The sequence below is a fragment of the Akebia trifoliata genome, chromosome 4 (genome assembly GCF_017979445.1).
Source record: "Akebia trifoliata isolate Shusen 1 chromosome 4, ASM1797944v1, whole genome shotgun sequence".
NCBI classification, from domain to species: Eukaryota; Viridiplantae; Streptophyta; class Magnoliopsida; order Ranunculales; family Lardizabalaceae; genus Akebia; species Akebia trifoliata.
In genome coordinates this window covers 3,896,528-3,948,188 of record NC_141378.1, presented here as the reverse complement: position 1 = coordinate 3,948,188, position 51,661 = coordinate 3,896,528, and the positions used below count along the sequence as shown (strand labels likewise).

General features: G+C 35.2%; 6 protein-coding genes and 1 non-coding gene across 10 annotated transcripts; 3 read left to right on the top strand and 4 right to left on the bottom strand.

The window, feature by feature from the left end:
* The first annotated feature begins 1,040 nt into the window (after positions 1-1,040).
* LOC147403077 (ARM repeat superfamily protein) lies at positions 1,041-5,649 on the top strand. 3 transcript variants are annotated; one of them, XM_086438529.1, is made up of 7 exons: positions 1,041-1,197; positions 2,068-2,158; positions 2,253-2,289; positions 4,206-4,279; positions 4,398-4,491; positions 4,661-4,743; positions 5,261-5,649. In XM_086438529.1, exons 2-7 carry the CDS (start codon positions 2,087-2,089, stop codon positions 5,435-5,437), a joined length of 537 nt encoding a protein of 178 aa, XP_086294655.1. In that variant the 5' UTR covers positions 1,041-1,197; positions 2,068-2,086; the 3' UTR covers positions 5,438-5,649. The 3 variants fall into 3 exon arrangements, with proteins under 3 accessions (XP_086294655.1, XP_086294654.1, XP_086294653.1); XM_086438528.1 differs by having other exon boundaries at positions 1,045-1,197; positions 1,986-2,158; XM_086438527.1 differs by lacking the exon at positions 1,041-1,197 and having other exon boundaries at positions 1,217-2,158.
* Positions 5,650-7,399: 1,750 nt separating this feature from the next.
* LOC147403076 (RING/U-box protein) lies at positions 7,400-11,243 on the bottom strand. The gene is made up of 4 exons (XM_086438526.1): positions 11,127-11,243; positions 9,319-10,392; positions 7,851-8,713; positions 7,400-7,762 (listed from the first exon to the last, which is right to left on the bottom strand). Exons 2-3 carry the CDS (start codon positions 10,390-10,392, stop codon positions 7,886-7,888), a joined length of 1,902 nt encoding a protein of 633 aa, XP_086294652.1. The 5' UTR covers positions 11,127-11,243; the 3' UTR covers positions 7,400-7,762; positions 7,851-7,885.
* Positions 11,244-16,313: 5,070 nt separating this feature from the next.
* Positions 16,314-24,353, top strand: LOC147403075 (fumarate hydratase 1, mitochondrial-like). The gene is made up of 18 exons (XM_086438525.1): positions 16,314-16,568; positions 16,655-16,796; positions 17,109-17,226; positions 17,334-17,483; positions 17,826-17,936; positions 18,089-18,172; positions 19,754-19,852; positions 19,990-20,040; positions 20,115-20,164; positions 20,870-20,951; positions 21,109-21,203; positions 21,284-21,350; positions 21,513-21,563; positions 21,839-21,934; positions 22,249-22,347; positions 22,456-22,485; positions 22,593-22,658; positions 23,937-24,353. The coding sequence occupies exons 2-18, from the start codon at positions 16,663-16,665 to the stop codon at positions 24,021-24,023; spliced, it is 1,470 nt and encodes a 489-aa protein (XP_086294651.1). The 5' UTR covers positions 16,314-16,568; positions 16,655-16,662; the 3' UTR covers positions 24,024-24,353.
* Positions 24,354-25,633: 1,280 nt separating this feature from the next.
* Positions 25,634-31,998, top strand: LOC147403074 (lipase class 3 family protein). The gene is made up of 7 exons (XM_086438524.1): positions 25,634-26,331; positions 28,332-28,529; positions 28,640-28,912; positions 29,894-29,996; positions 30,593-30,711; positions 30,811-30,987; positions 31,189-31,998. Exons 1-7 carry the CDS (start codon positions 26,041-26,043, stop codon positions 31,945-31,947), a joined length of 1,920 nt encoding a protein of 639 aa, XP_086294650.1. The 5' UTR covers positions 25,634-26,040; the 3' UTR covers positions 31,948-31,998.
* A 3,790-nt stretch (positions 31,999-35,788) lies between these two features.
* Positions 35,789-39,282, bottom strand: LOC147403073 (uncharacterized). The gene is made up of 8 exons (XM_086438523.1): positions 38,661-39,282; positions 38,443-38,573; positions 38,273-38,350; positions 38,140-38,184; positions 37,998-38,042; positions 37,850-37,901; positions 36,373-36,469; positions 35,789-36,125 (listed from the first exon to the last, which is right to left on the bottom strand). The coding sequence occupies exons 1-8, from the start codon at positions 38,953-38,955 to the stop codon at positions 35,960-35,962; spliced, it is 909 nt and encodes a 302-aa protein (XP_086294649.1). The 5' UTR covers positions 38,956-39,282; the 3' UTR covers positions 35,789-35,959.
* A 2,963-nt stretch (positions 39,283-42,245) lies between these two features.
* On the bottom strand, positions 42,246-42,330 carry LOC147403072 (small nucleolar RNA SNOR75). The gene has a single exon (XR_015178155.1). It is a non-coding gene; the product is annotated as a small nucleolar RNA SNOR75 (small nucleolar RNA).
* Positions 42,331-43,435: 1,105 nt separating this feature from the next.
* Positions 43,436-47,296, bottom strand: LOC147403071 (putative protein phosphatase 2C 34). Of its 2 annotated transcripts, none has more exons than XM_086438520.1 (7): positions 47,084-47,296; positions 46,877-46,943; positions 46,461-46,759; positions 46,054-46,362; positions 44,777-44,894; positions 44,437-44,660; positions 43,436-43,913 (listed from the first exon to the last, which is right to left on the bottom strand). In XM_086438520.1, exons 3-7 carry the CDS (start codon positions 46,701-46,703, stop codon positions 43,695-43,697), a joined length of 1,113 nt encoding a protein of 370 aa, XP_086294646.1. In that variant the 5' UTR covers positions 46,704-46,759; positions 46,877-46,943; positions 47,084-47,296; the 3' UTR covers positions 43,436-43,694. The 2 variants fall into 2 exon arrangements, with proteins under 2 accessions (XP_086294646.1, XP_086294647.1); XM_086438521.1 differs by having other exon boundaries at positions 46,461-46,708.
* Between the last annotated feature and the right edge of the window lie 4,365 nt (positions 47,297-51,661).

The following is a 51,661-nucleotide window of genomic DNA, read 5'->3' as shown; positions in this document are numbered from 1 at the left end:
ACGGTCCAAGATTCTTCAATTTATAAATTAGGGTTAGAAACTTCGGAATGAGCTGATTCTTGATGAGGCTGACCTCTCCACTACAGAGTTCACCCTCCCAAACAAATCAACCCATTTTGAAACTTGTAACTCATATATGATAAAATATTTGATTTTGTATACGGCCCTTGAACTTGAACCCATGCTTTAATGATGTAATTTAGGTATTTATGCTTAGAGAATCAATTATAAATGAATTGTCTATTACTTTCGCTATGACTGCAAATCTGATTTGTTTAAAGAAAAATTGTTACTCTTCCACATTACACCTCAACAGAAAAAGAAAAGAAATTCATATAAATTCGCTAAAATCAAGAAAGTAATCTACTTATGTACCTATCGTCTACATAGAATCCAATTAAACTGAGTGGGAGACTAGAGTTTCGAAACAGTGGAGACCATCGAATGCAGGAGAGAATTCTAGTGTCCTAATTGCTATTGTGTTCCGTTTGTCCTTCTTCTTGATGATCTCCTCCAAGGCATTCACACGTGTGTTCTGGTTCGGGTCCTCCTTCACTTTCTTGGTAGTCTTGGTGTTTATAGAAGGCACAGGCACACCAAACTCATCCCCAAAGTAATCAGCACAAATTGCAGAACAATCACTTAAGGACAAAAAACTGAATAACGACATAGTTGATGATGATGATGATGATGGGATGATCTGAGTCGTCCGATGTAGAAACAACAGGTGGAATGAGTGAACAAGAATAGGTCTAGCTTTCTCTTTATAAAGAAATTAAAGAGAGAGAGAGAGAAAGAGAGGAGTTTAGTGTTTCTAATTTCTAACATGTCACTTATAAATTTGAAAGCAGACAGAACTAATGGTCCAACCGGATTCTATCGGATTTTTTTAATTAAACCGGTTCAACTAATGATGTTGGTTATATGGTTATTAATTATTGAGTCGGGATCCTATACAACAGGATGGAGGAATGAAAATCTCACCCCCACACCTAAATACATGCCACGTAAATTATAATCTCAGAAATTAAAGTCTAAAATATCTCCTTTGAATTAATATGTGTGATGAAGTGTGGAAGAAGAGTTTCATTCCTCCACCAGAGATGCACACGATCTGAATTAATAATTATTATGTGAGCACACCAGAAATTCCCTATAGTTGAAAACGAAACCTTCACCCCAAGCCAGGCGAACCAGGTACTCTCTCTCTCAAATCTCAATTCATCATCTTTTACCTTCCCTCGAAACCCTAGATTTTTCTTCCCCAAAACCCAACGTTTTCAACCTCTCCTAAAACCCAGGATTTTTCTTCAAAAACCCATCTCTCTCTCTCTCTCTCACACACACACACACACATATTGGGAATTATGTATTTATGTGGGGTGTGGTGAAACAATAAAAATAAAAAGGTTATTAAAATTCTAAGTTTATAGTCTTAGAACTGGGTTTTTGGGATAATAATATATTGGTGGGTGTAAAATCTTCAAAAAAAACGTATTTCTTTTTTAGGACTGTTTACATTATTTTTTTCATGAACCAAGGATCCGTGAAAATTTGAAGGCATTTTACAATGTTATTAGCAAGAACTCTTAAACCAAAATGTCGTAAAATATGGTAATTGCAAGACAATTAAATTAAAAACTTTGCATTTTGTTACATACCAAGTAGGGCCTTGGACTTTTGATTTAAGAATTAGATTTGGATTCTAATTGGAACTTTTTAATGTTTTTTTAGAGACCTGAAAATTTGTTTTGTGTTGTTCATTTATCGAACCAAATTGGGTAACATGGGTGGTTCAGTCAAGACTAGAGACTTAAAACTTAAAAAATGCATTGATGCAAACATTGTATAAAGTCTTTCTTTTTTAAGGATTTGGGACCTCTGCTTCATGTTTGTTTTTATTTTATTTTTTTACTTTAAATTACAAACCTAGAAGACATCAAACCATCAAATCCTATTTTTTTAATTTTCGTTCTGTTTTGCAGAAAAACAACTCTTTGGAGAACTTTCAATTGATTATCGCTTGGAGAAAACTCGAATAAGGAAAATTAATAAATATTTTTACAGATAATTGTGGAAGTCCTCCATGTTTACAAACAATCAGAGGCAACTAGAGCGAACAGGACGATATGGCACCCCGAGGGTGCAATATCTTCAGGTACTCCATTCTAATTATTTTACATTCTTTGTTTAGCTTTGCTCTCTCAGTGATTTGATACATTTCACCATCTCTCTTTCTATCTCTACTGTAGGAGTTGGTGAGCGAGTTTCAAAACACAACTACGGAAGGTATTTACATAATCAAATTAACAGTCCTGCTTTTTTATGTTTTTTTCCTCGACCAATGGAACTCTGTATGTTTGATGATTGTGCTCAACACTGCATTTTATTGAGGGGATCATAGACTAAAAAATAATTTATGATGAAAGCTACCTCTCACAAGTATGAATGTATGTATGTTCTGACACATGTGTGAAAAGGGTCCATGCAACACCATCTCTGCTAAAATGGCTGAATCGGCTACTTTTTGCTGGAAGTATGTCTGTAAAATACCATACATATGCATGCTAACCAATAATACAAGAATCTGTTGCACACGCTTTGCAACTATATAAACTACAATCTTTTATTACCTACGACTTGCAGGAACCTTCTAACCTAGTTGCTGCTCCCACTCCCTCTCCCGCTTCAGAATCTCGTAACAATCGTTTCCATAAAAATCTCCATTTCACCCACTTTCACTTTCTGCATCTAAGATTTAGTGATCATGAGGTCATGACTCTTGCGGCAGTAAAGTTTGAGTGCCAGCTACTAGTGAAGACTACCTTTATGGAAGGAAATGTGATTATTTCCTTTGGCACTAGTGAGCATTAACCAAAATACTTGGGGCCCAAGACGGGGCAAATGCTCGGTGAGCGTAGTAGTTTTATTTATTTATTTAGTTATTTTTCTTATAAGGATATAACTAGAAATTACAACAAGGTCAATTTCATAATGGTTGTTAAGAAAAAGAAAAAAAAAAAAGGATAAAGAACTTGGTGCTATGTATGTGAGAAGACTAGGGGAGAAAAGGGGGAGGATTATTAGAGGAACTGGTGCCCCTCTGGAAGAATTAATTTTCTGGGTTAAAGCAAGGGACTCATAGTCATATTTAAGATCCTCAAGTTATTGGAGACTTTTGGGACTTTAAAGCTAGAGAATATTTTAAGAGTAGTAGGGTTATTGGAAGAATTGATGCCCCCTCTACCCCCACTCTTCCTTGGGTAAAAGTGGGGGCCTGAGGGAAAAATCCTAAGCTCACTCTTCAACTCATTGGATGTGTATTTAAGACCAAGGGACTCTGGGCCTTCAAGTTTGAGAGTTTTTTTAATATTCCTATCGAAATGTGACATTGGATGTGTTTTGTGTGGTGGCCTCGAAGATTTGGTCATATTTTTTTGAGCTTTTTGGAGTAGTGGGCTGTCTTCCAAGGTCCTTGTGGGAAGTTTTCGAGAGTTGGTCCCTTTCGGGTGGGGTTTCTTAGCATTCAAGAGGAGGTTGTGGAGCTAATCCCCTTTGCAGTGTGTTGGGGTGTGTGGAAGGAAAGGAATGCGAGGGTGTTCAACACAAAGGAGAAGGGGGATCATGTTATCATCTTGGATATTTTGGGGCTCCTTTTTCATTGGAGTTGGACCTTTGCCGAAGCCAAAATGGGTTGTCTTTGAGGATTTCTTGGTTAGATGGGAGTGAGTTTGTAATAGAATGGGAACTTATAGTTTTTGCTTTTCTTTTCTTTTTCGTTTGTAGTTTTTCTTTCGGAGTGGTCACTTTGATCACTGCCTTCGATAAAAATAATTTCATTCATTCATAAAATAAAATAAAAACTTATTTATATAGTTTCGGTACACATAAGTTTGTTTACTTATTTCTTTATTGTGTGTACTTGAACTAATATTTCTGTGATAACATATCTCTGAATATTTTCCAATTAACTATATGGACATGCCCAGTGTATCAGGCTTCCCTGTAGAAGCATTTCTGCCATTCATGACTCATGACTGGTGATTCAATTAACAATAGTAATTGCAATTATATATAGATATATTTTTTAAAGTAAATGGTAGTTCAGTTTAGTTGTTCTAGTGTTGCCCACATCCTTCTAACTGTTAGTTCATCAGCTTCAACTTCAAATAGTGCTCCTCATTGATACTTCCATTGCTTTGCAGAATCAAAGGAGAGAATAGTTGCTCATTTGGCCAACTTTTCATATGATCCTTACAATTTTGCCTTTCTACGCCAGGTAATAAATCCATTGGAAAAAAAATGTTGGAATAGTATTTTACTAAATTCTTATTTTTTTTTTTTTTTTTGCATTATAGAACCCATAAGGAGTATTTTTATTTCTTTGGCTTAAGCAGCTCAATGTTCTAGAACTGTTCCTAGACTGCATAACGGAGCCAAACGAGAAACTTGTGGAATTTGGGGCTGGTGGGGTCTGCAATGCTTGTGTTGGTGCGTAATCAAGCTGAACCCTCTTTGTTAATCCAATTATTACCCACATGTGCATCTTACTTCTTTTTCCATCTTAAAAATGTCCAAAATACTTATTATGTGTGGGGAAAATGGAAAAAAGCTGATTCATATAAACTATAATATACGACTTCTTATTTATTTTCTACAGACCCAGCAAATGCTGTGATTATTGCTGAATGTGGTGGGATTCCTCTCATTATCCAATGCTTATCTAGCCCGGTTAGAAACACCGTAAGTTTTACTGACTCGGGACATAGGTTTCTTCATTTTTGTTTTTCTTTTTTGGTGGGTAGCTTGGATCAAACCTGGAACAGAAAGCATTCCCAATTTGGGTTAAAGTTTCAAATCCAGCTCTGGATTTCTATTGGTTAAATATTTACAGCCAATTTAGAAAAGAGACATTTGATGGTCCCAGAGTTATTGTTATGAGACATAGAACAAATGCTCATTAATCCACATTGTTCAATCAGTGGGGCACCTTTTTATATTGAACATGTTTTAGAACCAGTCCAATAGGATATCCTTAACAATCCAATTTGACTGGCAGTGGCCAGGAAATGGAGATCAATGTAATTATAGTGGTCCATAGTCATCGTAATTTTATTTTATTTTTCCTTTGGACAACTGTAGAACTCCTTTTCAATTAGATAATCTTGGATTGTACGACTCACTTGTTGAAGTTGGTAGTTATTTTACATGTGCATTATTTATGTTTTCAATGGTATTTAGTGAGTAAATTGACTTCCAGGTGAATTATGCTCTGGGAGCTCTCTACTATCTATGTAATTCAGCTAATAAGGAAGAAATCCTGAGGCCTGAGGTGGTTGAAATCATCAAAAGGTACGCTGCAGCCGGGGCAGTGAGTGTAAACTTCAGCAATCTTGCCAAGGCGTTCTTGGACAGGCACTGTCCCGATTTGTCGTGAGAGAGGAAACCTACTTTCCTTGTTCTACTTGTAATTTTTTTTATTATTATAGTTTTTTTAGGTTTTTTTGTGCATTTTCAATGGTCAACCAAGCAATCATAAAGTTTTACGATGATTTTTTGAAGGGTCTACCAAGCACTCTAATTGTAATCGACCATGAAAATCCATATTTGCAGAAGACAACAAATACAAAATTTTGTGTTTTATGATCATTCGTGGCTATAACCAAGCGGGGCCAAAATTTGTTTTGTTGTATTCCATTGTTTTCAGTGTGTAGGTGTTTTCCTATCGGCAGAATTGCATCGAGGACCAAGATTCCTTCAACCAACTCCATTTTTGGATGATAATGATCATCATAAAATGAATTTTTGTTATCAGAATCTTAATTTATGTCTACTGTAGTCTAATAAATAATATTATGTCATTTGCAAATAACAGGCATCGAGTGACTTTGAATATATTAGTTACTTCATCTGTAACTCACGATAATTGCCAATTTACAGTCACTCTCATATGTGAGCCAAATGTAATTGGGAACTTCATATTTTTTTGATAAGCAAAAGCATAATATCATTAATAAAGGCGAACGAGAGGATTGGCCAAAAATACAAGGAAAACAAACTCTAAGCATTACAAAAGATAATCCCATCGAAACACAAAATCCTCACCCCTCAGAAAATCCCATCCAACTTGGACCAATGAAACAATAAATCAAGGATTAACAAAATCAAATCGTGATGAGAACTCTTTGCCTCCGAGAAGATTCTACTGTTTCTCTCATTCCAAAATCCCCAACAAATTGTAAAGGGGAGCAAAGTCCAAAGAATTTTCTTCCTACCAGTGAAAAAGTAATGGTTCCTGTCTGAGGAAGGCAAGACGCAAGAAAAACCGAACAACTGCAAGAAATGGGACCGAATTTTAACTGCGAATGGGCTATGTAAAAAAAATCATTATTTGTCATCCCCTCAGTCAAATGTCTCTGGTGGTACATGTTCTTTATTATTTCTATATATTAGTCCTTACTCATTTATCTCAAATTTCATCAAATTAACTCTCTAAATATTTTACTCTATGCTTTCTGTTAATTGATTGAAAAAATGTGTACACCTTTCCATTCTTTTAAAGATATATTATATTTGTTTATCATTTATTAAACCTAAAAAGCTCAAGTCCAATACAGAAGTCTGCATATGAGTCCAAGCAGTTTCAATAGTCATTCCAGCTAGACCGACTTCCTGCGACATGGCAGTGTATGGAGAAACATAGATTATTTTCCTCGAGATACAAGTAAAAATCAATGGTTCTTTTGAGAATGCCACATCAGTGCAGTGTTGAGCACAGTGTTGAATGGAAGTCAGTTCAGAATTTTCCTTTCCGATAATAAAAATAAAAGAGTCGTGCTGGAGTGACCTCAAGATTGTACCTCGTATCGCACATCCTGACATGAAACTGTGTAGGAAACATAGATTCTTATTGACTTGTATCTCATTGAAAAGCATCTATGGTTCCTACACACTTTCACGTCAGGGTGTGCAATATGAGGTACAAGCTTGAGGTCACTTCAGCATTACTCGAAGAAGAAAAAATTAAAAAAATCCAAGATTTGGTAGTCTCACTTGGGGTGCTTTGGTGATAATTTTGACTGGTGTCAATGATTTCTAACAGCTTTCGAATGAAAGCGTAGTAAAAGATTACCCTTTCTCAGGTGCTATTGACACTGTGCTAAAACATGCCACCTAGGAATCTTGTCTTTAGATGTTTTGCTTTAGGTAGAGTTCAGTGGAGGAATAAGATTTGTTCAACCAACTTCAATATTGTAGATAAAACTATAACAAAATATTAATGATGATCAAGAATGGATAATAAAAAACTGAGTCACCATCATCCAAGTCAATTTTCAACATGTGCTGGATGCAAAGGCAGGTCAGCTTGGCCTTGACGACAACACATTTTCATAAATAATTTCTAGAAAGTGGATTTTAATTTTTTTTTCCCCCATTTTGAGCATCCAAATTAACATCTACAAAACCAAACATCAATAGGTACAGTAGGTCCGAAGCCCAGCAGAATAAAAGGAACGTGGAAAAAAGAATATAATCCACAAATCAAGACCTCAACAGAGGCAACAACAATGGATGCATGCAAGCATCTTGAACCAATGATAATGGATTGCACCCTTTGTGTCCATTGAGGACCTCATGAATGTCATTTATGCTGCAACCCTTCACTCGATCATTGGTTCATCCTCTCTCTCAGCAATCTGAACAGGGGCAACCATCTCCTTATGGTGTGCTTAACCTGCATATATCCTGAAAGAATGGTGGCCTACATTGAAAATCCGAAAAAACAGTTAATCCCCTTCGGATGGACTCAACAACCAACTATAATGCACGCTAAATGCATGTTCACATACCTAAGGTATGCCCCGACGTGCATTTCAAATGATTCTCAGTGTGGACTGTGCCAGTTCCTTTGCAACTTCTCAATGGAAACAGCTTCCCTCTCCGTGTGGGGAGAAATATTATCATCCGATACGATAAAAGGCCTACTTCTGCAACGACGAAGTTGCTCAGAATGGCTCAATCTTGGAGAATTCGTGCCCGATACCCAATCCTCAACAACAGCAGAATGGATCCCACTATTAAATATTCCTCCATGTTGAGCAGTTGTTGCCTCAACATGTTCAACTTCAAAGTCGACGACCTCATCTTTGACGTTGGAATGTGAGTTTCCATCTGTTCTGCCATCCATGTCAGCCATTTGGCTCATCCTATTGTTAGAAAGCAGGCTGCGGATCTGACGGTGCAATCTGCGTCTCCCAAAGAGAGTTGACGCCCCTATGCCAGATGGCGACGGCGATGTAGCGTGAACATCTTCTCCAATAGGATATCTTGGAGATGGGATAGTTCCGGTTCTATGGGAAATGGATGGATCCGGTATAGACACTGAATATTGCGGAGTTGAGTCAAAATCTTCCGCAATGGTTCTACAGGTGGAGATATCTGTGGGTAAGCTACTATGGTTTCCCTGATTAGACACCAATTCTTGATTTTGTGTATTTGAGAATCCAGGATCGGAAGATCTACAACCTTTGCAGTACCAATTACCTTCAGGCACTTCCCGCCCTAGACCAACACAATAAGTGTGGGCAGAGGAGTCACAAATATCACATAGTAACATAAGGCTATCATCCCCACCTAGTTGGCATTCCATACAAACCACATTTTCATAGGGATCAAGATAACCCCTCATTTCTTCTTCCGAAGGTTGGTAGACCTGAAACAATATTAACCCACATTAAACCAAGTAGTACTTCAATTTTCAAAACCCATAAACAACTCAATTAAAGAGAGAGAGAGACATTGTCTCTACTTCTTGGTTTCTAATATGAAAAACACTTTCCTTACTAACTTCATACGATTTCAAATCTTACCAAGGGTCATTGAGCTCAAATGGATTGCCCAATTGGCATTCCAACAGCACAGCCCCCTAGATTTCATGGAAAAACTTGGATCCAAAAAAATAATAATTCAAGAAAACAACTTTATTTTTGGACTTGATCCAAGGTTTTTTGAAAATGGACTGCTACTGAACTCCCAAATTTAAAATTAAAATTTAACATTGAAAAATAACCTTTTTTTTAAGGTTTTTTTTTTTGCTTTTTTGGTTGAAGTTCATGGAATTTTGTCCTCTACATCCTTGTGGCATTGGATCATGTTTTTGGATGCCACAAGGTGAGCCCGACAATTAACTCTTCCAATAATGAGTCAAATTATTCAATCTATTACATTGAGATTTCACAAGATGAACTAGATCAACAGTATTCTTTTAGAGGATAATATGACAGAGGTTTAACTAAAAGTCGGGACAAGCAGCTATACCTGATCACGTTCTGGGACCTGTATCACCATGTTCCTTAGATCAATTCCTATGTTTGATCTTGCAGGCTTACTAATCGTCATGAACCTCTGTTTGCACAATGGGCAACGAGATTCAACCTTTGACCATTCCATAATGCAAGCGAAACAGAAATAATGACTACAACAGTTCAATGTTCCCGGGAATGTCCCCTTCCCTTCTTCAGAGAAGCAGATCCCACACACTTGCTTCCCTGAATCATTTGGTAAATCAACAACCTTCTCTTTCCCCTTCCTTCCAATTGGTCTCCGTTGCTGACAGTTTGAAGCGCCATTATCTTGCACTCTTTTTGCCAAAGACGTATTTCGTGAACGCGTTGTTGAATTCCCACAAAATTTGTCGGCCTCTCTCAAAAGCTCCGCCTCTTCATCGGAGACTGTGCGCTCCAATTCCGGAGAACTAGGAGATAAATAATCTGAATCCCAATCAACAACCAATCCCGTGCTTCTTTTCCTCGCCTTCTTCCTACTCTTCTCCCGCACAACTCTATAGTCATCTATGAAGTCATCATCAGAGCTAACCGACCTTTTCAACGAAGGTCTCTTCAACACCTTGGGTTTCCGCACCTTTGATTTCCTCTTTCTTTTCCGACCTTTTACTGAGGCCTTTTTACGGGGAACACGCTTCCTTGCCTTACTACTCTTCTTTTTGACCTGAAATTCTTCATCCTCATCTCCACAATCGATCCCATCTGGCATGAATTCCTCGTCGTCCTCATCGTCAAAATCATCATCATCCTCTTCTTCATCGTCTGAAAGCCTAGTGGTCTTAACGGTCCGTCTAACCCTAATTTCTTTCCTATCGAAAGAACCCTTTTTGGGTTTCAAATCTTTTGATCTAACAACCTTACCTACTGACTCAAAACCAAAGCTCTCCTCCGAGGCGAATCCAGCAGAAGAAGAGCAAGATCCCTCTGAATCATAGCATTCTTCTTCCCCCAACACATAATCCTCGTCAGAATCGCCTGAACCCCTATTTATAGAACAAATCTTCCTCCTCTTACTGCTTTTTGTAACGAATTTCCCTTCCTTCCCCATCTGTTTTAGCACCAAAACAGAAACCCTAGATTAATTTTGGTACAAAGAAAACAAAATCCAAGTTCTAATTATGAGAGCTCCAAGTGAGCAAAATAAGTAGATTAAATATAGATCTGAATGAACCCAAAATCCCTAGGTTAAACAGGTACAAAGAGTGGTCTTGTTCGTGGATTAAATCGGTATGAATTTTGAAAAATTGAATAATAAGACCAATTTAAAAAAAATAAAATAAAATACGGCCAACTGTTTTCTAAGGGAAAAAGTGAAACCCTAACCTTGTTCTTCGATTAAATCGGTATGGATTTTGAAAAATAAGACCTAATTTCTTTGTTTTAAATTCGACCCATCTGTTCTTGCAGACAGCAAAAGTAAAACCCTAACCTTATACTTCGATTAAATCAGTACGAATTTTGAAAAAAATCAAATAATAAGACCAAATTTCTTTGTTTTAAATTCGACCATTTTTTTCTTTCTGAGAGCAAAACTGAAACCCTAGATTTCAATCGTGCATCGACGAGAAACATAGTCAAGATGCAGATATCTTTATTATTCGATTGAATAAATGAAAATTTTATAGGCCAAAAAACCAAAAAACCAAAAAAAAAAAAAAAAACACGGAGGTCTCGAAACCTTAAAGAAAGAAAAAAAAATGCAAAAATAAATAAATAAATAAGCAGGAAATTTAAAATCGAATTAAAGAGCTAAAACACTGAAAATTCAATAAGGCTTCGTACCTACGCGGAGAAGAAGGAATAACCGAAAACGATAAAATTTCCAATTTTCGTAAGCGTTTATTCGTATCACATATTTAGCTATTTATAGTCTCAGGTCTCAGATAAGTAAAGTTACGAAATTACCCTTTCCTAATCCTACCCTTCTGGAAACCCAAACGCTGTATGAGTACCCCTTGACTGTGGCTTTCAAGAAGATACTAACATAAAATTATCAAAATACCCTCACCTTCACTTTCTTGACAAATTACTTGATCTTTATATTCTTCATATTTTTCTCACAAAGCTCTTAATTTTCAGAAACCATAGTATTTATTAGTCAAAATCATCTATAGTAAAAAAAAATTATCTATTTTCTTTTCATTGACGTAGAAGTTGAAAATATAAAGGAAAAGATCCCGATCAAGATTTGTCGGAAAGTATATAATTTCAACCATAAGAAATTAGATTCTAACTTTTCAATTTTAACATGTATCCTTATGATAGAATCCAATTTGATTTCACATATTCACGTGAATCACTAGTTAACCTTTAAAAAAATTGAGTAATCAATCAAATGATGTGGGAAAAAGTGTCGATTATTGTCATGAAAACCAATGGTGAAAGATAACGAACTCGGGGAATACTTAAACAAGTTTTTAACTAGTTGTTGAGAACATGGTTTTTTGGTCAATTTGTATTAGTCTCTTATGAAGACCACGGTCAAGTAGAATATTACGTCCGTTTGAGTTTTGAAAACTCAAGGGGCATTTTAAATATTTACTCAAATCCCAAGGGTACTGTATAAAATATCAAAAAAAATAACAGCAGAGCAATTGAATCTTCAACTGTAAAGTTTCCTTTAACTTTACACAGAGATAGTAAACGGAAATTTGAAGCTTGTAGGCGACTTCAAACTTTTGAAGAAACCCTCTCAATTGGATTACACTTGGCATTTCAAGGAGGTCTCCCAAATTTTGGTGGAAATGTAGTGGCATGAAATAAATTCAAACGCCACGTGTTTTGTAACGAAGAGAGCTTCTTCAAAATTTTGGTCTCATAGTAAACCATCTAATCTCGACCGCCCATTGGTTAGACCAGAACCTATTACCCATCTACATTAATAGGCTTAGATAGAATCTGCTAATGATTTCTACTTTACCCTACTAAGATCTTCTACTCCTCTCTTATTAAACGTGGCACGTTGTCATTGGTTAGAAAAAAAATGCAGCAACTAGTTGGTGAGCAAAGAAATGTTGATTCTTATAGTGGGACCATGATGGCAGGTTTGTGGAGATCGTGTGTTTCCCGCATCAATGTTTCCGAAGAGTATCGTATCAGCAGGGGGGACTGCACGCCGCAACTTTTTCGGTTCTGAAACCTGAATTTGGATTCTTTACGAGGGGCCGAAATAATTGGGAAAAGTTGCATATTTCTTGGACTATTGTATTACTCGACCAAGGCTCATTTAACATATTTTTATTAGTGCTGCACCAATTTTTACTAAGACCATCCCAATTCATTTGACATCACCATAGGATTAACGCACATTTTGCCTGTTCTTAGTAAAAATTGGTGTAACAATATAAATTCTATTTTATTATAGTGCCCCAATTTCTACAAGACACCCCACTAAAGATTAAAAATATCTAATGTTTATTTTTTCTAGATTTCAAGGAACTTATAGAGATAGAAAAAAGAGAATGATGGGGTTTCTCTCTTCGCCTTTTATTCTTCTTTTTCTTTTCTTTCGTGGTGGAGGTGATGGCACACAATGGTTGGTGTGCTGGCAATGCTCTTTCTCCCATCTCACAATGTCTGGTGTGATGGCGGTGCTCTTTCTTCATTTCTATAAGTTAATTTTTCTTTCTCCCTTCTCTTTCTTAGATCTTCTTATCTCTCGTCTTTTCTTCTCTTTGTGTGTTATTTATCCTTCTATCTTCCTCTGTTTATATTTTTCTATCCTTTTTTATTTCTTGATTTTAGGTGAGGATAAAGAAAGAATGTCTCGTTGTTATGAAAATAAAAGAAAAGTCAATTGCACATTCTTAAAATATACTCAATTTTATTTGTTGAGCTATCATAGATCAAGATTTGTGGGTATGAATAAAAGTTTTCAAGAAAAGTCAAATGGGCAATAACATTGATAGAAGGAGATTTGAGTCATCCACTTTGTAAGTCGTACAATAAATTGATCCATCATCGATATTCAATGATCGTAGAGCTAACGTGGTAGCTAAAGGAAGATAATAAAACTAACAAAAGATAAAATTTACATACAAATTCATTAAATTTCGGGTCTAATATAATCCATTAATAACCCTCTTGATACCTATTTTGTTAATTGGATTGTCTAATAAGTAGATCCTAAGTTGGAGATCTATTTTACCAAAAATCAAATTGTTAGGATCATTCCATTGTCAAATAGATAACAATAAAGTTGTTTACAGGGCTAGAATAAAAAAGTTACAAGACAACCCCACAACCTCAATTATCTTTGAAATAATTTTATTTGCACAAGTACAAAAATCAAGGCAGACAAAGAAAGCTATGAAAGGGAAGATAATATATTTTTGCAGCATAGATAATGCAGATTTTACAGTTACATGGTGAGCTACAACGAGCCAATTCACTTCTCTTCGTGGCATTATTTTGACTCTTATTTGTACATACTCTTGCCTTTATTAGGATCAATATTACATGCTCTTCATTTATGTAAGTTTCATCTCTTTTCTCACATAAGATTAAGATGCAAGTTGTCTGATATTTCAATAGAGAACATTCACAACTTATTCTTTATATCTTTTATCATTGAAACTGATATACTTCTTAAACACATCAACTATCAGAGGCACAACTTATGAGTGCAGATTTTAAGAAATCGAGAGTCTCCTGAAATTTTAATTTCGCAACTTAGTTGCCCAAATAAATAAAGTCTTTGTGAACGATTAAAGCTAATCAAGGAGCGTGGGAGGTAGCCCATTTTTACCTATCCAAGCATGAGTTCTTTCAATCCAGTGACTTTGCTTGAAAGAATATGTGTTCCTTAGCGAATAGTTATTGGAGTAGGTTAATGCCATTGACCGAGCGAGTTTCCAATTTTTTTGTCGTGGCCCAACTAGGGGTGGAGGTCTTAGAAGAATATATATAGGGAAATGTTCAACACCCTACTATTTTCCTTAAGTGTTTTGTCCTACATGAGTTAAAATTTTTAGAATGGCCTGATTTTTATTGAGGAGATCAATGTTTACAAGTTGAAGAATTGTGGACTGTCCATTTTTTTCTAAATCACTTTTGATTGGGTTAGAAATTTCGGACTAGGCTAGTTTTTGGTGATGATGGTCTCCTCACCACAAAGACCATCCTCATCAAAAAATAGACTATTCCAAAACTTCTAACTCATGTAGGGCAAAACACGTAGGGCAAATGTCGAACAAGACCCCCCATATATATATAACCAATGATGGGTTTCATTCAATTGCAATTTTGTGGAGTATAAACATCTACTCAATTATAATTTTTTAAGATATAAACATTGAGGTAATTGAGTAGGTCCACACAACTTCACTTTATTGTCATTTTCTTCTCATTTTCAACTTTATTGTCCTTTTTTTCTCTTTTCTCTTTTCCCTTTTTCTTTTTATTTTTTACCCTTTTAACCCCAAAGAGGATGTATGTGCCGTAGGCACATGAAAACTCTACGACACGGGCATCCTCTAATACTTATATGGGAAAAGGTTGCATGAACGAGGGACCATGTAAAGCATGGAACAAGGTCCACATTTGAGTCACGTGGACTTCCTTGTTGGTCCAAATGACACATCAACCCTATTGTGTTATGGTCTAGATTGAGTTTGAAAAAAAAAAATCCCAAAAAATAAAAAAAATAAATTTGGATTCCGATGTTGAATTTGAAAATGGATAGTCACTGAACTCCTAAATTTAAAATTAAAATCAAACGGTCGGAAAAACTCTTTTTTCAATTTTGTTTTTTGAGGACTTCATAAAACAGTATGCCATACATAATGTGGCACCAATGGTATTTTTAGATGCCAAGTTGACATATGGTCAATAGAGATAGATGGTCCTTTGGCCTATATGACCCCATCTCAACATATATAACGATTGCAAAGGTACACAAATATATTTACGATTCATAATGTGCACTTTTTATAATTTTTATTATAATTTGACAATGGTAAAAACGCACTATTGTAAGGAACTTACGAATGGATAAGGTCCCAACATCCAATTGCTTGTCATGAGAATGCATAGTAGGCTTTGTGCATCTCTATAGGACTATTCGGTCCTAATCTAATAAAACAAGAATGTCTCAAATCTTAGACACCTAATCAAAGAAATATAATATCAACTAAACTCCATGTCATTGTAGATACTCATTCCCAAATGTGATGAAAGATATAATCATTATTTAATCATATCTAGTCCAATCTTTACTATTTGATGACGAGAGAACGTGAAGTAGAAGTGGTTCGACATTAAATTTTGAGCTGCCATAAATGCCCTTATTTTAATATAATTAGGGTCATTTTAGTAAAATATCAAAATTATAATATTTTTTTTTAATTATATAATATTTAAAAATTCTTTAATTAATATTTTAAAGATTCTCTTAACATGTGTCCTTAGATCACACATTAAAGTGCATTAACTAGACATTCTAAATTATTTTTTTATACCAAAAAATACCCTTATAAATTAGTTCTTTTCCCCCCTAAAATACCTCAAATGCTTGTTTCCAAGTCCCTTAACAAGATCCTATTTCAAATTACAAATAAAACCTTTTGAATTTTGATACACGTGTTTTTACACACTCCACCTTCCAGTACCTATGAAAGCAGAAGAAACGAAAAATTCACATATTCAATATCTCTAACCTAAGACCTTTGACCATGGCTGCTTCTCCAATAATGGAGCACTAACGAAAGAAAACAAAAACCACGTTAGCTTTTTGACGGTGATGACTCGCAATTCGTCGGATGGAATTCGCGGATCGAACTTTACTGCGATTCAATGCTGACAAATAGCTGCACAACCGCCCGGATTGACTCATCTCGCTAGTTTTCCATCTAAGTTCTTAGTCTAAATCAGGACACGTGGTGCACATCTACTTATCCCATTGGGGAATTAAATAGCAGAATTTTACCCAATTTTCGAGTCGGTATTGTAGTAGCCCATGCGTCCCAACCGCATACCACACAATTCAAGAAAGATCAGGATGGACATGGGCTTTTCCTGAAGCCCATTAATCATTGGATACTCTTCCAATCCAACGGTTGAGAGTGAAACAGCTCTTCGTTACTGTTTCGTGTCAGCAGCACTGAATACTTTCTCAAAACCTTTTTCCAGCACCTACTCCCCCTCTCTCGCTAACTATCTCTGTCTTCTCCGGCGCGGGACTAACATTAAGAAAGAGTTTTCCGGCGCCATTCTCACCAAATTCAGGTAAGTCTTCCATTAAATCCGACGTATTTCTCTTCCTATGATCACGTTCTTCTGATCCTGAAAAGAAGTCTGGTTCGATTTTGCAGGATTAGAAATGGCGATGTTCATCACCTCGCGTCGCCTCTCATGTGCATCGAAGACGTTGCGTTACGCTTATTCTAGGTCGTTTTCGACATCTTTCAGAGAAGAGAGAGACACATTTGGACCAATTCAAGTCCCATCCGATAAGTTTGTACTTCTTTTCTCTTTGATTCGTTAACTTTTCGCTTAAAAATCGAACATATTGATCTAGAAAACGATTTTTTATTGCAGTGATCTTCTTATATATCTATTTCATCCTAATTGTTTCTGGAGCTTAAGAAATTTCTCGACTTGAATCATGTAGTTGTCTCAGTCTGTCTGGTAACCGAAATAATGAGAAAAACATATTATTTGGATACGTTTGGTGTCGATCGAACTGAAATTCTGATCTTATTAATTGAAAACTTTGCTTATATTATTGATTTTTATTTGTTCCTCTTGTGATTTGGCTTGTTTTAGGTTGTGGGGGGCTCAGACTCAGAGATCTTTGCAGAATTTTGATATTGGTGGTGAGCGTGAACAAATGCCCGAACCCATCATTCGTGGTTTCGGTGTACTTAAAAAATGTGCTGCCAAGGTCTGTTTATTTTAGTTTCACTAATTGAAAACAAGTTGATTTCTAAGTTTTACTGAATCGCTTGGTTGATTTTGATTGGCTTATTAAAGTTTTATTTTAAATTACAGGTGAACATGGAGTATGGTCTTGATCCAACTATCGCGAAAGCAATAATGCAGGCAGCACAAGAAGTTTCTGAGGGGAAACTAAATGATCATTTCCCGCTTGTTGTGTGGCAAACTGGCAGTGGGACTCAAAGTAACATGAACGCCAATGAGGTTTGTTAAAAAAAGGTTTTTTTTTTTCAGGATTTCTTGGCAGATGGTAGTGGGTTTGTTATAATTTTGAAGGATTGTTGATTTGTGGGATCGGTTTGTCATCTCGGTTGGTCACCTTGTTTTTATTGGTATTTAAATAATTTACTTATCAAAATTGAAAGTGAATAAGGAAAAAAGGTTTTTGAACATTAATTGACATCTGTTAAAATAGTCCACTACAAGTAATCAAATTGGGTTATTAAAAGATTTTTCTTTCTTTCTTTGGTCTTATTGTCCTACATGATTTCGGCTCCAGACTTTTCATTTGGATTTATCATGTATATAATGATTTGCTTTATTTAGGTGATTGCAAATAGAGCGGCGGAGATTCTTGGCCACAAACGAGGTGAAAAGTTTGTGCATCCTAATGACCATGTCAATAGATCACAATCTTCAAATGACACATTTCCTACTGTAAGCCTTTGGTTCAGTTCATAAAGCTTGGGTATATCGTAGATTCTTTTATGGCTTCTAATGAGATCTGATTGTTTGCTCAGCTTGTACTTAAAGAGGTAATTCGCTTGTTACTTGCTAATGATTAGTTGGATTGGTTTGGTTTTGTTCAGGTTATGCACATTGCTGCAGCAGTTGAAATCAATTCAAGATTCATACCAAGATTGAAACAATTACACAGTTCATTACATTCTAAGGTTCAATTAGCTTTATCTTTGCCTTCTATATATGATTTGAAATATTGTAGGTATATTGCATCTTCACTGTATTCCAACAGTGGGTTTTCCTTAAACGTGACCTAGTTGTGCTACATCTTGTCATAATGCATATTTTATAGCAAGAGCATTTGTGTCTTTTAAATAGATATGATTAAGCGTATAATCAAAATTTTGCCTTGTTGATACTATTTTTCATCATATTGCTAAGGCTAGATGTCGAGCAAACATCCAATCTCATTATTGATTGTAATGTGGTGGAGTTACATTATGATATTGACAACACTATGGCGAACTTTTACAAGAATCTTTATACTGAAGAGCATACCTTCTTCCCCAATCTTGATGAGATTGATTTCAATCGACCGAGTAGGATCCAGAATGTGTGCTTAGGGAGCCTGATTGATGAGGAAGAAATGTTGGCTGTATTCAGGAGTTTGTGAGGGAGTAGTACTCCCTGAGCTAGATGTGTTCCCTACCTTGTTCTTCAAAAGATGTTGGCACATAGTGGGTAATGACTTTGCGTAAGTTGTCATGGAATTCTATGAGGAGGGTTTTCTTGATTGGAGGAATAACTGAACATTTATACCTTTGATTCCAAAATACATGGTGCTGAGTAGCTAAGAGTCTGGGACCCATCGATCCAGTGGGCTGTGTCTGTAAGATAATTGACAACTTTCTCTTGTCTGGACTTAAAGAGGGTATGATATCAATTATTTCTCTCTTCCAAGTCAGATTCTAGATATGGTGCTTATGGAAAATAAGTGTATTATGTCATGAAAAAGCTTAATGAGGTCACAATCATACAGTCTCAATTTTGAAGTATGTCCGTGTTTCTCTTTTATGATATATAATTTGTTATATATAGGGGACTCAAGCTCACACTCATGATGGCTGAATTGTTTGGGATTCTCAACTTTTAGTGCCTAATTGGTACACAAACTGAAAGTTCTTTGAACACTTTTTTGGTCCTTATGAGTGCGGTAATTTTCATATCATCGCCATATCACAATCTTTCACATCTATGCCTCATGCCAAATATCGAAGTGACTAAAACTTTAGTGGGGTTTCCTGAAGATTCGGATGTTGTCATAATCATCCAGTTGGAAGGGGAAATGTTACGTGTAACTTTTGATATGCAACTATAGTGATGATAAGCTTTGAGAAGGAATTTCTTTGATTCTGGTCTCACAGTCTTTATAGATAGTGTTTCAAAATGAATTAAGGGTTCCATGACTGGTGACGGTTATGTTGAATCAAAGGATCCATGGCTGGTGAAGGTTATGTGATGATCCTCTTGTCCAGATTCATATTAAACGTCCTTCACATTTATAGCTTATTACATGATGTGAATGGGAAAATCAGTTAATTAAGACCGTTTTACATGCACTAATGTGATTAAATAGAAAACTGATGGTCATATCATCTATTCTCCACTTGAATATCATGTTGAACTATGACAATTCTGTGTGTAACAAAATCTAGTATTATATTTATTTTGCTTTTGCAGTTCTAGGCACAACCTTTTGTCATTCATGCAGTTTTTTGTTCTGTTTTTGGCAGTCTCTTGAATTCAAAGATATTATTAAGATTGGACGCACACATACTCAAGATGCTACACCTTTAACTCTTGGCCAAGAGTTCAGTGGCTATTCCACACAAGTAAGCTTCCTTTCTTGTTACAGTCAAACCTTTTGTACTGTTTGACCACCAAATGGATATCATCCATGATAAGGATAACCATAGTCGGAAACAAAGTTTGGAGGTGCTCTTGGACTTATGAGATACTTTGGTTGCAGGTCAAATATGGAGTTGACAGAATCATGTGCACTCTACCTCGCATGTATCAGGTGGTCAATTCAACTTTTGTAGTTCAGTAGCTTTTCTCTTTAGAGTTCTGATGGCTGAAATTGCTTTTGATCAGCTCGCACAAGGCGGTACAGCTGTAGGTACTGGATTGAACACAAAAAAAGGGTAATGTGTTGCTTTGAGGTTAAAACATTCCTGTTGTGGTCAAAACTTCATATCTGAACCATCAATGTGTTTTCTTTCCTTGGGGGTCATTTCTCTTAATAAATGAATCCATGTGCTCAATATCTTATGAAATACTCCATTAATTTTTTCCTTCCACCTTTTGTCTTATATAGTTTCTTACTTTTAATGTAAATCCACTTGCTCAAATATCATGAGACATTGGTACAAACAATGTTAATATTTGTCCAATCTTCATCAGATAAACCAACAATAATTTATTAGGAGGTGGAAGGAAGGAATTAATGCAGTATTTCATAAAATATTTAGTACTGCCTCACGATTTAAAAAAAAAAAAAAAAAATTTCATACCTTAAACCAACTAAAATACACTGGGTTAGACAAATATCATGGTATTTCTTATATATTCTTATAGCGTCCATTTTTTCTATTTTTCTATTTTTATGTATATTTAAATACTTTTAAGGTGGGAATTTTGGTTAGAGAACTCTATTGACAAGGAAATGGAGTTAGTACCATAAGGGTTAGAAGGGGAGACTACATCTCCTAGCATCAAAGTTGGGCCATAAATTGTCATTAAGTAGCACCATACAGTTCGTTAAGACACTTGTAAAATATGTCTTATCTGTATTTTAGGTACTGATTCTGTGTGCCATCACATTGTAAATTGTTTCCGTTTCATTTCAGGTTTGATGTAAAAATTGCTGCAGCAGTAGCTGAGGAAACTAACCTACCCTTTGTCACAGCTGAAAACAAGTTTGAAGCTCTTGTTAGTCTCTAAATCTCACTAGAGTGCTCTTTTCTTTTCCTTTTTTTGGTTTATATAGAAACTGAACATTTTACTTTATCGATCAGTTAGCATTTTATCCCTTATACCCTTAATTTTATAATTGATCCGGAGTCTGAAATTCCTCATGTCCTACCAGGCTGCACATGATGCTTTTGTTGAAACTAGTGGGGCCTTAAACACAATTTCTGCTTCTCTTATGAAGATTGGAAATGACATTCGTCTCTTAGGAAGGTAAGCATGTTACTTGAATTATTTATGTCCTATTATATTTAGCATTAGTTTGGGAAACTCACTTTGTTTTCTTTATTTAGTGGTCCACGTTGCGGCCTTGGTGAACTTATTCTGCCTGAAAATGAACCTGGCAGCAGTATTATGCCTGTAAAGTCCTTTTCTCAACTTGTAGTTCTTGTTTATTTTCTGTTTCTATTGCTAAGAGATAAAACAAGAAAAGAAAAATTCTTAAAACTTGTTATTGCAAGTAGTTAGCACTTAGTTTTCATTTACTTTTTATTATTTAGCTTGAGCTTTATTCTGTTTCAGGGTAAGGTTAACCCTACTCAGTGTGAGGCCCTCACGATGGTTTGTGCTCAGGTAACGTGTAGTCTATACGTCCTTGTTCATGTTATATAACGTAAATATTTGGCCGTATCATCAATAAATAGTTTCATAACCATTTGAAAATTGTAATACTCATCAACTTTTTTATTTTTTTTTAATAATACTTTTCACAAATCTCAGACAAGGTCAACAGAATTTACAAGCACACTTATTGCTAGATAAAAGAAGAGTTTTCAGTTGGTAAAATTTATATGGTTAAAAAAATTTGTTTGCTGAGTTCTACTGATCAATGTGTTACAACCTTGCAGGTTATGGGGAACCATGTGGCCATTACAGTAGGTGGATCAAATGGTCATTTTGAACTCAATGTATACAAACCACTGATTGCTAGTGGCCTTCTGCGTGTACGTTCTGTTTTACAGTATTATTAGGATATATATTTGGAAAAACAGAGTACATAACAAATACTCGAGAATCATTTTAGCTCTTTTAGTGGCAATATTTGATACTTTGGGGCGTCGTGAAATTTCATATCTTGGCCCTCCTTGGATATTGCTTGTGAACCAAGTCCTAAAGGATTATCCTTAGATTCCTAGCCGTATGATGTTGAACTCTATGCTGCATCGTACGATCAAATTTCCATTTCTTTTCAGTTTGTTTTTGTTTGCTATGATTTAAACTATGTCATTCGACAAGTAACTTGATTCTTCATTGACAGTCACTGAGGTTACTAGGAGATGCATCTGTTTCATTTGAAAAGAACTGTGTAAGGGGAATTCAAGCCAATCGTGATAGGATTTCAAAATTACTGCATGAGGTGAGTACGAGTCATTATAGTCATTTATTCTAGTGACCTCTATGTGAAAGTTCAAAATAACTGATCAGATAATTCATTGCAATCTGCTAATTTGCTTCACTCTTGCAGTCTCTGATGCTTGTTACGTCTTTGAACCCGGTAAGTTTTCACCTGATTACATTGCTTCATTCTGTTCAAATTCTCTAAAAAAGTTTTTTTATTTCTTATTTTTGAACTCCTAAACATTAAGTCTTTCTCTTTTCCAGAAAATTGGTTATGACAATGCTGCAGCAGTTGCTAAGAAAGCACACAAGGAGGGAACTACGCTGAAGGTAATCATTCTCACCCCTGTGAAATTTGCTCCAGTTCTTGTAGCCTGATATAGGTTTGCATTGGAAGAGTTTTGAATGACTTTCTGTTATGGAACCGTAAATACTAATCGATACAATGTTTATATAAGAGTGCTAAATTGTATAATAAGGTTTTGTACCCTCAATTCCTTGATGTCTAAACTTGGTAGTATTGCCAAAACATTTCAAAAATTTCTTTGTTTTTTATTCGTTGATTGCCGCAATTCAACTCGCTTCTGTTGTCACTGTCAGATGATAAAACCTAACTAGAGGAATAGAAATGCCAAAATGTAATGAAGGAATTAAAACAGCTAACAAGACTACCAGGGTTGCATTTAGGTGGGGTCGCTCTTTCTTGGTCCATAGGCAGATAGTTGCGCCATTTTTATTGAATTTTAGAGTTATGTGACGAAGAGAGACGTGTCAGGGTCCAACATGGGTACAAAGTGTTAAGACACACTGACCCCTACAAAACCGATATGCTGCATGTTCCAAAAGTTTTATTTCATCTGTTGATAGACAACTTTTTTTTTTTTTTTCTGGAATTCTTCAGTTCATATACAACAGAGAAATAATGTGTTTAGAAGCTAATATGCGTTAAATCATGACTTTTTTTTAATAGTTGCTAAAAAAGTTTGTACCACGAAATATTTCTTTTATGAAGCATGCTGGCTTGTGTTTAACGCATGGACATGAGTACACTGACAGTGCAATTTCTTAGAAATAATACATAAGTATACAGGATTATGTAGGACAGATTTTCACAGAACCACTTGACTAGTTCAGTATGTTGGGAACACATTTAATGTTCATACTCAATAGTTTAGGATTTGGGAGCCTAGCAAATGTTTTCTTTGACGAGTTTACCTTCGAAAAAAAAAAAAAACAAAGAATGTCATGTAACAACTTCGGTAGTTTAGTGGTTTTAACATTGCATTGCTGGTCCTGAACCTGGATGGAGCTGAGGGTTTGTCTGGTTAGCATCCGGTGTTTAAATCTTGCCATTTTTCCATGATACTCTTGATTAATCATTTCATCTAGCTCATGCTAGGGTGTTCCCTGGAGGCAACACCCTGCAATGATTTTGAAGTCGTTGTATCGCAAGACTTCTCCCCTAATAAAAATTGAACGGAGAAACATAATTTATGCAACTGACCCGTTTTTTAAATTATAAAATTATAACATTATGATTATGAGTAAAAATCTGGCATTTTAGTGAATGTGGTCTTTTGCTTGATCCAATCTTCTTTCATGTTGCAGGAAGCTGCACTTAAACTTGGGGTGTTGACAAGTGAAGAATTTGACAAGCTTGTGGTACCCGAAAAAATGATTGGCCCCTCTGACTAATAGTGGAATGATTCGGGAGCTCTTAAGAACGCTTTCCCATGACTTCAGAGCCAATTGCCTTGAAGTTCCATTTTTATGCTCGTTTTGCAACTATCATTTGTTTGCCTGAGTGATGACTAAGAGGTGGTGCTTACACTAATAAAGCTGCAATTTAAATGCATTTTTGACAATTATTTAGCTGTTTTCGACATTTTAGTGATTGGTCTCTGACTTATGCAAGCAATCATTGCAATTGATTGAGCTATAATAGGTGAGTCCATCTCACCTTGTAACGAGAAACACGGCAAATTGTAGTAGTTAGTCTAAATAAAATTATTATTTAGAAGGAAATGCTCTGGAGTTTCATTATTATGAGGATCTCTTGTGCCAGAACCTAATTATGTTGTGATGATCAGAAAATGGGAATCCCAATAGAATGGATGGGTAATTATATTAGGGTGGAAGCATCTACTTTTTCAGGACTGTTATGGAGGCGTTACCCAATGCAAGCCATACCTAGAGAATGTGCTATTGCTGATGTAACCAAAACCGTTTTCTATTCATGACTTTGGATGATTGATGGGCTCATATAAAAGTAAGGATTTACATACTTTCAATTATAATAGCCAAGAACATGGATAAAGCCAAGTGATCATGCTACAGAGGTATTATTTATTCAAGTGGAGCTCTCGGGGATGTTTGGTTGCAAAGATAATTTTATTCACAAAGACCTTGTTGGGATCATTTTGTTTGGGATTCACAAACACCTACCCAAAAAGCACTTTTGTTTTTATTTTTGGGGTTCTTTGGAGTCTAATTCAAAAAAATGATTGGCAATTACATTTTCTGAGGCTATTTAAATTAGGACTGAAACATAATAGGTCAAACCCCCACCTTAAAGGCTATCCTCATGGATTTATCCCAGAAATACCTGATGCGTGTGGGGTTGGGGGCAGAGGCCTGGATAACTTGGTTTCTTAAGAAAAAAACAAAAAGGTTGAATTTTAAAAATCTTCTTAAAGGAGTCCAGCAAGCCTACGTGCACATTCATGATAATAACATAACAAATTTTATTCTTTAATTCAATTATGTTAAATTCACATCTTTTGTCCCCATAATGAGTTTTGCAACCTAACTTCCAGGACCACTCTTAGATTATTATACTAATATTGTCTGGTAAGGTAGGAGTGGGACTCCTACCGAAACGTCACCTGTTTTAGTAGCAATAATTAGGTGGATATACTCAGGCCAATCAAGATCCGATTGAAATGATTTTACCTTATCCGGTTTCTACCCATTTGAATCATAATCCATTTATCCGGTTGGTTTTGTTTAGGTACTAGCGGCTAACCATGAGGTTTGAGAGACTACGATGGGGCGGATCAAAACTGTAACCGACTTGATTGAGCTGGGTTTTTTATCGGGTCGGTCCAAACCCATCTTAAACTGAGCTGTTAACATGATCGACAAAATGGACCCCACCACAAACACCGCACGCGGCGCGCTTTATCTTTTCACACGGGCCTTGTACGCCCCTACATACCTAAAGCAATACTTAACGTGTGCATCTTTGTCTCCATAATCTTAACCGTCTTAATTACTAAAAACTCCCAACTTTTGTCGCAAAATGTCTCAAAACCATAGCGCTTTGCGTTTATTTTGTGAGGACTATCACGTCAAGTTGACGAAAGACATAGATTATTGGTAGTTAAACAGAAAATTAACTCTGTTCATCGCGTCTCACTCAGCTATCAAAGAACCGAAAAGAAACTCTCTCGAGCTTCTCTGTATCTGCAACTCCTGATCTTCTCCAATTCCAATCGCAGCTTCAAATAGTCCAATTTGTTTTCTCGAATCTCCAAAAATCTAAAATTTCTTTAATATATTTTTTTAAATTTGAACTTTGTCAAATCTGATCGAAAACTGTTAATTTTTCGCGGTTTCGATAGACTGTAAATGGTACTTCTGCAAGAGATCTTCGATTTTAGGGTTTTATCTTGAGATTTTTTGTTTCGATCGGGAATTTTTGGAGAAGTTAATGGCGACGGCAACAATGGCCACTGCCGCAGGAGCTGCTATGATTCTGTATTATGTTCTGACTCGAAGATTGTCTCCCAAAGATGGAGAAGATGATAGGAACGTAGATTTCTCGAAATCGAGTCGATCAGGTAGGAGAAGAATCTCTAGGAGGCCTGCACATGCGCCTGCGACGTGGTTTGAAGCGATCACTACGTTATCGGAGACACTTAGGTTTACGTACTCGGAAACCCTAGGTAAATGGCCGATCGGGGATTTGGCTTTCGGCATCAATTATCTCATGCGGCGTCAGGTAAGAGTTTAATTGGAGTTCTAAAGCTTTGATTTCATTCGAGGAATGTGGTTGTTCGTCAATTGCTTGATTCCAAATACATTTTGTGTGTTTCTTGTTTTACTGAAATTATTGGAATGTTGGTTTGGTCAAGATATGATTGGTGGCTAAAGAGTCTTTCTTCTGGAAATTTAAATGTGGTTCTTGTTTGAATTTGGTTTCCGCATTTGCATTGGTAACATGTTGGAAACTCTATTCTTTAAGCATATATTTTGTGGCTCACTTGCTTAAACATTCTGATTAAAAGGTGATCTAATCTTCAATTAAACATTGCTGCGACTTGATCTCGAGGAGCAAAAATATTCCCAAGTAGCGGTGCACAGATCCAGAGTTAGTTCTACATGCCAATGTTTTTAAATAGCATATTGGACCATGTGCGACCAGCACATGTTGTTCGCATATGCCATTTCCCACGTTGCAAGTGAAAAAAAGAGAGGAAAAAATGCAGAAAATGTTTAAATCTCGATTCTTGAGTAGCTTTCTTTATCTTTTAACTCTTGAGACTTGAGAGTGAGAGAGTGACTTGGACTTTGAAAGTAAAAGTGTAGAGTAGAGATTAAAGGATATTTATAATTATGTGAGAATGTAATGAGAGTTAAGAGTTGGAGGCTTTGCGAGAGTAAGAGAGAGATTAGAAGGTAGAAGAGATGTTGTAAAAGGAGTATTGGGGGTAGAAGTGAGATATTTATACGAGAAAAATGAGTTTAAGCTAAAAAAAGGAAAATCTGCGTCCAACGGTCATATTTCTGACCTTTGGATGGTATGTCATCGCATATTGTGCAATGGCATGTTTTGGGTGTATGCGATGATGGCATATGCGAATATGTGATCACATTTGACAACATTGCTACATGCTTTTGTTTAGTCAATCTCAGAAAATACTGATGAAAAAAAGTCAATCTCAGAAAATGACTACCAATCAAAACAAAGAACTGCAAAAGTGACATTTTATGTTATATGTGAAACTGCAGTGTGCAAACACATTGATAAATCTTAAACCAAACCCACATTTTTTATATCTAAATTTCGATTTCCCTGCGTTTCTACCTCCATGTTAGACACACTTAACCCAGCCAACTCTGTACATGGATACAATTGTATATTTTATTCCATGTATTAACAAATAAATTTTTAACATAATTTAGTCGCAAAAATGTGAAATATAGAAAGAATATTTATGAAATTTACATGGAACATGTGCACAAAGTCTATGGGTGATGATACTAATGCCATTGACCTAGATTCATTTCCCGCCATCACCGAGTTATTAATCTTATTAAAAAGAGTCTTACTTATGAAAGAAGAAGTGTTAGCTTGTGTCCAACTGGTGAATACAATGAGGGTGTGTGACATAGATGGATCTTCAGGAAATGTAGGTTTCTTGTCACGTGGTTCCTTATTAAGAAGCCACGTATCACATAGCATTGCATTTTGGTTATGCCTTCTATGTGCGCACTAGAGCCTATATCTTAACTCAAGATGGTTTTTTGATAGGTGCCTTGAAATGGTTTTGATTTAGGAGTCTATGCGCATTGTTTTTACCTTCTACTCTGCATTGATTAGGTTGCAAGATTAGGTCAATGAGCAAAGTGAGAAAATTTTATTAAGTTCATGAGCATTCCATTCAGGGATCATTATATCGATGTTCGCAGCCATCTATCTGTCAACGCCCAACTTTAATACTTACAAAAAAAAATCGATTTTTGGGTTTCTCTATTTTTGGTGTGAAATTTTCAGTGAAGGATGGCTTGGAAGGATACATGGGATTGGGTTTGTTGCATCTCAATATATTAATGTGGAGAGTATGCTTGTGACTTTGTGAGTTTATGTGTCTGTTTGTCCTTCTGGATTGTATTGCTTTTGCTCTGTTATTGTGGGTTGGTCTTCTTGACCTTCCTCTATTAATGATTTTTTTTGCTTAAAATAATGTTGACAAGTCATGTAAGTTACATTTGTTGCAGGGTCACATACATGTTGCAAGTGTATATGCTGGAAGTAGTTCTGTGCAACTTAAAGGTCCTGAAATTACTGCTGAGTTGACTCATCTTCTGAGGCTGTTGACTCTTTGCATGCTTTTCTCAAAGAAGCCATTTCCAGTGTTTTTGGATTCTGCTGGCTACTCACAAGAAGATGTTCTTCTTCAAGAGCCTAAGGCCGGGGTACGTAAAGATTTGTACTTGCATTCTAAACTAGTCATTGAATTTCTAGTGTTCTTATTAATTCTAGTTAATGATTTATAGTGCTTTAATTTACCATATAATGTTTGCAGCTTCTGAAGCCTGCTTTCACGATTTTATGTGATAGAAGTTCAAAATGCTTCCTTCTATTGATTCGAGGGACTCATAGCATTAAGGACACACTAACAGCAGCAACTGGGGCAGTGGTTCCCTTTCACCATTCAGTTCTACATGAAGGTGGTGTCAGCAACCTAGTTTTAGGTTATGCACACTGTGGGATGGTTGCTGCAGCTCGTTGGATTGCGAAGCGGTGTACGCCTTGCCTTCTTAAAGCACTTGGTGAATATCCTGATCACAAAGTGAAGGTAAATATGATGTCTCTCTTGTGTTCTTTGATTCCTTAATGTTGTATTCAGTAAAGATTCTAGAAACTGTGTCAGGCTTGTAGGGTGAAAAGATCATTAGTGTGTCTAATAACCCGAGTACAGTAATTTGAAGATTTAGTACAAAAGTTTGTAGGCGATCCATGAATATAAAATATTGGAAATTACCAAGAAAAAAATAAAGGAAAATGTTAAATTACAAGAAAGATGTATTAGAACTAGAACCATTTAGGTTCAATCAAGGTAATTCAAATTTCATTCTTATGCCCAAGTAAAATGAGTTCTACTCGGGGAGAAAATTGACAGTAAAAAGAAAAGTAAGCTTGCCAAAATTCAGTTGTAACATTTTTCCAATTTGGTGCATCATTTGTACATATTGAAAAACCACAACCTCCACTGTCAGAAGTAATACTGGTTAACAGAAGTACTGCATGTTACTACTGCTCTTATTCTTCTCCGAACATGCCTGGCTGTAAACCTACATCATAACCCTGTCTAGTGCACTGAACTTGGCATACTGGAACATTTCTGCTGCTCTAGAGCCAACTCACAGTTTTCTTTTTGGAACTAGTTCGATACTTGAACAGGTCTGAAACACCTGTTTTTTTTTTTCATTTCATTGAATCTGTGCTGATTTCGAAAGGAAAGAAAGTATTGAAAAGCAAGGTTTTGACAGTTTGCAACTCCACACATATGAAAATCTTCAGTTCGTAAAGTTTTTTATGTTTTTAACCCTGTCAATACACATACCTTTATACCTTGTCTGCTTTGCTTAATTTTGTCATCGTTCTTCTTTTTACCTCAATTTTATTACCTGTGATCATGGATCCCACTTCCTCATCAAGAACTTTGTACACTTACCCAAATAAATAAAAAATCAAGAACTTTGTACACAGTTTCAAGGTGCTAGGATTATTTAACTTATTACATATGAAAATTGTAAATGATGTTTTCTTTCTCCAGATTGTTGGGCACTCACTGGGTGGTGGCACTGCTGCACTCTTAACATATATTCTTCGAGAAATGAAGGAGTTCTCTTCAAGCACTTGTGTAACATTTGCTCCAGGTATGTTATAATTTAATGCCATCGTTGCATTTTATATGAATATTATTTGGGATATAGCATAGATGAAGATGATTTAAACCATGATCATGTGGTCATGTTTTCCCATGTGCCACTAAATTCCTTATTTCTTCCATACTTGTTGAGAACATTTTGTTAATTTCTTACCAAGAATTTTTTTTTGATAATTGAATTTCTTACCAAGAATGTCCCTTACCATAACATAAACAACCTTATTCCATTGATTGCATTGTTGTAGTACATCCGATAATTGTACAGTTGATTTGGAATCTTTTTACGAATAACTTGTGATAATCTTGATTCCAGCGTCGTACTTTTAATGAAAAAATAGTGACACAGAGTCAACGTAGGGAATGGGTGAAGAGATCTGCTAAGCGGATTTTAGTGTTAGGGTTTTTAGATATTCTGTGACGCTTGGCATCATTTGGGGCATACTAAATATGTTATACACTTGTAATTCCAGATGAATCCACGCCCATGATAGACACTTCACATACTTAGGGTACATAGAATTATCTGCCTCAAAATTAGTTAAATATGCTCTTTGTTAAATTCTCAAATCACATGGCATTCTACAGCTGCCTGTATGACATGGGATTTGGCAGAATCAGGCAAGCACTTCATTACTACTATAATCAATGGTTCTGATCTCGTGCCCACATTCTCAACTGCTTCTGTTGATGATCTTCGTTCAGAGGTGTGCCAACTCTTTTCTTTAAAATAACTGCCTATGATAGGGACATAAAAAACTTAAATCATACCATTTTGACAAGCATCACTCCTAACTTTCTAGTAGGTCACAGCATCATCTTGGTTGAATGATCTGCGAGATCAAGTTGAGCACACAAGATTTCTAAATGTTGTTTATCGCTCTGCGTCTGCTCTAGGATCCCGTCTACCATCTATATCTAGTGCAAGAGCAAGGGTTGCAGGTGCAGGTGCACTTCTGCACCCAGTATCCAGCAGGACTCAGGTAGACACTTAATGTTGTGCTACTAAAATATTTCCACTTAATGTGATATTTTCTGCTAAAATATTTCTTTATGCCTGGTTCTTAACAAAAGAAAATTGTTGATACTTTATGTTAAAAGAGGAAGAAATGTGTTGTGCTGCTGAGCACGAATCTCTTATTTATCCATGTTTGAAGTGGCAATTTATGTTGCGTGGATCCCAGGTTGTGATGAAGCGAGCACATAATGTTGCTCAAGCTGTTGTCAGGACCCGCTCATCTCTCTTGTCATGGTCTTGCATGGGTGCCCGTCGTCGTAATGTTGGTGGATCATTAGCGAACTCTATAGAGGAAGGCGATCAACCTGAGGCTTCTCTAATATCTAAGATAACCACCGAGACTCTTGTGACAGAAGGGATTGAGATAGACCGAGTGGCGGATGAAGTTGATTATTGTTACTCAAGGGACGGATTGGGGCGTGATGAGACAGAAGAAGAGGAGCTCATCTCAGTGGATCATGATGTTAATACATCCAATGTGGAAGACATGACGGAAGGTGAATTATGGTATGAGCTGGAGAAGGAGCTTCACAGGCAGGAGGGTGAAGCTCAAGTTCAAGCCCTAGAAGTAGAAGAAGCGGCCGCTGCAAAAGAAATTACTGAAGAAGAGAATGTGCTGGCCGATGCTGTAGAACACCAAAAGGCTACCACCACATCAATGGATGCTTCGGAAACCCAGCGTTTCTACCCCCCTGGTAGGATCATGCACATGGTTTCGGTACCGACAGTTGACAACGCTAATACCACTGATGGTAGCCCCAATGAGGGACAAGTGGGTATTTATGAGACACCTCGAGATCTGTACAGTAAGCTCCGACTCTCGAGGACTATGATTAATGATCACTATATGCCAATGTATAAGAAGATGATGGAGCTATTAATCAGTGAACTAGAAAAGGAGGAACAATGTAATAGTATAATGTGAAAAGGAAAAATAGTAATATAATAATATTATTATTATAATTGCAATTGCCTTTTTAAGGGAGTTATTCTGGAGTTCTATTTGCATTTCAGAGGTGCTTACATATGATTGCAATTACTAGGACTGGGCCATCTTGGTAGGAGAGCTTAAAATTCAACCTGCCTTCACCTACTAATTAGTAATTACTATCAACTAAACTAACCTGCTTGCTTATTAAAAATAAAATAATGGTTAATAAAAGCCCAAGTTGGTGTCAAATACAGTTGGCACCTTTCAATGTAGGCAGACTGCATTATGGGAGTCTAATCAATCGTGGATGATCCATCCGGTTTGTGATTTTTTTCTTGTAGCCTGTATGTAATATACACCTCTTAAACATCTGCAGCAAGCTCAAGTGTGGATCTAATTCCATCAGAATTGTTCAAATTCTACCACTCCAAAATGAGAAGGAGAATTGTATTTAGGAGTCAAAACAATTAGAGTTCATAGATTGGCCCATGGCGGTCATGTTTTTGAAATTTTTTTTTTTTTTTTAACCCTGCTAACAAGTAATTCAGTCAATGGGCCAGGCTGAAACCCAACCAGTAGGAGACTTGCTTTATTTATAGATCATTTAAGTTATAGCTCGATTCACAATCATTCATTAACTCTGAAGACAAGTACTACAACAACGAAAGAAAGAGTTTATGAGTTAGTATCAGTGATGGTGGGCCCAACTCCACAATGGGAGAGGACTTCCAAAAATTGACGGGCAAGCCACCTAAAGTAGGGCGAACTCGCTCGTCTTCAAAGGTGTGTTCGTTTTGGTGGGTGTTGGCACGACCCGCCGTCTCGTAGCGATCATTGACGAGTCGCCTCGCACCCCCGACAGGACGAGTTAACTTTTATATCAGACCCCCTGTCTCTTACTTATAACGGACTCCAATACTTCCAACTACTCACGCATCCGATGTGGGACTAATATTGCCTCTCCACACCAAAAACCACTTTGTTAATTTCCTTCTCACCATTGAACCACGTAAACACAAAGACTCCCCCAACAAACTCACTTTATTTTGAACCACGTAAACACAAAGACTCCCCCAACACACTCACTTTATTTTCCTCTCAGAAATGCTTTTAGGGGTTGTGTTTTTGTGCGGAGAAATTGCGTAATGTCTATGATATGAACCTGAAATTCTTTGGAGGTAAGAAGAACAAAATTGGGTTGTTTAATGAGTAATCTTCTTCTTTTTTTTAAAAGCTTATGATTTAGGGGTAATTTTTGTGTTTTAAGATCATCTGGATTAAAATTAGGCAGATTTACCAAAACATGCACAACTTTTCGTTTATTTACCAAAACGGTACACTGTTCAAAATATTTCCGAAAACGGTAATTTTACTGTTTTCGGAATTAATTTTTTTTACCAAAACGGTAAAAACAGTAAAATGTATTTTTTTTTACCGAAAATACCTTTTTTTATTTTTTGACTTAAATTACAAAAATAAAATTGATTTTGGTAAAAAAAAATTGTAAATACATATGATTGTTGGATTACCAAAAGAGAGTGAATCTTTTAAGTTGGATTTTCATTTTTTTAAGGTTAAAATTATAAATACATATGTAAAACAAAAAAAGGGTATTTTCAATATAAAAAAAAATACATTTTACTGTTTTTACAGTTTTGGTAAAAAAAATTAATTCCGAAAACGGTAAAATTACCGTTTTCAGAAATATTTTGAATAGTGTACCGTTTTGGTAAATAATTTCAAAAACGCTACCGTTTTGGTAAATTATTCATGAGCTAAAATGATCATGTTTCCTTGTTTTATTAGTCTCTTGAAAAACAAGTAGTAGAAAGAATCCATGCCTTGACAAGTATCCACCGAACGACAAACAAACGTAACATCTGTTCGGCTTCAACAGTGAACTGAGGACTGCTTTCTAACAAAATGACCGGATATATTTTCCCTTTGTAAGTTCAAAGAACTTTGCTTTCTGTTAATAACTTAGCAATTTCTTTGGTTGATTGGAAATGTAGATTCATCTGATGAATAGTGGCTGATCTTATTCAAAATATGCAGTTTATGATCTAATCAAATTTCTTTTTAAGATATAAATCGATGTAATAAGGACATGGACATGTTTTGGTGTATGTTTTGTCTAGCACCGTAACACTGTTCCTTCGAGAAACCTGAACCTCAAGTGCAAGTATATTCTAAACAGACTTCCTTCGACACTGTGCTGACATGGTGTCGAAATTTTTTCAAAATAAAATACAGATTTAGTGATATTTTATTTTTATCTCTCTTAAGTTAGAACTTTGGGGATTTTTGTTAATATAAGATTTAGCCCCACATTTCTAGTAAGTGAGAAGGGATACCTTATTAGGAGCAAACATAATTAGTTGTATTTATACCACACCTTTAAGGCTATCATTGTGCACCGTGCGAAAATGTGTTTTGAGGTACACTTCACATCATCGCGAGGACCTGGGTTGGTTGATCCGTCACATGTGATGATCATATATGATGGATCAAAATAGTAACTGGTCAAGAATGATCAGGTGCGTTGAATCAAGTTAGTACCCAATCAGGTGTATTGATTTGTGATAGGTATCTGATCAGGGACAATCGGATCCATTAGATCAAGTGATAACTGATCGGACGCAGTGTGAATTATTAGATTATACAAATTTAACCTATAGGTATTGATTAAAATGCATGAGACATGTATCTTCGATACGATACGATTTTAATCGTTAGATTTGAGATTAAACACAATTCAACAACTCCTGAACTGAGAGACATTGAACCATGACTCTTGATCAACAAACACAGAAATAATTATAAAAAACTAATCAAAAATAAGATTTCTTCACTGAAAATTTATGTGTTCTTCATTTTTTAAGCTTAAATACTTAGAATTTTCAATTCCCGAGTGTTCTAGATTAAATCAAATCGTACATAATCCGATTTAATAACTGGAGTGTAGACTTCTCTATATCCTGAAGGCACTTGTTGTTTGACCCTCTATACTGTAATTTTAACCAATAAGGAAGAATAATTGTCTAAGAGAGATTAAATTTGATTCGAACTCAGAAGTTCTTTTTCTTCTTTCATCAAATTTCTCCAATTTATACACAAATTTCCAACACATGATAGTGTGCAAAGAACCAAAGATTGCTCGTCTTGTACCTTGAGGAAAAAACCTATGGTACCATGCACACTGCCACGTCAATGCAAGGTTGAAGATAGTCAGTTTAGAACAACTCTATTTGTAAGATGTGTTACAATATAATTTTTGAGATATAGAAGTTATTTTTTCGTTAAACATAAGATAAGAATCATATTGAGAGTAAATTATACAGAAAGTGAAAGAATATACTTCTATACTCAATAATAACTAATGGTTGTACTTACCAACTTTAACATGTTAGCACAAGTAGAATGGATCACAGCAATTCTCTTCTAAAACTAAATTTTTTTAGTAGAAAATCATTGAAAGAAAAGGTGGGATACCTACTACCTTAGGAGTAAAGATGTGTTCACCTGTATCAGTGTGTCAAAACATGCCGATACCTTTGTCATTCATTCCAAGTGGTTGACCACCCTCAACTAAGATATACTGTCTTTTATTTATAGGATGTTTTGAAGATTTGTGCAGTAAAAGTAAGAGATCTCATTGATTAAGATACCAAACTGTTTGGGTGGGGTGAGCTGGGGCCGGGGACTGAAGTGATTTATGGTCTATTTTTTCAAACCATATCCCCCAATAATTGACTAGGAAGCATGGAAAGCTTTGTGAGTTCTGTCAAACAGCCATAGTGATCCAAACATTCTTAAAATAAAAAAAAGAATAAAATGAGGAATCTATGACCATTTCAAGAAAGGCAGTGTGCAGAAACAATTGTGCATGTATCGTCCTTGGTCCTGCTACATTTCAACCCTTCCTACCCAACTATGGGATATGTTACATATGTTGCCATGTTCAATGCAACATTTTACTGCTGATTGAAGTCTGGACTCAACAATCTCAACCATTGTATCGAGTCTTGAGAACTTCTGGTGGCTCCTCTTCCATGATGCCCGAACCTTTAGTTTCCAAGTACATGCGGATGGTTGTCTTACGGTCCCCGAGAAAAGTGTGATCTAAGAAGTTGTTGTAAGCCTCATCACCAAGACTCTTTGCTGCTAAGACACTGCAAAAGAAGATTTTATCATCTTCTATGCATACAAAAAATTTGGTAGCAATGCTCTTCCCTCAGGATTAGGTTTCGTTGTATTTGGTAACAATCAACCATCATTATAAAACAACCTATGCAGTATCTATCATTCATTTAAGATAAACAGAAACCAAGGTCAGGATTTTGGCAACACCAACTTGTATTCTTACCGGAACACGTGCAATTAGACATAGCTACGATATCAGGCAAAATTAGTAGTTACCAGTGTCGAAGATAAACACGGCAAGGTAAGATATCATCCTGCCATATCTTATGGATATTGTACCGTCCATATCGCTGAAAATAGATTTCCTTGCTTCCTACAGAAGAGAAGGATGCATGAAACAATTATTAATAGAATGAAGTACATTAACAATAAAGTGGATCAAGTAAGTATTTGAGAAAGTGAAGACAACAGAAAATAAATTATTTTGAAGCTCATTCACGAGGAATCTATAATATAACAAGGTTTATGAAATAAGTGAGCACTAATATACTTTATAGCTTACAATTAGTGTTTTAAAAGTGCAAATGTTAGGCAATTTGCAAAGGCTTGATAGGATTAGGAATCTCGCTTGTGTTACAAGTAGCTGAGTTGTTTTAAGAACAAAATAAATGATGTTTCAAAACTCCTTAAAAATGATGTAATCGGTTCACTTTGAGTAGTTGAATTGAATAGAATTCAACTGCTTGAATGAAGAATTGTTTTGGTTGCTTTTTATCTCCTTCTATAGGTGAGACCCCTCTATTTTATATATATATATATATATATATATATATATTATTGATAATGGGAAAGTACAGAAAAAAGGTAGATCGAGGTGACCTACAACAAAGAAAAGAAATCAGAGAAAAACAAAGGAGAACAAGGCTAGGGGGCTTGAAGGTTACAAATGCTCTCCCACCTAACTAGATAGTCCTCAAAGAACACCCCTTTGAACTCTTTAAAGATTTTACACCAATCAAAGGTAGAACAAGGTTACATACCCCTCTATTATTTTAGTGTAGCGACTCCATACACTTATCCTTAATTTCTTTATAAAACCTGAATTTGACTATTTTTCATTTTTGATGAGTAAGCTAAGACTTGAACCCACGACCTCAAAGTTGTTTTGCAATGTGAAAAAACAACTGAGCTATGGGTCTAAGTCTAACTCAAATTCGTACTTTTATTTTCACCCCCCCCCCCCCCAAACCTGCACTACATCTTCAATCCTCTAGTCCCTACCTTGTTAAATCACTCCACCACAAACCTTAAACCCAATCTTGATATCTATTCCATTAAACCTTTTAAAAAGAACATTGAACTCCACACTCTTTTCAATCTACCACAATAAACTTTAGATCATACCACATAAAATTTGTTGTCAAAGTTATTGCCTTGCATCAGTAAAGAAAATGACAAAGACAATATTATATGTTTCTTTATCCTAAAAAGAGACCTCAAACAAATCTTTAACCCAAAGTTACCAAATTCTCTTCTACTGTACAACAAAACCTGTACCAATAGATTTGGGAATTAAATTGTTGTGGTCCACTAAAATCTTTCAAGGTTCGATAAACTCAATAATCAATATAACACTCATTATTATTCACAATGTACCACTCATTATTATAACATTCACTCATTATTATTCACAATGTACCACTATTTTTTAACATTCACAAGTTACTGATAAGTTAAAGAAATTGAAGACTACCTTTGCATCTAACTTGAAAATACTCCTCATCGCTATAACGACCACAGAGTACCTGCATTAACCCTAAATTTTAATTCCGAGGGCGCAAACAAAATTTTAAATATATATATTAATATTAAAAGTTGAATTATTATCCTTTTCAACTCACAGCTCGAATAGTGAATGACACCCCTTCTAGTGTCTCTGGTACTACCTATAATTACAAATAGATAATTAACCTCTAAAATTACAGTAAATATAAAATAATCAAACAAGAAAAATCCATATAGTAAAAATTATTAAAAACTTACTGCTAAAAACCGAAACTCATGCTCTCGTTCTATAAAAGATCGAATCTGGAGTCATAATTGAACCAAATAAACTTATAAAAAAAATCGAGAAAATAAATTTTACAACTGAATTTAAATTTTACTAATTTGTTACCTCAGATCGTTTAATTTCAAACACGGTAACAAGAAGAGATTCTAGTTCACAAGGTTCTACGCTTAAGCTCGAAATTTCCTGGAAAAGATTGCAAAAGCAATAACAACTGTTAGATTGTTTAGAAATTTCCTCGTGATACGTACATATGCGAGATTCGTTCAAGAAGAAACCCTGGTTTCTGGATTGGCGATTCCACGCTCGAAGAAAATCGGAGCAACATGAGCAAAGACGCGACGAAACCCATTTAATCTCGCGATTCTGAAGTTGGTGAGATCCGGAAATGAACTTCTCGCGCTTCTTTCTGGTCCCACAACAGATCAGGAGTATGATATAAAACTACTTACGAAGCACTGGAAGATGTAGAGAGAAAAAGAGGGGTGAAGGATACCAGAGAGAAGAGAACCGAAGCCGCAGATTGAGAGAGAGCCATCGGGAGAGAGGAGAGCTTCGAAATCAGATTCGTCGATCAGTTGGGCCCACTCTGTGGGGTTACTAGAAAATGTTGCTTGGCCGTCGGATTCCATGATAGGCACAGAAAGCCTGATCTTCTTCTTTGGATGAATTTGGATCTGCTTTGGAAAATAAGCTGTGAAGGTGATTTTGGAAGAAAATTTTGGTTGATGGCACGTGTGATGGGCACGTGATAGACAAATGGGAGATGGTGAGGGAAGGATTGTTTCCATAGGTAGAGAAATGCAAGAGAGATGCACAAGGGAGAGAAATAAGTTGAGGCCGATAAAGGTAACTATGGGTAACCATTTAAACGGAACCGAACCATGATTGGAGTAAAAAAGATGAATCAATTTGATGTACAAATTGGACTAAGATGCCCTATCAAATCAGATCCAAATTTGAAGTTATTGGTTAAAACAGATCGAATTTCAGGTATGCTCCAATCCATTGACAACCCAAAGAGCTAAACAAGGAGATATTAGGTTTTTAAAAATCATGATTCCTAGAGATATCTTTGCTATTATAGTGAGAGATGGTTTGAAACCAAAATTTGGATCTCCCATAAGCCTCTTCCTTAGAATTTGTGACATATATTAAACTTTAATTAGAAGATGACATATACAAACTCACATATATGAAAAATGCTTGTTTGTAATTTAAAATACTTATTAAAGGATTTTTGAAGATTACATAATAAAAAATGGTATATTTTTAAAATTTTAAAAACTAACCAACATGATTATAGAATCATAGAATTATAATTTTCTTAATTTTATCAAAATAATCATGACTATATTAAATTTAAATGTAGAGGTTGAAGTAATCGTGAGATACAATTTGTCATTGGGGGACATATTGACGTGGTGGCGTGCGCATGCCAATAGATGCATTTTCTTCGAGATATGAGTAAAACGTATCTACAAACATGCGCGCACCACCACATTAAGGTGTCGCCCGTGTGTTTCTCGGTCACTCCAACACAACTCTATTAAAAATATAATCATAATTATTTTGATAAAAAATTAAGAAAATTTTAATCACACATCTCTAAAATCACGTTGGTTAGTTTTCAAAATTAAAAAATATCAATTATACTACATAATCTTCAAAAACCCTTTAATTAATATTTTAAATTACAAATAAACCTTTCTAAAACATGTGAGTTTGCACATGCAACTTTCTAGTAATTAATAAATATTAGCACCATAATATGATATTCACAAAAAACATTTTCATTCTTTATATTTACTATAATAATAAGAGAAAGATAAGTATTATTGACACAAATCCACATTAATTAATTTTTTAAAATTACAAAAATACATTTTCATTATTTTAATATAATGATATATTATTAAATTATTTATTTAAAAATTTTAAAGCAACCTCTTAAATTAATTATAAAAATAATTTTAAACTTACATAAATATTAATTTTTGTAATTTGTATGCAAATACCCACACTTTTAGAGAAATCTATTAATAGATATGAAATATTCACATCCATACTAATGAGTGGCTAAGGCATTTGCACATGAGTTACAAAAATGAATATTTATCTAAGATTAAATATTTTTTAATTAATTTAAAAAATTATTTTAAAATTTTCAAATAAATAATCTAACTTCATATCATTAATATCATTTAAGATATACAAAAGTATTTTGTAAGTTAAAAAATTAATCAATATAGAATTGTGTCAACAATACTCACCCTTCTCTCATTATAATAATGAATGAAAAACATGTAATATTTATAAATAAAAAAACCCTACAACCAGTAGGTTATTTGCAATGTTAAATGTGCAATTAGCTTGTTCATGTAATGAATTTAAAAAATAGTTATTATGTATTTACATCAAACAATGTAGACTTGTAATTTACACGTCTCATTAATATAGATTCACATCTAATGTGCAATGGTAAGTAACTAACAAAGAACAGGTTCACTACTAAGGTACTAAACCGGGTTCCAACCCAACCAAATTCATGGTAACTCCTAGTTCATAACATGCAGCCAACAACACCCCTCCTCCACATGAAGATAGTATTTGAGACATTCCCTTCTTTTTTCATTTTTTTTTCTTCTCAAAATCTATCATCTTCAATATCTTTTTTATTGCTCTCATGAACCAGTAATATAGATATAAATAATATAAAATAAAATATATTTTATCTCTTAAAATTCTTTTGAGAAACAACAAATGTGAGATGGTAAAAACCCACAATTTTGAGAAACCTTGTCATGGTTGTCACATAGAGATCAAAGTCAACAATACAAAATTATTAATTTTAAAATTAAGATTCTTCAAAATCATGGGCTCTTATCATCATATTTTTATTATTCATCAAAATAATTTTAATATATTTATTTTATATTATTAAAACTAAATTAGAATAATTCTTTACACTCTGGCACCTTCTCTTTATCAAAAGATTCTTGCCATTGCAAATTTTAAATTTATCAACAAAATTTTAAAAGATAAGACATTTACCTTTTTTTTCTAATTTAAAATAATTCAATCATTTACAGACTTCAATACAGTCATTTACAGACTTCAATAACAGAAAAAAAAAGAAAAAAAAGAAGAAGCGGTCTATTAGAACACCAACTGTTACTTAATACATCCCGATTTGTTAAATTATTTATCCCCCAATTAAAGATGAAAACACACCATAAAAATACTATAAGGCTCGGTTTAAACTTTCTAACATCACAAAAGTTCAATTTATTAATTAGTTGCCAAAAAAAAACAGACAGCTTATCCTGGGACCCGTTATTTTCATTATTTTTAATTGGGGTGGAAGAAGCACAAGTTAAGAGTGACAATAGCAGCTCTAAAAACAGTCTTTGGGAAGTCCTTTAAGCTCACATCACTTCCCCCGATAAGTTTAGAGAAACATTTTCCCAACAAGCAAAGATTTGAACTTGATTTAAGGTTTGAAATGGATGGCTACCTAATTTCCACATTACTCACAAACTTGTAATTAAATTTCAACGCCGGAAAATAATTATTTCTTGAGATTTTTTTTTTTCGAAGCAGGGTTTTGGTAGCGGCGGCTGGTGTGAACTTACGTTAAGATGCTTTAATAACACTTTTAAAATTTCTTCATTTTACCATCTAAAATGTCCTTAAAAAGAAATTTCCTATCCAAAACAACCTCAAATGCTTATTTCCAAAGGCGATTGGAATTCATCTTAACATGTGATCCGTATGGCACAAATTTACAAAATCCGTTATTTATGCTTTTTAAAAATACTTAATAATATGTAAAACATCATTTTGATTAACAATTCAATGCTTTTATTTTTAAATATGGGATCAAAACCATGGTTTTAAATCCCTATTTCACACTAAAACCATTTCAAATCAGTGAACAAGGAGAAAAAAAAAATCTTAAAGCAACCATTATCAAAACCATGAAGAAGAAGAAGAAAATCATGATCAAAATATACCAACAAACATCTTGAAGCAAAAAAGACAAAACATTTCAGGAAGAAGAAGAAGTTAGAATAGGGGTTTCTCTCAGACAAATGCCTCGATTCACATCATGATTGATTGAATGGATGTTCTCAGACTCGTCATCATCTTTGACATCATTGAGAAACCCATCACAACTCTCCATTTTCATTAAAATGTTGAAAAACAAACTAAAACGAACCTTAATCTTAAATCAAATAAACGGACATCATTAATCAAAGAAACCAAACAGAAACCTTTGATGTAGATTTACAGCTATCAGCTTGAGTGTGTATTTGGGAAAGGATAGCTTCATATTTATAGTCAAAATTTAGGGTTTTGCTTCGCTAAAATCCTCTTGTACGCAAGGAAATTACATAAATGTCCCTTTGTTTTGTCCAAAGTGATTAGGTTCAAATTTGATGTTCCCGATAACTTTAAAAAAAAAATTGATGTCTTTTAACTTGCCACGTTACACACAAATCCATGAAAAAAAAAAAAAACAATTAGATTCGAGAACCTCGAAAAGTAAAAAAAAACCTTATAATCACTGCTCCTCATGATTTAAAACTAGTGTTTTAAACCCGGATTGAACAGTGGTCCAACCAGGTCTGAGTCGTCTGACCTCTGTTTGGTTAGTGAATCATTTTGTTAATGAATGTTACATGTTTTTTGTGAAAATAAAAGAAAGTAGTTTGGGTGTTTTTTTTTGTCCAACAATTTGCAAATTTTTAGTTCAATTATCAATTTGGTTTTTAGAACATTAATTGAAATATGCTCAATATCCAAAGATCCAAAAGAAAGTATATTGAGATAGTTTAAATAAAATAATAGTTGCGATAATCTGAGAACTAGTGACCCCATCACAAAATTATAGATCATTTGCCTCGGGATACACAAAAATTATGATATTACATATCCTAATGCAAATGATCTACACTAATGTGACGGGGCATATGTCAGAGGAGGGTGTTAGAAAATCATTATTCATAAAATAATTAAGAATCGTAATTTTTTAATCCCCTCCCCCTCCCCCTCCCCCTCCCCACATGGGTGTGGAGAGAACCATAGATTTCTCTCCTTGGGATGCACATCCCCATAAATATGTATACTTGGTATCCTGAGGAAATCTATGGTTTTCTGCACAGCAACATGGGTAGAGTTTTGGAGAGAGGAGTCAATTAATCATTTATTCAATAAATAAGTACACTTGAAAAGACAAAAGACATGGTTGGGACTTATTCATCACGATAGTGAAATATTCTCTGTATATTTCCTTCGGTAAAAAAATATACATTCCAAAAAGTTATTTACATCTAAACATGGTAAATCAAAAAGAAAAATTCAGAGTAATTTCCTTGCTCTTTTTTTTTTTGGGATGATGGGGTGTCCAAACCCGTAGGTCCGACTAGCAGGGCTGAGGCAAGTGGCCTTTTAGAGCAACATATCTTGTCCAAATCCCCCAAGTACATGCAATACCCCACAAACCACATAATTACCTTGCTCTTTCTCATGCCTGTTTTGGCAGGTAACTAGGATCTATCTTCTGAGAGGGCGGTGAACTGTGAAAGAAGAGGCAAATAGCTGAAATGTCATCCATTGAAATACTGTGTTTCTTGTCTTTCCATGCACAGGCTGCACACTCCACTAGTCGTTTAGCTGCGTCCCTCCTATCTGGCGTCAAGGAAACTATATTCACTGCTTCTTGGTTGGAGATAACATCCCATACCTGAAAAAGAAAGGCAAAGCAAAGTGTAACAAATTTTCAGGTCTGCAGTTTCCCAAAATACAAAATGAGCATGATCTCTCTTTTAAAATAAAAAATAAAAAAAATTTGGAAAACCTTTTAAAGGTATGACCCAACAATTTGTAGCTAAAATCGCTTCATATGTACTAGAATTTGTCGATAATCCTTAAAATATACCTAATGGTTACTGAATTCATCATTTTATTTTTTAAGTTCAACAATTTTGTATGCATGGCAAAGAAGACGTATATTTCATTTGAGAAAACCCATGAATGAAAAAGTGTCCAAAATTCTACATATCTCCATTCCTTAACCAATAAATATTTTTTTGGCTGTCCTGCACAAATTTGGTTGCTTTGTCCCTCTAAATTTGCCAGGCCATCTCAGCATCCAATAATATTAATTGAGAAAGCAGAAGTGAGAATGATAAAACCCAATCAAGAGAGAGGAGTGGTGCAAATTTGATAATGTAAAGCTTTGGCACGAGTGACAGTAGCATACGTACCCCATCTGTTGCCAGGACAACAAACTGGTCTTTACTAGTTATATTCCTTTGTGTGACTTCAGGTACTGAAATAATCCCATAATCCTTAACACAGTAGTCCCCAAGGGATCTCGACATTGCCAGTCCTGGTATTTCTCCATTTGGTAGCCAGACCCTATGCACCCCTGGTTCATCTTGTAAACAGAATACTCTTCCTTGGCACTGGATTATTCGCTCGGTCTCCTCTGAGACCCACAAAAATTGAGTTATGAGATCCATGTAATGCACACACACACACACACACATGGACATATACATGTGAGAGAGAGAGAGAGAGAGAGAGAGAGAGAGAGAGATTTACGAGGTAAATTTGGCTTGAAGTCGATAGTAAGTTGAACAGAAACCAAACTGCCATCATCAGAAGTGGAACCCATAACAGCACGAGAATCACCAACGTTTGCTATGACAATGAGGTCACCCTAACAAAACATCAAATTAGAGAAGCTTCATTTAAACTAGTTGAACTTGAATAAAATCAAAATGCTACAATAGGTCCTGAACTAGAAACCAGAATATAAATTAATAATAATTAAAAAAAGGGATTTCTTATGCATAAACCATTTATAATTATTTCATATAAGAGTTCATACTTCTTTGGCAGAAAGAAAATGAAACCAATGATTTCTATTGCATGAACATGAGCAACACATGCACCCAAGTCACAAGGAAAAGGAACGAGACGGTTAAGATAATCTACTTGAATATATCATCATTGAAGCCTTATCCCAAAGATACCCCATCTGCAAAGATCCAAAATATTGGACTACAACATAAATGTACCATTGCTCGGATGAGAAATAGCCCCGAAATTCCAATTAAACAAAATTAATCATCCAATCCATTAATTTTTTCTGAGGACCATTTTCTAATTCCAGTGAACAACAAAAATCGAGTGAGGTTGGACAGGTAGAAATTTAAAGCGAATAACATCTAGATGTGGTCCATCAAAGAGGTCACATGTAGACGTTGGAGTGACTGAAACTGATGGCCAACTAAATCATTTACTTAATTTTCTGACTTTCTTTTGATTTATATTTTTGTTACAATATCACATATCACTCAACTCATTTCAAATGGCAGTTAGCAGTTTTCTATGAAGTTTCTTTTCTCACAGATAAAGAGATTTGATGAAAAGTATTTTAGACCTGCCCATATGAGGTTACCCTTCTAATGCCTCAAGGGCTAGAGAAAGAATGTCTAATGGTCTAACAGAATTGTGGAGACCCAAAACCAGGCTTTGTTTTACACATTAGATGGGACTCCCTTAGAATCCAATCCAAGGCTTTTTTAATAACAATTTACAACATTTTATTATAAGAGAGAAAAAAAAAATTTAGAAAGAAATGAACTACTTACAAATAAAACCTAAAACATAAAAGCACAATTAATCTTTTAGCTTAGTGTTTCAGAACCACCAGGCTTTAGTTGTTTTGCCTGCCAAAAATACATTCAAGCACACATATTCAACCGGAAAAAAAAAAAAGAAAGAAAAAAGAAATAGAGAACCATATTATCGATAGGTCATATACGAAATTGAGCAGAAATACTATGAGAAACTCGAGTTAGATTGGGCCTTACTTGTCTGACAATTGTCATAGCAGTTGAACCACTGTAAAATGAATCGATCCCACGATGCCTCTCAAGTTCTTGATCAATGTCAGCAAAAGTCTTTAAAAAGGATTGCTTCCATACATTAAACCGATGAAGTTTTTTATCCAATCCCAAGTCAAAATCTACGTCGAGGGACGTTAAAGCAAGAATCTCCTGCCAATTGCATAACAAAGACGATGGCATCGATTCCCTGACATGTTTCGCCACAAAGTGCCCCCATGGACCATGCCCATCAAACACCCCACAAAATATCATATCGTCTTGGCACCCGAATTCCTATAAGAAACCAAATAAAATTTTTAATTCTCAATTACGGACAAACCCATTACTTCAAACAATTTCAAAAGCTTATTAAATGATGAAACATTAATTACCTCCCACACAATCAAGCAATCCTGATTCATTCCTTTCTCCCCTCTCTTAGAATAAACGGAAACGAAATTGTTTGAAGAATTGGCATTAATAATGCCCGAAGAACGCAATATCAAATCGTTCTTCTTCGCTTCCTTTGCCATAGCTTCGGAGACTTCCCTTCCCACATCATTCACAAAATTCCCCTCCTTTTTGATGGAGTGTGGTCTTGTTATTCTATTAAATAGAGATGATAAACGACCCATTTACACTGCAAATTCAATGTTCTTTAACAGAATAAATAAACGATCCTACTTTGTCTCTGAAAAGCCAAAAAATTCAGAAATTTAAAACCCAAAAAAGTAAATTAAAGAAGTCTACAAAGAAGTAAAGTGAATTAAGAATTTAAACAGAAGCAGAGAATAATATTCAGTCTTACATGGACTTCCAAATTCCAACACCAAATGCTCTTTTTTACTCCAATTTCTTCCCAAAAGCTTCCAACCCTTCAAAGATAAAGTACAAATTTATCAAACAAAAGGGATCTTTTTCTGAAACTAATGAAAATTCATCTAAATTCACAGTTTGTTTCAGTAAAGAAACTTGAACGGAACGGAACAGAACAGAAAAAGATGGATTTAAAGACTTCTTTTTACGTTGATTTTGTTCAGGAAAAAAGAAGATAGAAAACCGGAATCTGACACATTCGCCGGAAATATATGTGATTCGGCTGGATTCGTACGCAATTCCGGCAAGCCGATGACAGACACAACCCCTTGTGTGCCTACGTTTAACTTTTAAAGAAGAGAAGAAATAAGCTCACGTTAGAAAAGTGTTCAACCTTTGGCGCATTTAGATAGGCATCTTGTGAAAATGAAATTAACCAGGTCCGCATCATTATGTAGTTATCACAATCACAAAGCGTCCTATTTCTGTACTTCAGGGAGTTGGGTATATTTCTAACTCCATTTCGTTCTGCACACCACGTGGTAAACTTTCAGGCCATCTTGTCTGCACTCTATGATGGGCACAACCAAATGGACTTACACACCAAGTAACATATTAATTGGCATTTTTAGATGAAGGACTTGAAATTTTTTAAAGAGAGCTTTTGTTGCTACACTTAACTTTTTTTCACAGCATACCCAACAATGAAATTAAAATGATGTATCAAGTGTTGATAATCATCCTATTTTTAATAATAGAATTTTTTTCTTTATTATTGATAAACTTATTTTTACTGTATTAAAAATTTGATGATAGAAAGAATTAAACTCAGGTCTATAATATCATCATTCATGAATTTTGCGTCTTAAGTTAGTCGTATATCTTTTAGTTGAGAAAGTCTAGCTCTTCTAATTATAAATCAGCTTACTATCACTATATTTGAAAACATTATGTCTCCATTGTCATTGCTGAGAGCTTTGTCGAGCGGAATTGATCACCATTTGCCTAAGATCTCAATTGAGAAATTGAAGGTTGGCTACTTTGTGATTTGGCGTGTGCATTCACCAAAACATGTTGTGCCATAAGGCCTCAAAAGGGGGTATGGAGTTGGGTAGCTAACCAACTACCCAGAGTACATGGTCCATATTCTTCAAAAACATATCGCCTATAAATTCCATTTTAAACTTATGGTTTGAACCTCTACAAAGTATAATGGAATAGATAATTGCCCATAGTTAAACAGGTTTAAATAGATTCTAATAGAAATTGGCATGATAGTTATTTCTCGCGTTTCCATTGTTGCCGACTAAGTAAGATTATTAAAAAAATACAAAAGATAATGAAATATAAACAGTTTACAATGATAGATTTGTTGGTTAGATACTAAATAATAATTTTTTATGAGTTCTACCATTAAAGCAATAACATCTCCACCACGCACTTGGCTAATTGTTAGCCACTCGTTTTAGAGTTCCTATTAGAATAATTAAATTTATTAAACAAAAAATCTTTGTCGTCATTGTTTACGTTAATCCAAAGTCCAAACCATTGGGATGAATAACTTGGATGGTTTTTACCATTTAATTTTATTTATATATTTTGTAAAATTCATGTCTTTGAATAAATATCATGATTATAATTTGAGTCATGATAGAATAACGCACTATCACATACATGATACGTATGCAGTTGGTGTGGCAAGTGCATAGAATCATAGACCTTTTTCTTTGAGATACATAAGAAAAATATCTACGATTTTGTGCACTTGTCACATTAATCGCGTATACGTCAGTACGTTATTTTATTATTAGTCTTATAATTTTCTAAAGAGTTTATTTTGTTTATGCCAAGATTAAGTTGTTGCAAATGAGTTGGACCCAACGATGTTGAGGAAAAAACAAACTTCTTTGCACTTATTTGAATTGATTTTATTTTAAAATATCTTTTAGAAATCAATTGTATAATAAGGCTTAACAAGTTCAAACCAAAATCGATCTTATCATGATTTTTTTTTTTTAATTATTGGTAAATCTGTTTTTAATGAATTTAGTAACTCAATGTTGGCGGATTTGAACTTGAATCTCTGATATCATCACCTAAAGACTTTACCAATTAACCTTATTACAATTTTTCATTATTAAAAAATTATGTTACTTGATTCATGGGTTTGCGGTTCGCCATTTGAAAATGAACTTAGTTTGTGGGAGTAAGCAGGGATGAATATGATATTAAAATAAAAAAAAGATGAATGTATTTGATTATTTTTCATCAATTTATTAATAAAAATCAAGGTTAAAAGGGCATTCTATCAATTAAATATTTAGAAGGATATATTAATATATCAACATGTGGAGGGGGTGTAAAGAAATTAAAGAAAAATAACTTAATTTGTTGGTTCGCTGCCTTTCACAAACTGATTGGAATCGAACCAACTCACGATTAAATACCTCTTTTAACGAATTTCGCAAATCAGCTCAAAAACTAAAATAATAATGATAATAATAGTCTCTATATATGGTCATAGAGAGACATTCTTATATTGCAACTACTTTATTCCCAAAAATTGAATGTCTCCCATAATTAATTGTGAACTGATGGACTTTTATAAAGTTAATATTCTAACTTTCCATTTATGTGGTTGTTGTACAAACCAAAATATAAAAAGTTAGGTCTTTATCTGTACCGACTAATTTAATAATTACAACATGCAAGAAAAGAAATTTAAGGTAATGGTTGAAAGAAGGGGATAATAACACTAAATTTTTTCACAAAGTTGCCAACTTCCATAGAAGAAGTAATCAGATTGATAAACTCCTCATCAATGATACCATGGTGACAGGAGAAGAGGAAATTAGAGAAGGGGTGGTGAGATTCTATAAAGATCTGTACAAGGAAAAAGAACCTTTGAGACCGAGGCCAGATAATCTAGACTTTAACTCTTTGAATCAGGCGGATAGGGAGTGGTTGGAAAGACAAATAGGGGAGGAAGAGGTTAGATCAGTCATTTTTTCGATGAGTGGGGATAAGGTCCCGGGTCCGGATGGATTTAATATGGAGTTCTTCAAACATTGTTGGGATATCATTTCGAGAGATTTTATGGAGGTTATCAGGGAACTTCAAGATAAGAAGTGCTTGGATTACAGCCTTAATAGTACTTTCGTGGCTCTGATCCCTAAAAGAGTTGGGGCGGATAAGCTAGGAGATTTTAGACCAATTAGTCTGGTGGGTTCGGTGTATAAGATCATATCCAAAGTGCTAGCGTCGCGATTGAAAATTGTTCTCCCTAATCTTATTGGGGACGAGCAAGGGGCTTTTATCAAGGGTAGACAGATCTTGGATGGCGTTTTGATGGCTAATGAGTGTCTTGATTCTAGGATCAAAAACAAGGATAAGGGGTTAATAGGAAAAATTGATTTACAAAAGGCTTATGATCATGTGAGCTGGGAGTTTTTGGAGTATATGATGAGGAGGATGGGTTTTGGTTCGCGATGGATAAGTTGGATAATGAAATGTGTTACGACGGTATCTTACTCGATTCTTGTCAATGGGAGTCCAGCCGGTTTTTTTAGAGGGTCGAGAGGTTTGAGGCAAGGGGACCCTTTATCTCCATTTTTGTTTTTGATTGTAGCTGAAGCCTTGGGGAGATTGTTTAAAAGAGCGGTTAACTTAGGTAAGCTTTCGGGTTTTAGGATTAATGACGGCCCTTTAATTTCTCACCTTCAATTTGCGGATGACATCTTAACTTTTTTGGAGGATTCAAGGGATCAAGTGAGGGTGTTCCGAGTGTTATTGTGTTGCTTCGAGGCTATGTCAGGTTTACATTGTAACCTGCAGAAAAGCAAACTTTTTGGGGTAGGAGAAGTTAATGATATTCATTTGATGGCTTCAATTTTGGGTTGTGGGTATGATACTTTGCCCACTTCCTATTTGGGCTTACCGCTGGGAGCACCCTACAATAGTATCAAAATTTGGGATGGTGTGATTGAAAGATTGGAAAAAAGGTTGAGTACGTGGAAGGCTAATTATCTTTCGAAAGGAGGGAAAGTGACTTTGATCAAAAGTACCTTAACGAGCATTCCGGTCTACTTTCTCTCTTTTTTCACGCTTCCGAGGTCCGTTGAAATTAGATTGGAAAGGCTTATGAAGAACTTTTTGTGGAATGACAAGAGTGGTAGGAAGAAGTATCATTTGGTTAGATGAAAGGTGATTTGCATGCCCAAGACGAATGGAGGACTAGGCATTAGGGGTCTTAGACTAGCTAATAGAGCGTTTCTAGGAAAGTGACTTTGGAGGTTTGGCGAGGAGAGGGGTAGTTTGTGGAGGAAGGTTATTATGGCTAAATATGGGGAGAGGAGTCTAGGTTGGTATAGCAATGAGTCTAAAACCTCGTATGGGTGTAGCCTATGGAAAGGAATTTTGAAAGTTAGCAAGGATTTTGAGCAAGGGATTAGATTCAAAGCAGGTGTGGGGGACAGAATTAGATTTTGGGAAGATTGTTGGTGCGGACCTTCGTCGCTAGCGTCTCAATTTCCATCATTATACGTCTGTTCTGTTAAGAAGAATCATTTAATCCAGCAATGTTTGATTCACAATGAGTCCGATCCTACTTGGGATTTGGGGTTCAGGAGAAATTTTAATGATTGGGAGCTAACCAATGTTACATCTTTCCTCGATCTCTTGCATACGCTTCATCGCAACGTAAGTGAACATGATAGGTGGGAATGGATTAGAGCGAAGGATTCGAGATTCTCTGTTAGATCCTTCCATAAATGGCTCA

Coding starts and splice junctions, on each gene's coding strand:
- LOC147403073 (XM_086438523.1), bottom strand. CDS start 38,955: ATGGAAACAATCCTTCCCTCACCATCTCCCATTTGTCTATCACGTGCC. Junction 38,574..38,660: donor CTTCGGTTCTCTTCTCTCTG/GTATCCTTCACC, acceptor TTGTGGGACCAG/AAAGAAGCGCGAGAAGTTCA. Junction 38,043..38,139: donor ATGAGTTTCGGTTTTTAGCA/GTAAGTTTTTAA, acceptor TTGTAATTATAG/GTAGTACCAGAGACACTAGA.
- LOC147403075 (XM_086438525.1), top strand. CDS start 16,663: ATGGCGATGTTCATCACCTCGCGTCGCCTCTCATGTGCATCGAAGACG. Junction 17,484..17,825: donor GTAACATGAACGCCAATGAG/GTTTGTTAAAAA, acceptor TGCTTTATTTAG/GTGATTGCAAATAGAGCGGC. Junction 19,853..19,989: donor TCAGTGGCTATTCCACACAA/GTAAGCTTCCTT, acceptor CTTTGGTTGCAG/GTCAAATATGGAGTTGACAG.
- LOC147403071 (XM_086438520.1), bottom strand. CDS start 46,703: ATGGGTCGTTTATCATCTCTATTTAATAGAATAACAAGACCACACTCC. Junction 46,363..46,460: donor ATTGCTTGATTGTGTGGGAG/GTAATTAATGTT, acceptor GGTTTCTTATAG/GAATTCGGGTGCCAAGACGA. Junction 44,895..46,053: donor CTATGACAATTGTCAGACAA/GTAAGGCCCAAT, acceptor ATGTTTTGTTAG/GGTGACCTCATTGTCATAGC.
- LOC147403077 (XM_086438529.1), top strand. CDS start 2,087: ATGTTTACAAACAATCAGAGGCAACTAGAGCGAACAGGACGATATGGC. Junction 2,290..4,205: donor TCAAAACACAACTACGGAAG/GTATTTACATAA, acceptor ATTGCTTTGCAG/AATCAAAGGAGAGAATAGTT. Junction 4,744..5,260: donor CTAGCCCGGTTAGAAACACC/GTAAGTTTTACT, acceptor ATTGACTTCCAG/GTGAATTATGCTCTGGGAGC.
- LOC147403074 (XM_086438524.1), top strand. CDS start 26,041: ATGGCGACGGCAACAATGGCCACTGCCGCAGGAGCTGCTATGATTCTG. Junction 28,530..28,639: donor TTCAAGAGCCTAAGGCCGGG/GTACGTAAAGAT, acceptor TAATGTTTGCAG/CTTCTGAAGCCTGCTTTCAC. Junction 28,913..29,893: donor ATCCTGATCACAAAGTGAAG/GTAAATATGATG, acceptor TTCTTTCTCCAG/ATTGTTGGGCACTCACTGGG.
- LOC147403076 (XM_086438526.1), bottom strand. CDS start 10,392: ATGGGGAAGGAAGGGAAATTCGTTACAAAAAGCAGTAAGAGGAGGAAG. Junction 8,714..9,318: donor AGGTCCCAGAACGTGATCAG/GTATAGCTGCTT, acceptor ATATTGTTTCAG/GTCTACCAACCTTCGGAAGA.